Raw genomic sequence first — 60,948 nt, forward strand, 5'->3', positions numbered from 1 at the left:
TGTCCTGGAATGAAAAGTATCATCCTGAGAGCAGATGCGGCGGAGACGGAGGAATTGCGAGAAGGGGATGGCATTTTTGTAAGAGACAGGGTGGGAAGAGGAATAATCCAGATAGCTGTGAGAGTCCGTAGGTTTATAGTAGACATCAGTGGATAAGCTGTCTCCAGAGAGAGAGACAGAACGATCTAGAAAGGGGAGGGAGGTGTCGGAAATGGACCAGGTAAACTTGAGGGCAGGGTGAAAGTTGGAGGCAAAGTTAATGAAGTCAACGAGCTCAGCACGCGTGCATTCGTCGATGTAGCGAAGGAAAGTGGGGGACACATACCAGTATAGGTTTGGAACATGGATTGTTCCACAAAGCAAACAAAAAGGCAGGCATAGCTGGGACCCATCCGGGTGACCGCTTATTTAGTTCCATGTTCCACTTTCCCTCCCTGTTGGATTCTATCATCTACACCCTCCCAGCCTAGATCCACCAACCACATGCCAGCTCTTGTTCCAACAACTCCTCTTTCTTTTTTTTTGGCGTGTGCCTGCGTGCGTCCGTGACGATGTCTTTTTCATGGCGTTTTACAAGGGAGGGAGGGAGAGAGAGAGAGAGACAGATACTCACACACACACACACTGTGTGGCGCGGTATTTTCGAGGTCCAATTGCGGCATGGTTGGAAAGCATACTCTGGGCGGACCCGACTGGTTTCGAACCCGGGAACCTCCACTCCCGGGTCCGGCGCCGATATCATTGTGCCACCATCAGTCGACCCCCCGCCCCCCAACAACTCCTCTCACTGCTTTATATCGACTCAGTCCATTTGATCTAACATGTTGACTTCAATTTCCATTTCCCTTGATTTGGTGCTCAGAAGGTGGTCTTCCCCACAATGCAGAAACAGAGATTTTGTGTTGCTCTGTAGAACACCTCCATTGAATCTTTCCCAGAGATTCCAGAGAGAGAATTCCATGTTCTGATACGTCACATTTGTCACTCCTGTCGCAAACTCCTCATGGTCCGACTGCATTTCCCATTCACATACAGATGCTGGAGGAACTTTGCAAGTGAGGCAGCATCTTAGGAGGAAAATAAAAGTTGATATTCTGAGCCACGGCCCTTCATCGGGACAGGAAAGGAAGAGGGCGGAAGCCAGAATTTTAAAAAAGTAAGAAGAGGGGGAGGAGTACAAGTTGGCAGGAAATCAGAGTAGGTGGCAGTGAGACAGCATCTCCCTGAACCCCCATCAAAGAGAGAAGGAAACCATTTTAAGGGTTGGCATTCCTTGAACAGACTTCACTGTGGAGCAGCGAAACAGAGAATCAGCAGATTCTGCAAATGGTGGAAATGCTGAAGCACACACAAAATGCTGAAGACGTTTTCTCCTCTCTTCACTTTAAACACACGTCCTGTGGTATTAGCTATTGCCACCCTGGGGAAAGGGCATTGCTGTCCACTCTATCTAAGCCTCTTGTAATCTTATCAAGTCACTTCTTGTCCTCCTTCCCACCAAGGACAAAAGTCCTAGCTCATAGAAACACCGAAAACCTACAGCACAATACAGGTCCTTCGGTCCACGATGCTGAGCTGAACATGTACTTACTTTAGAAATTACTTCGGGTTACCCATATGCCTCTATTTTTCTAAGCTCCATATACCTATTCAGGAGCCTCTTAAAAGACCCTATTGTATCTGCCTCCACCCCTGTTGCCAGCAGCCCATTCCATGCACTCACCACTCTCTGCGTAAAAAAAACCTTACCCCTGATATCTCCTCTGTACCTACTTCCAAGCACCTTAAAACTGTGCCCTCTCGTGTTAGCCATTTCAGCCCTGGGAAAAAAACCTCTGATTATCCACAGGATCAATGCCTCTCATCATCTTTTACACCTCTATCAGGTCACCTCTCATCCTCCGCCGCTCCAAGGAGAAAAGGCCATGTTCACTCAACCTATTCTCAAAGGGCATGCTCCCCAAACCAGGCAACATCTTTGTAAATCTCCTCTGCACCCATTCTATAGTTTCCACATCCTTCCTGTAGTGAGGTGACCAGAAATGAGCACAGTACTCCAAGTGGGTTCTGACCAGGGTCCTATATAGCTGTAACATTACCTCTTGGCTCTTAAACTCCTGCCGTACATTTCCCTGAGAACATATGTTCTCAATTTATGCTTCCAAGTTCCTGCCTGATAGCTTCATATTTTCCCTTACTCCAATTAAACGCTCTCCTAACTTGTCTGTTCCTATCCCTCTCCAATGCTAGATAGAATTGTGATCACTATCATGACACCTGCTCAGGTTCATTTCCCAGTACCAGATCAAGTACAGCCTCTCCTCTTGTAGGCTTATCTACATATTGTGTCAGGAAACCTTCCTGAACACATCTAACAAACTCCACCCATCTAAACCCCTTGCTCTAGGGAGAAGCCAATCAATATTTGGGAAATTAAAATCCCCCACCACAACAACCCTGTTAATATTACACCTTTCCAGAATCTGTCTCCCTATCTGCTCCTCGATGTCCCTGTTACTATTGGGTTGTCTATAAAAAACACCCAGTATAGTTATTGACCACTTCCTGTTCTTTAACTTCCACCCACAGAGACTCAGTAGACAATTCCTCCATGACTACCTCCTTTTCTGCAGCCATGACACTATCTCTGATCAGCAGTGACACACCCCCACCTCTTTTACCTTCCTCCCTGTCCTTTCTGAAACAGCTAAAGCCTGGCACTCTAAGTAACCATTCCTGCCCCTGGGCCATCCAAGTCTCTGTAACAGCCACAACATCATAGCTCCAAGTACTGATCCACAGTATAAGCTCATCCGCTTTGTTCATGATGCTTCTTGCATTGAACTAGACACATCTCAAACCATCGTTCTGAGCACACATCCCTTCTCTATCACCTGCCTATCCTCCCTCTCACACTGTCTTCAAGCTTTCTCTAGTTGTGAGCCAACAGCCCCTTCCTCCGTCTCTTCAGTTTGGTTCCCACCCCCCAGCAATTCTAGTTTAAACTCTCCCCGATAGCCTTAGCAAACCTCCCTAGCAGCATCTGCTCATTCAGACTTTCTTCATATGACATGTCCTCTAATCCAGGCAGCACCCTAGTAAATCTCCTCTGAACCTTCTCTCAAGTTTCCATATGCTTCCTATAATGAGGCGACCAGAACTAAAAAGAGTACCCAAAATGTGGTCTAAACAGATGAAGGAGAGAAGAAATAGCTCCTAACAAACCAGTCGGAATTTTCAGGGAAACAAGGAAAATTGCAAAAAGAAATTATTAACTTGATTTGGCATAGTTTTATTAATTGAAATCAATATAGTTTTGTAAATTGAAATAACATTTAACAAATTAGTTTTTCGAGGATGTATCACCAGTGTGGAGAAGGGAGATCCAGTAGATATAGTATACCTAGATTTTCAGAAGTTTTCTGGTAAGGGAATACAGGCTTGGCAATGTTGGGAGCAACACATTAGCACTGATGATAGGACTTTCTATCCTTTGTTGGTTAAAGGTTAGAAAATATTTGGAATAACGAGGTCATCAGGATATTACTCAAGCATAGTAATTGGTACTAAACCCCAGATCTCCACAAAAGTAAATCTGAGTGCAAGACATCCAAGTTTGACAGTGTTAGATGGGCGAGCGGAGGGTTCAAACACGGCAGAAGGGCATATAATGATGAAATGAAAGGTGCAATGATAGATCATCTTTTAAAGGAAATGAACAAGCTTGGCAGGGCAATTTGTCTAAGCACCCAGGACAAAATTAAATAAAAACAAAGATATTTATTTAATAGTTTCCCGCCTTTACCATTATGCTTTGTTACAATTCTTCCTCGCCCTATCTTTTTGTTCCCATCGCTTTTGTTCCGGCTTCACACAGCAGCTTTGAGGCGCGCCGGAGTGGCTCGGCTTCCTGCTCCGCCTTCATCGGGCACTGTGTGTGCTGTCGAGGAGCTGTGAGCAACGCCCGAAATCAAGTCGGGGCCGAAAGCGGGATGGCGGCGGGTCTCCTGGGGAGGGAGGGAGGGAGGTGAGTGTCCTGGGGTGCGAGAAAGTAAAGGAAGGAGGGAGGGGAGGGAGGGGGAGGCGAGTGTCCGAATGAGCGAGGGAGAGAGAGAGAGACGGGTGTCACGGCGTGTGAGTGAGTGAGTGACGGAGAGAGAGGAGGGAGTCCCGGTGAGTGAGAGAGAGGGGGAGAGGCGGGTGTGCCGGTGAGAGAGGGAGGGAGAGGCGGGTGTCCCGGTGAGAGAGGGAGGGAGAGGCGGGTGTCCCGGTGAGAGAGAGAGGGAGAGAGAGCGGCGGGTGTCCCGTTGAGTGAGAGGGAGAGACGGGTGTCCCGGTGAGAGAGAGAGAGAGAGAGAGAGGGAGAGGCAGGTTCCCGGTGAGAGAGAGAGAGAGAGAGAGGCGGGTGTCCCGGTGAGAGAGAGAGGGAGAGAGAGAGGCGGGTGTCCCGGTGAGAGAGAGAGAGAGGGAGAGGCGGGTTCCCGGTGAGAGAGAGAGAGAGAGAGAGGCGGGTGTCCCGGTGAGAGAGAGAGGGAGAGAGAGAGGCGGGTGTCCCGGTGAGAGAGAGAGAGAGAGAGAGGCGGGTGTCCCGGTGAGAGAGAGAGGGAGAGAGAGAGGCGGGTGTCCCGGTGAGAGAGAGAGAGAGGGAGAGGCAGGTTCCCGGTGAGAGAGAGAGAGAGGGAGAGGCAGGTTCCCGGTGAGAGAGAGAGAGAGAGAGAGGCGGGTGTCCCGGTGAGAGAGAGAGGGAGAGAGAGAGGCGGGTGTCCCGGTGAGAGAGAGAGAGAGGGAGAGGCGGGTTCCCGGTGAGAGAGAGTGAGAGGGAGAGGCGGGTGTCCCGGTGAGAGAGAGAGAGAAAGAGAGGGAGAGGCGGGTGTCCCGGTGAGTGAGAGGGAGAGGCGGGTTCCCGGTGAGAGAGAGGGAGAGGCGGGTGTCCCGGTGAGTGAATGAGTTTAGAAAGTGAGTAAATCAAGGAGGGAGAGGTGGGTGTCTGGGGAAGTGAGGGAGAGGCGGAGTAAGCGAAGGACAGGCGAGTGTCCTGGAGCACAGTTTGTCGTCTGCCGGCTTGCACTGAGCGTTGGAGATGCATTACTACAAACAATCGCAGGCACGAGTCAGCTGCTTCTTCAAGTACTTTCTGTTCGGTCTCAATATCATCTTCTGGGTAGGTGAGGGTGCCTGTGTAACTTGTGGGTGGGGTGCTGAGGGTGAATCTTGGAGCTGGAGACCGGTGCCTCTCTCCTGCGCCAGGGGAGGGCTGGGTGACCTGGAGGGGGAGATAAACGGCTCTGACCCAGCGCTTGGAAAAGGAAATGTGACGTTTGCTGCCGGGTGCTGTGTGTGAAGATGCACAGGAAACCCTGCGACCTGTTCCATGCTACAGCCCAGCCAAGGCAGCCCTGGTTCCGGGGACTGTCCTACCTGGGCACTCTGCTCAATCTCACTCCCTGATTTACGGCTCACGCCGGCCACTCCGTGACACGGTTGAAGCAGTTACTGGTTGTTCTTGTACCGTGCCACCTCGGGAGGATCGTTTAGAGAGCTGTTCATTGGAACGGGCAGTGGGTGCGCGGTGTTGGGGTCTGAAAGACGAGTAATGAACTTACAAGAGCCAGTTCCGCGGTAAAGAGTGCGGTAGAGTTATTGTATCATGTTAACAGAATAAAGTACTTCATGTCACCAGGTCCACTTAGCCTCAGAATTCATAACGGAAAACGATCTTGGCGATTGTAGGGATAGCGGACTGAAAACCTTGAGCATATTCACTAGACCGGATAATTTTGAAAACGCCGGTTTCGTGTAAAAACGGCAGGCGTCCACACTAGGCTTTTTTAAAAATACCCCTGTCCATGTTAAAACGGATAATTTGGGCGAATTTCCTCCTACTGGGCATGCGCAGGACGCGTATTGTACTTGGTGTGCATTTGTCCAGTTACAGACTAGACAAACCTTAAAGGAAATTGCCAAACGAAAGACTTGGTGCGCATTTGTCTAGAAACATTTCCTACAGCCATTATCTCTTCATCGATGAAAGGGACCACAGCTGCAACTAAATGCAATAAGGCTTGTTACTGGGCAAAAGTGAAATTTGCTGTTACCTCATTTGTTTGCCTTTACTTTTGTCATGTCTTTGCGTACTATTTTGCTGTATTTAACATGTGCAAAAAAACGAGTTACTGGGCAAAAGTGACAATTGCATGTATTGAATGTTTGCACGAGCAATACATTAATAACGCACTTCGTTAAATGTATAAAACATGTCTGCGTCAGGGTTATCTTGTATTTCCATACAATGTTACATTAGGCTGTTACACATCCATTGTCAGATATTGTTGTGGTGTTAGAGGTTGCGTTCAAGAAAACAATGAAATCCCGCGTTGCCGCTACCATTTGTTGCGGCACGTCATGACAGAGGTTTTAAAAATAGCCGGCGGAGAGCGGCTATATTCACTCTGGACAGCGTTTCTGAAAGTCTCCGTTTTCGGGGGAGGAAAACGCCGTTTCAGTGTGGAGGTGGGGTCAGAACGAAGAGAAAAGGCTTCGGTTACAGATTTATCTGGTCTAGTGTGGACGTAGTGTTCTGGAGCTTTTGGAAAGCATGAAGTTGGATAAGTCACCTGGACTGGATGAGATGTACCCCAGGCTACTGTGGAAGACGAGGGACGAGGTTGCTGAGCCTCTGGCGATGATCTTTGCATCATCAATGGGGACGGGAGTAGGTTCCGGAGGATTGGAGGGTTGCAGATGTTGTGCCCTTGTTCAAGAAAGGGGGTAGAGATAGCCCAGGAAATTATAGACCAGTGAGTCTTACTTCAGAGGTTGTTAAGTTAATGGAGAAGATCTTGAGAGGCAGGATTTATGAACATTTGGAGAGGTATAATATGATTAGGAATAGTCAGCATAGCTTTGTCAAAGGCAGGTCGTGTCTTACAAGCCTGATTGAATTTTTTGAGGATGAGACTAAACACATTGATGAAGGTAGAGCAGTAGATGTAGTGTATATGGATTTCAGTAAGGCGTTTGATAAGGTACCCCATGCAAGGCTTACTGAGAAAGTAAGGAGGCATGGGATCCAAGGGGACATTGCTTTGTGGATCCAGAACCAGCTTGCCAACAGAAGGCAAAGAGTAGTTGTAGACGGGTCATATTCTGCATGGAGGTCAGTGACCAGTGCTGTGCCTCAGGGATCTGTTCTAGGACCCTTACTCTTTGTGATTTTTATAAATGACCTGGATGAGGAAGTGGAGGGATGGGTTAGTAAGTTTGCTGATGACACAAAGGTTGGAGGTGTTGTGGATAGTATGGAGGGCTGTCAGAGGTTACAGCGGGACATTGATAGGATGCAAAATTGGGCTGAGAAGTGGCAGATGGAGTTCAACCCAGAGAAGTGTGAAATGGTTCATTTTGGTAGGTCAACTATGATGGCAGAATATAGTATTAATGGTAAGACTCTTGGCAGTGTGGAGGATCAAAGGGATCTTGGGGTCCAAGTCCTTAGGACACTCAAAGCTGTTGCGCAGGTTGACTGTGTGGTTAAGAAGGCTTACGGTGTATTGGTTTTCATCAACTGTGGGATTCAGTTCAAGAGCTGAGCGGTAATATTACAGCTAAATAGGACCCTGGTCAGACCCCACTTGAAGTACTGTGCTCAATTCTGGTCACCTCACTACAGGAAGAATGTGGAAACCATAGAAAGGGTGCAGAAGAGATTTACAAAGATGTTGCCTGGATTGGGGAGCATGCCTTATGAAAATCGGTTGAGGGAACTTGGCCTTTTCTCCTTGGAGCGTCTGAGGATGAGAGGTGACCTGATAGAGGTGTATAAGATGATCAGAGGCATTGATGGTGTGGATTGTCAGAGGCTTTTTCCTAGGGCTGAAATGGCTAACATGAGAAGACACAGTTTTAGAGTGCTTGGAAGTAGGTACAGAGGAGATGTCAGGGGTAAGTTTTTTATGCAGAGAGTGGTGAGTGTATGGAATGAGCTGCCGGCAACAGTGGTGGAGGCGGATATGATAGGATCTTTTAAGAGGCTCCTGGATAGGTACATGGAGCTTAGAAAAATAGAGGGTTATGGCTAACCCGAGTTAATTTCTAAAGTAAGTACATGTTCGGCACAGCATTGTGGGCTGAAGGGCTTGTATTGTGCATAGGTTTTCTATGTTTCTAAGTCCACATCGATCATCAGCTATTCCCCAATAGTAATTATAGTTTATACTTTATACTTTATTGTTGCCAAACAATTGATACTAGAACATACAATCATCACAGCGATATTTGATTCTGTGCTCCCGCTCCCTGGATTACATATCAATAGTAAATATTAAAAATTTAAATTATAAAGCATAAATAGAAAATAGAAAAATGGAAAGTAAGGTGGTGCAAAAAAAACCGAGAGGCAGGTCCGGATATTTGGAGGGTACGGCCCAGATCCGTGTCAGGATCCGTTCAGCAGTCTTATCACAGTTAGAAAGAAGTTGTTCCCAAATCTGGCCGTACGAGTCTTCAAGCTCCTGAGCCTTCTCCCGGAGGGAAGAGGGACGAAAAGTGTGTTGGCTGGTGGGTCATGTCCTTAATTATCCTGGCAGCACTGCTCCGACCGCGTGCGGTGTAAAGTGAGTCCAAGGATGGAAGATTGGTTTGTGTGATGTGTTGGGCCATGTTCATGATCTTCTGCAGCTTCTTCCGGTCTTGGACAGGACAACTTCCATATCAAGTTGTGATACACCCTAGAAGAATGCTTTCTACGGTGCATCTATAAAAATAAGTTTCATCTTATTCCCACGAACTCCCCAGATTCTAACACTACCCTACACTCTAGGGGCAATTGTCAGTGGCCAAGCAACCGACCAACCCGCAGGGCTTTGGAATGTGTGAAGAAATCTCTGTGGTCACAGGGAGGATATTCAGTCATAAACTGGGACAGCAACTGAGGTCAGGATTGAGCTAACGTAAGGGCGTAGCTCTGTTAGCTGCACCGCTGAAAATAAGGAATGTTCAGACAAAAGTCTCAAAATCCAGTCTCTCTGTAGTGTTTGTTTTATCTTCTCAATTAAACCCAGGCCAAAGTAGTAAACTTGCATTGTGGTCCAGCTGAATTTGGAGGACTGGGTGACAGAACATAGAATGGTACAGTACAGCACAGCAACCATTAGCCCATGATCATGTGTGGAGCTAATGAAAATTGTAATTAAATACTTAACTAAACTAATCCCTTCTGCCTCCACAATGTCCATGTTCCTCCATTTTCTGCATATTCATGTGCCCATCTAAGAGCATATTAAACAACCGTCCTACTTGCCTCCATCACCAACCCCAGCAAAACATTCTAGGGACTCACCACTCTCTGTGTTTAAAAATAAAAACTTGCCCTGCACATGTCCTTAAAACTTGCATCCTCTCACTTTGACACTGGCTGTCTCTTCTATTCATTCCTTTATCAACTTCTGCCAGCTCTCCCCTCAGCCTCCACTGCTCTAAAGAAGACTCCTCATAGCACACGGCCTCCAATCCAGGCAACATCCTGGTGAACCTCTTCTGCAGCTCTCCAGAACCTCCAGACATCCTGGAGTCCACAGACCCCTTGGTTAATGGTAAGGCTCCATGGCATAAAAAAGGTTGAAAACCCCTTCTCTAGCTACAGCCTAGCTAAAATTTTTATAAAGCTGCAACTTAACTTTCTGACTTGAACTCAATGCCTTGACTAGTAAAGGCAAGCTTGGGATATCACCCTATCAGCCCATGCTGTCGCCTTCAGAAAGCTATGGGGTTGAACCCCAAGATCCTACTTGTCAGGGATTCCCAACCTGAAGTCCACGGACCCCTTGCTTAATGGCATTGGCCCATGCTCTACATCAATGCTATTAGGGGTTCTGCCCCTTTACATTTGATCTGGCTGAGGTATTTAACGTGATAGAGCTCATCACTTGGTGAATGTGGAGAGCTATTTCTCAGAGTGTGGGAGAGCAGAGCAATTAGACCCAGGCTTTTTCAGGAAGCACTGTTTATCTGGAAGCTGTTGGAAATCTGGATTAGTCTGTTCAAAGGGCAATGTGGAAATCATATCTTGTCCGACTGATGCTTGTGTTGGTTGCATTTAAAGCACAGACGACCAGAGGAAGTTGGAAATAGATAAATCATGACGTAATTAAATGGTGGACAGTCTGTTCTGTCCCTTCCTCATGAATGGGGACTATTTTGTGCCGTGGTCAGAGAAGACTGCCAATAGCTATAGGGTATGTTTAGCAGTGGTCCTTCTCAAGTATTTGTTGAATGCAGCAAACCATTAGCTTACATTGTGGCCCGGCCAAATCCAGAAATATGCTGGCAGCTTCTCTGAGGAAAGTATTGAATTGGGTGGAGCTGTGAATGGCTGCCTCGGACCTCCCAGTTACAGGCTTGTCTAGCTAGTGTGCAAGCTGTTTATCAGCTGAAACGAACGCTAGCCTCATTGCAGCCCACATATTTACAGTGACCAGCTTCCGCAACTTTCTCTCTTGAGAAGCTGTGCGATCTTGAGCAATTTCTGTGACATCAAATGCAAGCAAAGATAAAAGCTATCCTGCCTAAACAGAATTATTTACACAGAGCGTGAGAGAGAGAGAGAGATCGAGGCAGCGCCAGCTTCAAGAAGTTCACTTCCTTTAACACAATGACTGACCTTGACTGTTTCATGCACTGTGTTTCCTTTCTGTGCTTGAATACGCTGCTGTAACATTCCCAACTGTCACGTTAAGAAAGCCCCCTCCTCTCTCAGTGGAAATGAAAGCTTGCTCTAATTCTAACTAGGCATCTTGCAGCTTCTGGCTTCTCCTCTTGATAAAAAAAACACCATTCTAACTGAAACGGATATCAAAGAGGAAGTGAATCTTGCAAGCAAGGTAAACAATCGCTGTGAGAGATTAAAGTCCTGGATGTTGGTCTGAAACCAGTGCGCGGTGGAGGGCCGGGTGCTGTTCATTCTGCACTTCTCTGGGCGAGGGCGTTTGTTCCACCGCTGACCGGGAGACAGCGGCAGGAAGAAACAGCATTACTCAAGCTGCAGGGCTACCAGATAACTGCAGTGTTTATCTCAGTTGTCCAGTTAGGTCCCTGGTCAGCAGTGCATCATTAATGGCATAAACAGAGAGAGACAGAGAGATCCCCAGCAGTTCTCCCAGCTTGCCTTGCTTATATTCGCAGAATCGTGTCTCACAGCTAATGTCCCTGATATCATGAGTGTTCAGATATATATTTGGGGGAGGGGGGGTGTGCCTGTAATGCTTTGTAACTCCAAAAACTAATCAAAAGAAAATCACGGGAGCAGGGGGAAAACTACCTAGTGAGGCACTCACATAATGATGTGGCGGTGCAGTGATGTATGTCACTCACATACTTACTGTATGAATTATGTAAGCAAACAATGTGTTATTAAACAATTTATTTATAATATTACTGAAATATCAAATACACTCCAAAGCCCTGCAAGTTTTTGACTATGGACTGTACAAAGTCTTGTCAAACCTGGGCACAGGAACTCCCCCTGCTTTCAGCACTGATCTCCCTTCAGGCAGAAGGTCAGATATGAAGCAAACGGTTGGTGATTTCACAATGTTCAACTCTTCAGCAGATAAAGCAGCCTCTGGCTGCAGGGAGTGAGCCCACATTTTCAGGCCCAAGCTGATGTGCGCATTTCAGAGAATGACCATCTCCAGTGAGTGATTCTAACCACATACCCATGATATTCGATGGCATACCAATGTCAGGTCCCCACCATTAACACCCTGGGGCTGTTACTGACCAGGGGATCTTATTGAAACATATAAGATTATTCAGGGATTGGACACGCTGGAGGCAGGAACCATGTTCCCGCTGATGGGTGAGTCCAGAACCAGAGGCCACAGTTTAAGAATAAGGGGTAGGCCATTTAGAACAGAGTTGAGGAAAAACTTTTTCACCCAGAGAGTGGTGGATATATGGAATGCTCTGCCCCAGAAGGCTGTGGAGTCCAAGTCTCTGGATGCTTTCAAGAAAGAGAGGGATAGAGCTCCTAAAGATAGTGGAATCAAAGGTTATGGGGATAAGGCAGGAACTGGATACTGATTGTGGATGATCAGCCATGATCACAGTGAATGGCAGTGCTGGCTCGAAGGGCCGAATGGCCTACTCCTGCACCTATTGACTGTTGTCTGTTGTCTAAACTCAATTAGACCAGTTAAATAAACACTGTGACAATAAGAGCAGGTTAGAGCTCACATATCCAATGTTGAGTACTCTCCCAGGGGAGAATTCTCACCAGGATTGCACAGGGTTGGTGTTCACTTTTTTTTGTCTTTGTTTGGTTGTGGTGCCAGCATCATGCTGTGTTCATTTATTTTTACTACACTTAATCAGAGTAATTTATATGTGTTGAATTGTCATACGACAGGCAGCTGTATTCCTCAAAACCCGAAGCCATGTATTGGGCTGACCAGGCAAGGAGTGGCTTCCCTAATGGACACTGTGAATTGCATTTCACTGCATCTGAGGCCATCGTTACTCAAAGGAGATTTTCATTTCAGCCTCTTGAGTTAGAGTTCCTCAGCTGCTGTGGAGGGATTTGAACTCTTCTACAGCGAGTCCTGGAACATCACCATTTTGCTGTTTATTTTTCTTGCTGCTCTCCAGCGACACCACCCCTTAGCAATGGGTATTAGTGTTTGTCTCTTTGCCTATGACAGCACAGGTCAGTTTTGGAAGACGTACACAAAACATTCACCGGTCAGATTCTTGTAATCCAATGGTTACAGCTAAAGGCAAGATTCAACTGAATGGACCAACATTTGCCGGAGTTTTGTAAAGTATGAAAAGAAGGGTCTTGGCCCGAAATATCGACTATCTATTCATTTCCATAGATGCTGCCTGACCAGCTGAGTTCCTCCAGTATTTTGTGTGTGTTGCTAAAGCTTCAAGTGTTAGCGAGTGTAGAATTATAGATCAAAGTCTCAGATTAAGGTTCTGGCCATGCTGACTGATTTTTACACTCACATTTTGTAAATTCTTCACAGGGACTGTGGCTCATTGTAGAATATAAGATGTTGTCGGAATTAGCTGGGTAAGCAGCATGGTCAGTATGGACTGATTGGGCTGAATCGGGACTGTACTGCACTATGGCTCTACATTAAATTATAGCGATAGCTCAGGCATCAGTGAGTGGCTGAGTAAGCTTGTGAGTCTGTATGACTTTTTCTTGTGTAATGTTAATAGCAGGATATAATATGGCTTTTTGAATTAAGGAGGATGGAATATACAAACAGAAAATTGGAGCAGTGTCAGGCCATTCAACTCTTCACTCCTGCTGCACCATTCAGTGTGATCATGCTTGATCATCTGAATTTAGTTCCCATTCGGTTTCCTTTAGCTTAAGAAGTAAATCAAACTTATTTTTCAATATATTTAGGTATTTGGCAATTAGCAGAGAATCACCTCCTCCTTCTCCACCCCTTCCCCCCCCCCCACGTAGCGCTGCCCCGTGTAAAAATTCCCCAATGAAGGCCTCTTTGGATCTGCTCCGTTGGCCCTTCAGCAGTGCATTGCAGATTCTGTAAATCAAAAACCTCTATCAGAAGCTCCCCTGTTTACATAACCAACTTCCCTCAGCCCATTATCATCCTTGCATTTCTCACTTCACTTCCATGAAAACTGTTGCATATTTCCTGTGGAAAACTGTCCTCCAGTTATGGTACAACTGAAGTTGATAAGGTTCTTCATGATTTCTTCACTTTAATGCTCTATGCCTCTATTTATAAATTTCAGAATCCTCTTTTTTTTTTCAAACCAGTTTTTCAACTTTTCCTGCACTTTGCCCTTCAACATATTGTGCCCTCTGGCTTATGCTGCATCTCGTTCTTTTCTCCAGAGCCTAATATTACATTTTTTCTGGGTTAAATTCCATCTGCTACACACTTAATCGTTCTGAAGACTGATACCATCTGCCTTTCTATTGACTACACTTCCAAGTTTTGTGCCATTGGGTTTGGAAGTTGTGTGGTCCTGATGACAACCCCGGAGAGCTACACTCCCACAATGGCCTTTCATCACTATACTCTGCTTTCTGCAGTTTGGCCAGCGTCACAGCTACACTGCTGCAGACCTTTCATTCTACTGAGACTTCGCTTTTGATGACAAGCTTATTACTCAGCAATTTACAAAATGCTCCTTGAAAGCATACACTCAGTGGACACTGATGTTTATCCTGCATTAAGCTGCTTCACCTCTCTGTCTTTCAACACACAACTGTTAGCTAACATATCAGGCCTTTGGAAAATCAGCACTGACTTTCCCTAATTCACTCATACAGTCATGATGAAACGGCAGCTATGTGCCCTCTAAGGTGCACACATCGTCTGATATTCATGGATAAAGGAATTTAAACTGCGCACAAAAGGTTGTCACCCTCTACCTCTTTGGCATGTGAAGTTTATTTTACGGTCGTACGCACCATCACGTTTCCTTTTCCGGTTTCTGATGTCGTGGAATTTGCGATGATTTGTCTGCAAATTTTGGAATTGGCTTATTTATACTATTTTCATTGAAAAAGTTATTTAGTGCACACATGTTGTCGTCACTGGGCAAAAAATTGCACAGCATAAAATTTTTGCGCACACTGGCCATCACAAATTAGACGGAACTTTGAATGGCGGAGAAGACTTGAAGGGCCAAATAGCCTAAATCTGCTCCTCTTCTGGTCCTATGGTATAAGCAACTGCAAATTCAATTTCTGTTTGGTGGGAAACCTCTTAGAAACAACAGTGAGGTTAAAACGACCGTCTTATTTGGACGTGGATGGAGTATTTTAAGTTCCCCAGTCTTCTGGAATTATTTCGAAAATTAAGACCAGCCTGAGAATTAGGAACAAGTATGTAGGAAGACTGCAGTGTGACACAAGAAAAATGGATTGCCATAGATTATCCTAACTTTGCTAACATAGACTGAGAATCTGATAGTGATAAGGGCTTAGATGAATTAGAATTTGTAATGTGAGTTCAGAAGAGTTTCCTCGGGGAATATATTGAAGGCCCTACCATGGAGAGGGCAGAGCTTAACCAGCTCATGGGAAATAGGACAAGTGACTGAGGTATCAGTGGGGGAGCATTTTAGTTTTAAGTTAGTTATGGCAAGGGAGAGATCTGGTCGATAGTTAGAAGTTCTAAACTGGGTCAAAGGAAAATATGACGGTATTAAACAGGAACTTGCAAAGTTAATTGGCAAAGCAACATCTGGCAAGTGGGAGGCTTATAAAAGCGAGATATTGAGAGCTTGGGAGCTGGTTATTCCTGTTAGAATGAAGGGCAAGGCTAGCAGGAGTAAGGAAACCTGGATGACATGGGATATTGAGGCTCTGCCCATTGTTCTTTATCATCTACATCAACAATTTGGATGAGAACGTACAAGTCATGGTTAGTAAGTTTGTGGATGATGCGGAAATAGGTGGTGTTATTGACAGTGAACATCTGCTTGGTAAATGGGCTGTTAAATAGCAAATGGAATTTAATTCAGATAATTGCAAGGTGTTGCATTTTGGAAAGTCAAAGCATAAGAGTACTTTCGCAATGAGTAGAGAAGCTATAACGGCATGTTGCGGTTATACAAGATGCTGGAGAGACTGCACTTTGAATATTGTTTTCAACTTTGGTCACCCTACAGTAGGAAAGATGCCATTAAGCTGGAAAGAGTGCAGAAATGATTTAAGAGGATTCTGCCAGGACTTGAGGAACTGAGTTATAAGGAGAAGTTGGGCAGCCTAGAACTCCATTTCTTGGAAGTTAGGAGAACGAGGGGTGATCACAATCCAAATCAGATTTGCTATTGTGTCTTATATGGTGTGAAATTTATTGTTTTGTGGTAGCAGTACATGAAATTGCTATAAATTATGACATAAGTAAATGGACCAGTGATGGACTGTTCAGAAATCTGATGGCAAAGGAGAAGGTGTTGTTTCTGAATTGCTGAGTGTGTGTCTTCAGGCTCCTGTAATAAGAAGAAGGCACATCCCAGGTGGGATACATGCCGTCTTCTTGGGATGCTGCCCCTTGAAGATGTCCTCGATGGTTGGGAAGGTTGTTTTCTGCGATAGAGCTGGCACTTGTTTAGCATTGATGCCTGTGTGTGTGAGCTTTCCTTTGGATCTTCTCCCTTCTAACTGCCTGTTTACTGTTGGCTGCTTAATTAGGTACTCCTGTACTCCTGATCGATAATGCAAAGATCTAATCAGCCGATCATGTGGCAACAACTGAAGGCATAAAAGCATACAAGCAGGATCAAGTGTTGTTCAGACCAAACATCATACTGGGGAAGAAATATGATCTATGTGACTTTGACCGTAGAATGATTGTTGGTGCCAGGCAGGATGGTTTCAGTATCTCAGAAACGGCTGGTCTCCTGGGATCTTCGCGCACAATAGTCTCCAAGTTTTATAGAGAATGGTGCGAGGAAACAAAGACCATCCAGTGTGTGGCAGTTCTGTGTGCGGACACTCCTTGTTAATGGGAGGGATCAGAGGAGAAAGGCCGGTCTGGTTCATGGTGACCGGAAGACAAAAGTAACTCAAATAACCATGTCTTACCTAATGGTTGAGGTAGACGGGCTGAGTCTCTTCACATTTCCTGCCACTTCTCAATCTGAGATGAGATGTTATTCAGGGATTGTGTCAGCAGATGAGTCAGGACTGGATTCATTACAATGAACAGCCTGTTACAGCTGAGAAACGTCAGCAGTGTTAGTAGTGGTTATCAGTGACGGTGCAGGGGAAAATTAGCCTCATCTGGTGACTCAAGTGCTCAGTGGAGAACCCATGAAAGAGGTGGATGATGGATCAGTGTGACCAACTATTTTCAAATAGCCTGAGGTAGAGGGATTGGACAGTATCAGCATGAATCGTCATTCCTGATTCAGCCTCCCACACTCCCTGTTAGAGAGCAGCTGACCATTTTAAATTCAGGCACACTTACTGCACAACAGGCAGATGTTGAAGATGGGCAGATTACAGCTGTGTGGCACCCATCTCCTGTCAACCAGCCACATCTGTTCCAAGTCACAGAGTGGATTTTACCCATTCAGGACGACCAGGAAGCTGATGGTCACCATGTAACGACTGAGAGCAACACGGGAGCAGTACCAGCCACGATACTTTACACTCCTCGGATTTGTTGAAACCTTTCTCTCCATCAGTCGGGTGGTGTCTATCAAGGCAAATTGGAGGATCATTTTGTCGAGCTCCTTTGGATGTTGTCCACAACCAGGATCTCCTCCTGGTGGCTTCCCATGTCAGTTCCACTTCCCATTACCACTCTTGACATGTCTGTCCACAGCCTCCTCTCCTGCCATGATGAAGCCAGACACAGTTTGGAGGTGCAGCACCTTATATATCCCCTGCATAGCCTCTAGCCTGATGGCATGAACATCAATTTCTATAACTTCTGGTAATCACTCCCCTCTGTGCCCTCTCCCTTTTGTTTTCCCTCATTCTGGTGGCTCTCTCAATCCTTCACTTTTCCTGACCTGCCCATCACCTCCCTCTGGTTCCCCACCTCCTTCCCTTTATTCCATGGTGCACTATCCTCTCCTATCAGATTCCTCCTTCTTCAGAACTTTGCCTCTTCCATCTAACCCCTCCCAGCTTCTTACTTCATCCCCCTTACTTATCACCTGCCAGTTTGAACTCCTTCCCTTCACCCTCCTCCTTATTCTGTCTTCTGCCTCCTTCTTGTCTAGTCCTGATGAATGGTCTAGCCCAAAGCTTCAACTCTTCATTCCCCTCCATAGATGCTGCCGCACTTACTGAGTTCCTCCAGCATTTTGTGTGTGTGTTGACCCTATCTTGTGTTTACTCTATAAAGGGATCCCAACCAACAGATCTATAAGTGTCACCGATGTCAGACTAGGTTGACTCCTTTCCCAGAAACTTGTTTTCATATTCTCCACCACTATGCTCTACATCATCCTGAACGAACTGACCACAACAGTGGCTAATGCGGAAACTCTTAAACCCGCAATGACTCCCCAGAACTAAAGTCATCCCACACCTAATGGCTTAGTCGCAGGACATGGATAATATCTGTGTTTGAACTGACTGGGAGCTAGCTCCAAGAAACTGTCAACTCAGCCACTACAAATGGCTCAAAATCCACTAAAACGTGACCCGATATGCAACACCGCACTCTGTCAGTGACACACAGTGGTGGACCACTCTCCATATTTCAGAAGCCAGACCTTGGCAAGACACCAGAACTCACCATGCCCTGTGGTGCACCAGCTGAGCCTTTGGTCATCTGAGGACCAACACCTCACATCTAGTGCAAAGCTAAACGTCTACCAGAACAGCAGAGATGATCTCTGCTCTCTTACATGTTTGAGAAACTTGGACTACAAGGAGCCACTTCAAGGTGCTGGAAATATCCCACCGATGTCTCTGCAATGTCCCCGAATCACTGGAAGGATAAGCAAGCCAATGTCGATTTTTCTCTCCTGAGCCCTGTCAAGCAGGCCATATTGCTTGCTTGTCCTCTCCCAGATTCCTGGAGCAAACAAGTTCTGTGTCAGGAGGAAGTGACCTGGTAAACAGGATTCCAGCATCTTCTCAAAACCTACTTCAATAAGTAGAAGATTTCTATAAACCTTGGGCTCACGTCTGCTCAAAGTCGATAAGAACATACGAGGTAGTGTTGGGAACCTCAGGGCTGTGCATCAGGAGTACACAGAAACCTTGGGCAGAAGAAAGGTGGCACTACCTCACGAATCAACCATCCAGCCACATCGCTTGGGCATCTCCTGCCCACTGCTCCCACTAAGCTGTGTGGGTGCACAGCCGCGCTATAACGGAAATGCTCCCACCCACGTAGCTTTTGTTGCTATGCAGCTGGAATTATATGATGTCTTATTATAGTACTGCGCAGTTTTCAGGCCACATAAAAATTTCCTGCTCAAAGCAATGGTTGGTCCAGGCAGCTGTTAAAAAAAGAGAGAGAGAGAAAGAGAGAGAACTTGCTCCTGGCCCAGCTGGAGAAGCGGCTGCAGTTGCTACCCCACCTCATCAGTCACCTCAGAACCTGTGAGCCGGAGTAGGAGCAGCTCGCCCACAGTCTTTAGGATCCAACGAAGAGAAATCCTTCCAATTATTCATCTCACAGATTCTTCATATTTTTGTTTGCCTCATTGTCTCCCATCTATTGCAGGACAATTCTGGCCTCTCCAGTCTTTCCTCGGTAGAACAGTGGAAACCTTATGGTTGATGCAGTTTGAAGCAGGATTCTGCACCCTCTCCAGTGTGCCTCTTTCCTAACAGCTCAAACGCTCCTCCCCTTTCCCTGGGAACTGGGGATTCACCATGCACGGAGGCAGGAGCTCCTGGAAGTTTGGATCCCACAACGTGTGGAAACTGTGAATGGTTTCTTTATTAGACTTTATATCCTACCGGATATAAAGTCTAACAACAGGAAGGGAAGGTCCACTATCCTGATCCCTAACGTTCATGAAATCAACAACAACAGGACATATGACAACAAAATAATTTAGATGCTTGAGAATAAGGAGATGAAAGTGTGTGAGCTATTACACATTGTATACAAAAAGAAGGCTTGCAGCTGAATGGTGTCTTTCATGGTGCTGGTGTTCGAAATCCAGTGAAGGTTGTGGTCACAGTTAGAGGAAGTATGGGGCTTGATTTGGAGACACGATCCCTGCAACAACGCTGATAGTTCTGATTCATTTCTGATTCTTAATGTCAGTGCACAAGCTATTTAACCTGTCCATCTGTGCTAGCTCTCAGGTGCGATTCAGTCTGCCCTATCATCTGCTCCATTTATTTTCTTCAAGAGGTGTAGAAATTAGCAAGGGTGCCTCTTATTTTCACTCTGACTTGAATTTTTTCCCCTGAATTTACTCATTCCTGGCAATGTTTCAGCCATTATTTCACTGCAGGCCTGATTTCTGAGCAGTAAGACTATGATATTGCTCGCTTCCTGTAGACAAGTCAAAGTCATGGCTTTCTTGCTCCTGCTCCCCTACAGTTACCTCAGCATCACTTTTCTGCACCAACCCCACAATAGCTGATTCCCTAAATGAGTGAAAACCAATCACCAAATATATTCAGTGGCTAAACAGAGACTTTGGGTTTCAGGTGGAGAATTTCAAAGATTCACCCTCCCCCACCCTCAGTGGAAAAATTGGTTCATTATTGTCAAGTGTTCCAAGCTACAGTGAACAAATTATCTTGAATATTGTCCATACAGATCAACAGTATATCGAAGTAATACATAAAAAATAATAACGGAATGCAGAGTAAAGGGTTACTGATAAACAATAAGGTACAACAAGGTAGATTGTGAGGTCAAGTGTCTGCCTTATTGTACTAGATGGGCTAACAGTGGGACAGAAGATGTCCTTGAGCCTGGTGCTATGTGCTTTCAGGCTTTTGTATCTTCTGCCCAATGGGAAGGGGGAGAAGGGAGCATGCCTGTGGTGGATGAAGATGAAATTCCTTCTTTTCTCAATGCTTCCATTTTCAGATGATTAGTTATCCAGTCAAGAAGGGAAACTTCATCTCTGCATCTAGCCAGTCAAGTGATGTAACAATTTTATTCAGTTTTAGTGAGATCCTTTTGTTCTTTCAATCTTGAGAGAGACCAAGTCTGCCACTATCCCAGGGATGGACCTCTTTAAGGAAGTGGTGATTGGCCAGGGAACAGGGAAATTTGAGCGGTGGTGGTAAGGTAGAAGGTGTGAGTAAAAATGCCAACATTATCCTGTGGACTGTACAGGAAGAGCTCAGCTCTTGTTCGGAGATTTTGATAAATAAAGTATCAGTGAGAGAAGGGTACACATGTATCTCAGCAAGAGAAGAGCAATAGAAAGGAATAGAGGAAGGCAGCTCATGCATGTTCAAAGTTCAAGGTAAATTCATTATCAAAGTACATATAGGACTCCATATACAACCCTAAGATTCACTTTCTTGTGGGCATACTCAATAAATCCATAGAATAATAACCATAACAGAATCAATGAAAGACCGCACCAACTTGGGTGCTGAAGCAGTGTGCAAGTACAACAAACTGTGCAAATACAAAAGAAAGAAATAGTCATAATAAATAAATAAGCAACAGATATTGAGAACTTGAGATGAAGAGTCCTTGGAAGTGAGTCCATTGGTTGTGGGAACATTTGAATGATGGGGCAAATGAAGTTGAGTGAAGTCATCCCCACTGGTTCAAGAGCCTGATGGTTGAGGGTTAGTAACTGTTCCTGAACCTTGTGGTGTGTGTCCTGAGGCTCCTGTACCTTCTTCCTGAAGGCAGTAATGAGGAGGGAGCATGTCCTGTGTGGTGGGTGGGGAGAGGGGGAAATTATGCAAGGATCATTGGACCCCAGTATCACCCACAGCAAAGGTTCTCAGAGCAAATGACACATTGAGCAGCACACATGGAAAGCAGCTTCAACAGTGAGCTTGATCCAAAATGTATGAGACCAATCTTCATTGCCCTACACATTTTCAAAGTCCTCTGCACCAAGACGTACACACTCCCTGTCTGAATGTTCTGTGTGATCCACCCAGGTATGTGATTGAAATTCTTCAGGGAGCCACACTGACAAGGACTTGTTACTCGTTACTTGGGTCTCCCATAAAATGATCACAGGCTGAGCCCTTTGGATAAATGGCAAATCAGTGTTCTGTATATGTGGGATGTTATGTTGAAGTTGCATAAACATTGACAAAGGCTAATTTGGAGTATTGTGTGCAGTTTTGGTCACCTACCTCAGGAAAGGTGTACATAAAATTGAAAGTATAGAGAAAATTTACAAGGACTGGTGAACCTGAGTTATATGGAAGATCTGAATTGATGAGGATTTTATTCCTTGGAACATAGAAAATTGAGAGGAGATTTCATAGAGATATATACAATTTTGAGAGGAATGGATAGGGTTAAATGCAAGCAGGCTTTTCCCACTTAGGTAAGGTGGGACTACAAATAGAGGTCATGGGTTAAGGGTGAAAGGTGAAAAGTTTAAGAGGAACAAAAGGGGAAATTTCTTCACTCAGAGGGTCGTGAGAGTATGGAACGAGCTGCCAGTGCAAGTGGTGCATGCGAGCTCGATTTCAACGTTTAGGTAGGTACATGGATGGTAGGGGTATGGAGGTCTGTGGTCTCTGTGCAGATCAATGGTAGTAGGCAGTTTAAGTGGTCGGCATGGACTAGATGGGCCGAAGGACCTGTTTCTGTGTTGTACTTTTCTATGATTCTGACTCTATATGATCTAGTCTATTCACATCCAAAAGGAGAGAGAACTTCAACCCAATGTCAAACCCAATACCCCTGTCATTCCTATCCACAGCTACTACTCTTGTGCAAGTTGATATATGAATATTTCTGTGCCCTCATCGTCTGCTGTCTTTGTGAAGTACTTCCTGATTCTACGCTTCGCCAAAATGTATACATGGGACTTTGGCCTGACTGTGTAACTGAAGTAACTTTGAGCCATGAATCTGTCTCTCTGTGGAACATTTCCAAAGCCAACGTCTCCAGGACCTTGTGAAAGTGAACAGACACATTAGGTTAAAGCTTTGGTCAGTCAGTGGGCAAGCAAATGAGAGGATTTCTCAGTTTACACAAAACAGATACATTCCAATGAGAAGAGAAGTTCTAAGGGGACAAACAATATGAAAGAGAGTATCAGATCAAAAAAAAAAGTCTAATCATCAGTCTCTGGCTAGAACAAGTCTTGATAATCACTCTCAGCCACTAATGCATCTTTTGAAGAAGCAAGGGTCTGAAATATGATCAAGATGAATCATTGGTGGTTAACTTCTCTAACCACCCAACAATGTGACTTCCCCAAAATGTCAGCACTGTCTTTTCCCAGAGTACTAACATGCAAGACCCCTGCTGTCTCAGATGGGTTCCAGTCTGTGGAGGACGATTAAGGTGCAGGGCACTACTATAGAGAACCCAGAGAAACACCATATGTATCAAAACACCGAGCAACCTTGATGTGTGTTACCGATATTGACAAGAAAGGTGGGGATTCTGGATCTGGCTTCAGGGAAAGTTGGAAAGAGAAAGGAGTATTATCTGTGGGAATGACAGTGGCTCTGCTCCACTGAAGCACCTTCAATTACTCCAAAAGACTGAGGTTTGGTAAAATACTGAAAGGCTTTTATTCGCTGTACAAGACGACCTCCACAGTGAGTGTCTGCCCCCGGACTGAGGGGGAGGGGCAAGGCGAATACCTTTATACAGGACTCTGTGGGAGGAGCCCCAGGGGCAGTCAGCAGAGGGGTGTGTCCAGACAGGTAACCGAGTTACAACATATATACATGGTTTGCCACATCCACACAACATAGTCGTCAGTAAGGCCAAGTTGAGTAGACCAAAGAGATGGAACAGCTTCTTCCCCCCAGCCATCAGATTTCTGAATGGATAAGGAACAAACCCATGAACACTACCTCACTATTTTTGCTCTCTTTTTGCACTATTTATTGTCATTTATAGCTTTTATGCTGTATTGTTGCTGCAAAACAACAAATTTCACAACATATGTCATTGATATTAAATCTGATTCTGATGCTAGCGGACTGTTCAATAGTCTTACAACAGCAGGATAAAAGCTGTCCTTGACCCTGGTGGTATGTATTTTCAAGCTTATGTATCTTCAGCCCAATGGAAGAGAGGAGAAGAAAGAATATCCAGGGTGGGGAGAGAGGTCTTTGATTATGCTGACTGCTTTCCTAAGCCAGTGAGAAGTACAGACAGAATGCTGATCTACTGCCCTCTGAGTGGCAAGATTAAGAGAGGCGTGAAAAAGCCTGAAAGTGGGATGACTAAAGGAGGGACACTAAGCTTCATAATGAAAATAGCTCTGAAGAGGAATTAATTTTACCAATACAATTATTTGAGTTGTAAAAGATGTTGCTGAGGCAGCATTTGGAATATTGTGTTCAGTTTTGGTCACACTGTTATAGGAAAGATACTATTAAGCTGGAAAGAGTGCAGAGGAGATTTATGAGGATATTATCAAGACTTGAGGGACTGAGTAGGGAGAGTTTACGCAGATTGGGACAGTTTTCACTGGAGTGTAGGGGAAAGAGGGATGATGTTGTGGAGGAGTATAAAATTATGAGGGACATGCATACAATCTTTTTTCCCAGGATTGGGGAATCATGAACCAGAGGTCATAGGTTTAAGTTGAAAGGGGGGAGATTTAATAGGAACCTGAGGGTTAACTTTTTCACTCAGAAAATGGCCAGTATATGGAATGAGCTGCCGGAGGAAGTTGTAGAGACAAGTAAAATAACAACAGTTAAAAAGAACTTGGACAAGTCCATGGATAGGAGAGGGATATAAGCCAAATGCAGGCAAAAGGGACTAACTCAGAGAGGATGGATTAGTTGTGCTGAAAGACCTGCTTTTGTGCTTTATGACTAATTGGGGAGAAAGCGGGGTGGGGGGGAGAGAAAAACTAAAATCACTTGATTGAAGGTTGCTTGTCGTGCATTCAGACATAATGGCACAAGTGAAAGTAGATGACAACAATCCAAAAAGCAGTATAGAGATATGACTATTGTTGACAGGGTATCATGGTGGCATGGCACTTACCACAATGCTATCACAGCTTAGGGTGTCAGAGTTCAGGTTCAAACCAGCATCCTCTGTAACGAGACCACGTTCTCCCCATGGAATACATGGGTTTTCTCTGGGTACTCCAGTTTCCTCCCACAGTCCGCTGACGTACCAGTTGGTACGTTAATTGGTCATTGTAAATTGTCCCATGATTAGTTTAGGGTTAATCGGGGTTTGCTGGGTGACATACTTCGAAGAGTCTGTTCCGCACTGTATCTCTGAACAAAAATGTAAATGTTTGCAAAGTGACCGTGTTTGGAAATCGTGTTCCTGGATGCTTTACTTTTAGAAAAAGGAAACATAATAGAACAGGATGTTAAGTAGTACATATTACTGAACATAGGGAGAATGGAACTGAGGGATGTTGTTTTTGTCCTTGAAACAATTCACACTCAGTATGTAGTCAGGAAGGCAAATGGCATATTAGCCTTTCTTTGGAGTTTAAAAACAGGGAAGTTTTATAACAATTTGAGTGTTGTTGAGGCCACATCTGGACACTGCACACAGTTTTGCCCCCTCATGGGCCAGAAATGGAAATATTAACACTGGAGATAGTCCAAAGGAGATGCCAGACAGCTACCAGGGAATTGGGGATCTGACACAAAAGAAGAATTGAGGCCTGGGGTAGATCAGCCATGATTATTTTGAACAGTATTGTGGTCTTGAGGGATCAAGTGGTCTACTGCTCCTATATTACCGTGGTGATTTAAGACTTAGTACTGTGCAATGGTGTGGTGCGTGGCCAAGTGGTTAGGGCGTTGGACTAGCGATCTGAAGGTCATGGGTTCGAGCCTCGGCCGAGGCAGCATGTGTGTCCTTGAGCAAGGCATTTAACCACACAATGCTCCAGTCTACCCAGCTAAGAACGGGTACCAGCAAAAATGCTGGGGGTTAACCTCACGATAGACTGGCGTCTTATCCGGTGGGGGGGGGGGTGGGGAGTCTCATACTCTCAGTCACTTAACGCCACAGAAACCAGCATAGGCACCAGCCTGATGGGCCACAGGGCTTGTGATAGACTTTAATCTTTAATTTTACCTGTGCAATGAGTGGTTAATTGATTTTAAGAGGCTATAAGAGTTATTGGAATGTAATTGAATGTTACAAAAATTGGAGATTGGTTCAATCCAAGAGTAGGGACTGAATGAAGTGTGCTTTGAAGGTATGAAACACAAGATGAATTGGAAAATAGGAATTTATCCTGTCAGGCATGATATTATTAATGTATTGCATACAAATATATCTCATCTAGGATCAAAATCGCCACAGGAAAGATGGCCTGACTGTGGTTAACAAAGGAAACTAAACATGAGACTAGAGGAACAGAAATGGTTCCTTGTGTTCCCAGAGGAACAGCAAGTCTGAGGCATGGGAAAACCTCAGCATTCAGGAGAGGAGTGGCTAGAAACTGATGGAACAAGGTGAGGTAAAGAAGGTGACCACTACAGGTGGGTTGTTACTGTAGAGAAATCTCCAGGCTGAGATGAACGGTGTAACTGGGGAGATACCAGAGAGGAAGGGGAAGGACTTGGCCGATCTGTTCACACATAGAGCAGGCCACAGTCCCTGGCGATGGCCGCTGTCATCGTGAGCTGACACATCCTGGCCCAAGCGGCTCTCTGTGCACTGAGCGGCCAGCTGACGAGATCGCTTTAACCATTTCACTGCCATGAGAGTGAATTCAGCCAGGTTACCAGATCGGCAATGGAGAGGCAGATATTGCGGCCAGTTTTGCAGTCAGTGGTCTGGCACCTAAAATACCGTCCAGTGCTCATGTTAGAGCTGTGCAAGATTTTTACTTTGTGAACAACCAGTTGTAGCACTGACTCCCTCTGCTCAGAAATAGATTTATTGTCACTGACGCTTGTGAGGTTTATTGTTTTGTGATTAACAGGTACAATGCAAGACATTAAAAATTACCATAACAGTAGATAAATATTGCATAAGAGGAATAGCAAGTTAGTTTTCATGGACCATTCAGTAATCTGATGGTGGAGGGGAAGAAGTTGTTCCTAAAACATTGAGTGTGGGTCTTCAGGCTTCTGTACCTCCTCCCCGATAGTAGTAATAGGAAAAGGATATGTCCTGGATGCTTAATGATTGATTCCACCTTCTTAAAGCGTTGCCTCTTGAAGACCTTCTTGCTGGTGGGGATGGTTGTGTCCTTGATAGAGATGGATGAGACCGGCAATCTTAAACACATAAGGAGCACAAAGTGAGATGGTAGGAAACAAGGCTATGAAAGAAAGATATGGGGAAATGCAGAGGAACGTTGGGGCCTTTGGTCTTACCAATGACAGGACTGGTCAATCAAGTGATTCAAGGGCCACAGTTGTGGAGAAGAATGTCTGTGCAGGAGCTCGTACCGGGACTGAGCTCAGCTTGAGCACTGCCTACAGCTCTGGTCACCAGAATGCACCTGGAAGGGTTCAGTGGAAAATTATACCAAAGGCTGGGGATTTCGGAAATAAAGAAACCTTGGATCAGCCTTTTCTTAGAGAACAGCAAGTGCTGGTGAGAAACTTAAGGTGTACAGAATTTCCATTTACTCTGTTTCCCTCAGATATGACGGTAGTGTTCATGGGCTTTTAGATAGAGAAATAAATATACGATGGAGGGGTTGGGACCAATACAGAGAGAAGGGATTTAGTTTAATTCAGAATCATATTGGGTGCAGACATCATGGACCAAAGGGCCAAGTCCTGTGCCAGACTCTTCCATGTTCGATGGTCTGTTTCAGCCAACAACAGACAGATCGGACAATGATGTGGGTGTTGAAGTCACTGACTGAAAGGGTGGTGTCAGCATGGACGGAGGCCAGCTCATCCCTGCCAACCAAGTTGTCTAGCTGAGCTACTCTTGTTTGTTTGCCAGCATTGAGCCAGTAGGTCGGGTAGATAGTGAGAGATGTTGAGTGTTTATATTCAGAGGGTGCGATACCTAGAGAGGAGACTGAGGAAGAATATTTCATCCAGTGGGGGTAGGGGTGGTTGAAGTCTGGCACTCTGTGGGAGGAGATAGTGGAAGAGATGACTCAGATGAGTACCACGGTATTTAGATGAGTTCTTGGAATCCCAAGGCATAGAAAATTCCAGGCCAAGTTTGGATAAAATCATGGAACCTGGAATGGTGTGTGATGGTTAGCACAGACATGATGGGTGAAAGGTCTACCCCTGCACTGTGTGAATCCAAAGCCCTTCATATCTGAGGACAAAAATGTGTTGGATAAACAGCTTGAACAAGGCACTTTGTACATTTGGGCTCACCTGTGTGCATTCCATCCGAGCCCCTCCTGCCTTTCGCTCTTGAATCTGACACTCCCTTCCTACTCATCCATTTGTCCAGCCTGCCCTTACCTGTAAGAAACCTCAGTCCTTTCCTCTAGTAGGTGGTTCTGCATTTTAAGGACCCAGCAGATGTGAAACTAAGTGAAAAATGTGTTTAGGCCTGGTGTTTCTTTTCGTTGGCTGCCTTTTGAACCTTGTTCTTTCTCTCTTGCAGTTGGCTGGTGCTGGGCTGCTTGCAATCACTTTCTGGGCCTGGAATGAAAAGGTAAGCCTCCTGCTGGATTACTACTCCCAGCTCCCTTGACACTGAGGTTCAGAGGGAATGCTGCCATCACAGCAGTTGGCACAGAATCTGTTGGGGTGGGGGAGAAATCAGAGTTTGTGTTTCAGTCAGATGAACATTCTCCAGAACTCGGGGTGAAGCCTGGACATTTACAACACTTTATGGGGGTTGTTGGGCATGGATGTGGGGTCTTCACAGTTTGTAAACACCCCCAATCTCGTGATATTAAAGGGGCAAGATTAATGTGCTGTACTTTTAGTGAAGTGATCAAGCACCTTGTTGACACTCCCTCAGTTCATTACCATTTCTTGCGCGTCTGTTCTTCTCAACAAAGGGAGAAACCTCCCAAACAAAGTTAGCAACCTGTGCAGGACATCCCTTGCCTCAGTTTGAGTGGATTTCAGAACTCCTCACTTCATCCCAACCCTTCAGACCCCAGTCCATTGTCCTTCTGCTACAGCTGTGATGAACGGAGGAGACGAATGCTCACATTCAGTGGGAACTTGTTCAGACTGAATTACCCTGCACCTAGGATTGATTAACTCGCAGTGTAACTATTTACTGTAATGAATGATTCCTTGGGGCCAGTCAGTGAGGCTCCTGCAGTGCGTGAAGAGTGTGAATTAGGGTGTGAGTGGGGAGATGCAGGAGTAGTCTGAATAATGGACTGTTCAGCTTTGGTGTGCGCTCTGATTTACACGAGACTGGCTTGTGGCTGATGTCTTTTTCTTTCACTCACAGGGAGTGTTAAACATCCAATCTATCACTGAGCTGAATGGATTTGATCCGGTTTGGGTAATCCTGGTGGTCGGTTTCCTGACCTTCATTCTGGGATTCGCGGGATGCATCGGAGCTCTGCGCGAGAACATCTGCCTCCTAAAGTTTGTGAGTCCTTGCACCGGTGGTTTCAACAAAGATATGTCGACCTTTTGCAACCTTTCACTTGTTGACTTGTCGCCACGGCCTTGATCTTGCTGTGGTGCTCTACGGGATTCCAGTTTTAATTAATGCTTCTGCACGTGCTCTATCCTGTCACGCTTCTGTCTCTGTCCCCTGACAAAAACTGCCTGGGTGATGCTTTTGCATTTGACAGTCAGCAGCAGTGCAAACAAGGACCTTACTGGACTGGGTTGCCCTAGATAGATACTTTATTCATCACAAAGGAAATTATGGTGTCACAGTAGCATTACAAATGCACAGATATACAAAAATTAGAAGAAAAGTAAGAAAGAATAAAAAATAAGTTATCTCTGTCGAATGGGAGGCGATCATCACTTCCCAGGCTATAGGTTGACTCATTATAGAGCCTCAAACGTGAGGAAACGTGCAGATGCTGGAATTTCAAGCAACACACATAAAAGTTGCTGGTGAACGCAGCAGGCCAGGCAGCATCTATAGGAAGAGGTACAGTCGACGTTTCAGGCCGAGACCCTTCGTCAGGACTAACTGAAGGAAGAGATAGTAAGTGATTTGAAAGTGGGAGGGGGGGAGGGAGATCCGAAATGACAGGAGAAGACAGGAGGGGGAGGGATGGAGCTGGGAACTGGAAAGTTGATTGGAAAAAGGGATACAAGGCTGGAGAAGGGAGAGGATTATGGGACGGGAGGCCTAGGGAGAAAGAAAGGAGGCGGGGAGACCAGAGGATGGGCAAGGAGAAGTGCTATACATGCCCTCACACTTCCTCCCTTACCACCATTCAGGGCCCCAGACAGTCCTTCCAGGTGAGGCGACACTTCACCTGTGAGTCGACTGGGGTGATATACTGCGTCCGGTGCTCCCGGTGCGGCCTTCTATATATTGGCAAGACTCAATGCAGACTGGGAGATCGTTTTGCTGAACACCTACGCTCTGTCCACCAGAGAAAGCAGGATCACCCAGTGGCCACACATTTTAATTCCATGTCCCAGTCCCATTCTGACCTGTCTATCCACGGCCTCCTCTACCATAAAGATGAAGCCACATTCAGGTTGGAGGAACAACACCTTATATTCCGTCTGGGTAGCCTCCAACCTGATGGCTCTAGCTTCCGGGAATGCCCCACCTCCCCTTCGTACCCCATCCCTTATTTATTTATTATTATTATTTATTTTATTCCCCCCCTTTTTTTTCTCTCTCTTTTTTCTCCCTCTGTCCCTCTCACTATAACTCCTTGCCTGCTCTACATCCTCTGGGCTCCCCTCCCCCTTTCCTTTTCCCTAGGCCTCCCGTCCCATGATCCTCTCCCTTCTCCAACCATGTATCCCTTTTGCCAATCAACCTTCCAGCTCTTGGCTCCATCCCTCCCCCTCCTGTCTTCTCCTATCATTTCAGATCTCCCCCTCCACCTCCCACTTTCAAATCTCTTACTATCTCTTCTTTCAGTTAGTCCTGACGAAGGGTCTCGGCCTGAAACGTCGACTGTACCTCTTCCTACAGATGCTGCCTGGCCTGCTGCATTCACCAGCAACTTTGATGTGTGTCATTATAGAGCCTGATGGCCGAGGGCAAGAGTGACCTCATATAGCGCTCTTTGGAGCAGTGCAGAACAAGGGGAGTGAAGCTCAGGAAAGGGAGCCAACATAAATAGAAAATGCTAGAAGTACTCAGCAGGTCAGCTAACATCTGTAGAGGCAGAAACAGGAAGTGTTTCACAACGTGATCCCCCATCATGTTCCCAATTATTTTCTGTTTAATTTCAAACTTCCAGTTTCTGAAGTTTTTATTTTTGCTGTTCCATTCTTTGTGGTTGTATTCGGGGTTGTGGCAAGGGAAGAGATAGTGTGTTTGGATTTGGAAGCAGCCAGCGGTGGGGGCATTGGGAGTGGGTGGTGCTGCAAAAGGGGCAGTAATTATTGGCCGAGGACAGAGAAAACAGAATTGGGAAGTGGAACTTGTCACAGAATATAGATTCAGATGATAGTTAAGAAAATAAATTCTGCATTGATCTTCACAATGCAGCACCTGCTGTAGGTGCAGGAAAGATTCACCAGACTGGTTCCTGGAATGCCTGGAGAGTCATGCAGAGGGTCTGAGTAATAAATGCCTCTATTCTGAAGGAATGAGAGATGATATCATGGAAAAATACACTACTGGAGAGGGTTCAACAGCATAAAAGCAGAGCTGAGGAGTCTAGAGTCAGGGTTCAGTATCTCTCAATGGGGAGGTGACCAGTTAGCACTGAAAGGAGGAGTACCTTGGAGGTTCAGCTACTCCCTCCAAACAGATTGACAGATTTCTGGATATCAAAGAGATTAGGGGGTTTGGAAGGTCAGGCAAGATCTTGATGAAGAATAGGAGACCACTTCTGTTCTCCCTTATGCTTTAAGCTCAGTGGTGTTTTCTTAGGCTTCATCCAATCACTGAATGACATAGCGATAAAAAAGCACTTTCCCTCTGGACTGAGTCTCAGTTATTTGAGTGATCCTCTTGCTGAGTCTTGAGGTGTTATGAGCTGTTTGTGAAATTTGGGATTACTTGATGGAAGTTTTTGGGGTGGACCGTTCCAGATCTAATCCAACTTGAGAACCCCACTGCATGACGGCTTGTTATGAGTGGTGAGAAACCAGCCTCTGGTGCAAATTACCACCAGTAAGGCATGATAAAGCTGAGATGTACAACACAGCAACAGACCATTTAGTCAAAGCACCTGGACTACTTGTCTTGAATGCCAAGTGACTGAACACTCTTGATCAACCTGGACTACTGTTCACAGATTTCATTTGAGCAGAAACCTACTGCGCCTTTGGAGTTCAAGTCTGGATTTGATTTTGTAGGTAGTTTTTAGATTGGGAAATGTGTCAAACGTGTTCAGGAAAGTTTCCTTAGTCTGTATATAAAACTAGAGGGAGTGTGATACTAGATCTCTTATCAGGGAATGAGACAGGGCATATGACAGAAGTTTGTGTCGGGGGGCACTTTGCATCTAGTGATCATAATGCCATTAGTTTCAACGTAATTATGGAAAAGGATAGATCTGGTCCATGGGTTGATATTCTAAATTGGAGAAAAGCCAATTTTGAAGGTATCAGAATGAATCTGGGAAGTGTGGATTGAGACTGGCTATTTTCTGGCAAAGGTGTAGTTGGTAAATAGGAGGCCTTCAAAAGTAAAATTTTGAGAGTACAGAGAGTATAAGTTCCCGTCAGAATAAAAGGCAAGGATAACAGATTTATGGAACATTGGTTTTCAAGAGATATTGAGGCCTTCATTAAGAAAGAGAAGGAGGTGCTTAGCAGGTATAGACAGGCAGGAAGAAATGAGGTACTTGAGGTGCAAAAGAAATGCAAGAGAACACTTAGGAATGAAATCAGGAGGATTAAAGGAGACATGAGTTTGCTCTAGCAGGCAAGGTGAAAGAGAATCCCAAGGGTTTCTACAAATATATTAGGAGCAAAAGGATAGCAAAAGATAAAATTGGTCCTCTGGAAGAACAGAGTGGTGATCTATTTGGATAGACAGGGACTGAATGGGGATAGTCAACATGGCTTTGTGTGTGGTAAGTTGTGTCTAACCAATCTCATCCGTTTTTCAAAGAAGTTACCAGTAAAGTTGATGAAGGGAAGGCAGTGGATATTGTCTACATGGACTTTAGCAAGGTCTTTGACAAGGTTGCACAGGGGAAGTTGATCAAGAGTGTTCAATCACTTGGCATTCAAGCTGAGATGGTAAATTGGATTAGACAATGGCTTCACTGAAGAAGCCGGAGAGTGGTTGTAGATGGTTGTCTATCTGACTGGAGACCTGTGCCACAGGGATTAGTGCTGAGTCTGTTGTTGTTTGTCATCTATTTCAATGATCTGGATGATAATGTGGTAAACTGGATCAGCAAATTTGTGGATGGCACCAAGACAGGGGGTGTAGTGGACGGCAAGGAAGACTTTCAAACCTTGAGGGATTTGCACCAGCAGGGAAAATGGGCTGAAAAAAGCCAGAAGGAATTTAATGCAGACAAGTGTGAGGTGTTTCAGTTAGGGAGGACCAACCAGGGGAGGTTTTACATGGTGAGTGGTAGGGTATTGAGATTGCAGTGAAACATTGGGATCTGGGAATACGGGCCTACAATTCCTTGAAAATGGTATCACAGGTAGCTAGGGTCGTAAAGAATGCTTTTGGCATGTTGGCCTTCATAAATCAAAGTATTGAGTACAGGAGTTGGGATGTTATGTTCAAATTGTGTAAGATGCTGTGGCTTAATTTGGAGTATTATGTGTGGTTTTGGTCATCCACCTACAGGAAAGATGTAAATAAGTTTTAGAGTGCAGGGAAAATTTACAAAGATGCTGCCAGGATTTGAGGAGCTGTGATATAGGGAGAGGTTGAGTAGGTTTGGTCTTTATTCCATAGAATGTCAAAGACTGAGGGAAGATTTGATAGAGGTGTACAAAATTATGATGGGGGTAGAGACCGGGTAAATATAAGCAGGTTTTTTCCACTGAGATTGGGTGAGATTAGAATTAGAGGTCATGGGTTAAAGGGTGAAAGGTGATATATTTAAGGGGAACATGAGGGGGGATCTTTTCTCTAAGATTGTGGAATGAGCTGCCAGTGGAAGTGGTGGGTGTGGTGTTGATTTCAACACTTAAGTGAAATTTGGATAGGTACATGGATGGGAGAGGTATGGAGGGCCATGATCTGGTGCAAATCGATGGGACTAGACAGATTAATGGTTTGACACAGACTAAGTGGGCTTAAGGCCTGTTTATGTGCTGTAGTGTTGTATGACTCTGAATCTGGAGATCATCATGAGGTATGCCTATAAAATTGTGGTTTTTATCTGCCCCCTTACCCTACAGTGTTCCTCCAGGGGCTCTCAGAATTAAACCAGCTTGTTCGTCCAGAGCAACAGGAATTTGATTTGAATGAATATGTGTGTGTTTTCATGGAAGGATGATAATGAGCAAGGCTTCGAAGTTGGTCTCTGTCATTGTTAGTGTAAATGTGAAGGCAATCTAAAAATGAGGCATTGATTCTCCAACATCAGTAGAAGGAGAGAGCAAAGGCTGGTTGAGTTGAATAGTTCAGTATTTGGTTGCTCACACAAGAGTGCGTGAGCCAAAGGCATGAGAAAATGGGGAAGCTTCATGTGTTTGAGACAAGAGACTAAAGATCAGTAATTTATTGATAGGATGGAGAGAAATAAAGTTTGCAGTGAGCAGCTGATTGTTCTCTGGAATTGGTTCTAACTGGGTTCATTCTGGGGATTGTGTTTGCAGTTCTCATTAATCATTGGAGCAATCTTCACTTTGGAGCTGGTGGCTGGAATCCTCGCCTTCGTGTTTCAAGACTGGGTGAAGGAACAGGTGCAGAATTTTGTCCGAGACAATATTGGAGTGTACCGCGATGACATAGATCTGCAGAACCTCATCGATGCAGTTCAGAAATACGTATGTACTGTATTCTTCTTCTTTCATTCCTGGCTGAGGAACGCACCTTTGTCAGCATGGTTGAGCTAGGCTGAAGGGCCCACCTGCACGTTGTATCATTCTACAACTCTCCAGGACAATTGGTTATTTGCATTCCTGCACCTGCATGTCCCATCTCACTGGTGTAAGCACAACCTAGGATCCTTTGAATAAACATACTATCTAATCTCTCACTGTTTAATTTTGCTTTTATCTTTTGTGGACTAAAATAAGTTAACTGAAGATAGGATTCCTGACATGCTTTTATAGATTTGTAGAGAATCTGATGTAGAGTACAGCATGAAACAGGCCCTTCATCCCAGTTTGTCCGTGCTGACCAAGGTGAAAGTCCCATTTGCTTTCATTTGGCATACATCCTCTCTAAATCTTTTTTATCTATGTACTTATCGAAATGTCTTTTAAATGTTGTAATTGCATCCCCTCCCACCACTTCTTCTGTCAGGTCATTCCATGTTTTTATAACCCTCTGTGCGAAGAATTCTCCCCTCAGGTCCTTTATAAATCTTTCCCCACTTATCTTGAATCTTTGCCATCTAATTTTAGACTACTCTGGAGAAAGAAGTTGTTACCAGGCACCCTATCTATAGCCTTCATGATTTAATAAACCAATATAAGGTCACCCCGCAATCTCCTGTGCTCCAGAGAACACGATCCCAGTGTATCCAGTCTCTCGTTATAACTCCAGCCCTCCCGTCCTGGCAACGTCCTCGTGAATCTTTTTTGCAGCCTCTCAATTCAGTGACATCCTTCCTGTAGCTGGGTGACTAGAGCTACACACAATACTCCAAATGTGGTTTAATCAATGTTTTAGACGAAGGCAAGCATTCTGAAAATTTTCCTCACCACCTCCTCTACCTGCATCGCCGCTTCAGGAAAAGTATGCTCCAGTAGGCTACAGAGGTGTTATAGGTCTCCCTGTTCTATAACACCCCGCTGGGCTCTACCACTTGCTGTATGTGCTGCCCTGGTTTAACTTCCCAAAATACTTCACTTCACACTTAACCGAAAATAAGTTCCTTCTGCTATTCCTTTGCCCACTTTCCCAGTTGATCTAAATCTTTAGACAACTTTCTTATTCTCCACTCTACTACTAGTTTAGGTGTCAATCTCAAGTGTACTAATTTACAATCTCAAATGTACCACCTTAATTCTCATCTATATCCTTAATATATGTGACAAACACTATGGGACCTAGCACGGATCCCTGTGGCACACCATTGGTCACAGGCCTCCAGTGTGAATAACTACTCTTCATTGACACCCTCTGACTTCTTCCACCAGGCAAATATTGTATCCAGTTGACCAGCTCACCCATGTCCTGTGTGATCTGAACTTCCAGGCCTGTCTACTATGGGGGATCTTTTGAAAGTCCATGTTGACATTATCTCCTGCCCTGCCCTTGACATTCCTTTTGGTCTCCTCTTCAAAAATACTCTGTCAAATTTGTGAAGAATGATTTCTCCATGTGCCAAGCCGTGCTGACGATCTTTAATCAGTCCTTGCCTTTCTAAATGCAAATAAGTACCAGAATCTTCCCCATTATGATATCTTCCACTGATGTTAGGCTCACCGGCCTGTGATTCACTTGCTTGTCCGTGCAGCCCTTCTTAAATAAAGGGACAGTATTACTCCCCCTCTTCTGGAACCTGACCTGCAGCTCATAATGATACAAAATCTCTCCAGCAATGTCCTTCCTTGTTTCCCACAACTTGCTAGGAGACAGCTGGTCGGGCTCTTGGGATTTATCCACCTTCAGGCACATAAGCAAGAGGAAATCTGCAGATGCTCTTTTCCTAGACGCTGCCTGGCCTGTTGAGTTCCTCCAGCATTTTGTGTGTGTTGCTGAGCCACATAAATACCCCTCTTTCATAATGTTGATATGTTCCAGGACATCCCTGTTGTTCTCACCAGTAACTATGACATTCTCCACAGTAAGTACAGATGAGAAATATTCATTTAACACCTCACCCATACACAGGCACCACACTTGTCCTGAGGGGATCAGCTATATCCCTAGTTATTCTTTTCATTGCAATGTACTTGTAGGATCCCTTAGGATTATTCTTTACCTTTTCTTCCAAGATATCTTGAAGACAGGTGGCAGATCAACTGATGATCCCACTGGTGATAGCACAGGACAGTTAACATAGTCCAAGTATATTTTCAATTCTTTTTTAGAACATAGAAGTAGCACATTACAGGCCCTTCAGCCCACAATGTTGTGCTGACCATATAACCTACTCTAGAAACTGCTTAGAATTTCCCTAGTGTCTAGCCCTCTATTTTTCTAAGCTCCGTGTACCAACCAGTATGTCTTCGGATGGTGGGAGAGAACTGGAGCACCTGGAGGAAACCCACACAGTCACGGGGAGAACGTACAAACTCCTTACAGGCAGCAGGGGGAATTGAACCCAGGTCACCTGTACTGTAAAGCGTTGTGCTAACCATTACACTACCATGCCACCCCTAATGAGTCCTCCTTGCCTTTTTAATTTGGCTCTGGGCACTGCTCTGAAATACCCTTGCAGCGATGTCTTGAAACTGGGATGACTGACAACAAGAACCATCTTCCTTTGTGCAAGGTTTGACTCTATCTCTGATGCCATCATGTTCAGCTTCACCTTAATGTCTCACTCACCCAAATGCTGCCTTCTTTTCAAGGGTAGCCAATCTCACCTCACTGGCAAAATTCTAATCAGTAACCAAAGCACTGATGAGGTCAGATCAAATGTTCTGGTGTTTCCTTTAATTCCAGATACTGTAATGTTGTCGAACAACTCTTTGCATGAGATTTTACAAAAGTTTTCTGAAAACACATCCTCTATTTCCCTGTTATCTATTTTACAGGTCACATCTTCAAAGAAGTTCTGTAAAATAGTTGAGGGGAAACTAGTGGATGTGTTGGCCACACATCATTCCCCTTTCAAAAATCCATCTTGATTCTGCTCCCTCCCATCATCCTATTCAGTTATGACATCTTTCCTGACGACATGTCAGTCCATGGCCTCCTCTACTGCCATAATGGGGCCATGCTCAGGTTAGAGGAGCAACACCTTATATCCCTTTTGGCTAGCCTCCAACCTGATTTCTTGAACTTCTGCTAATTGTCCCCCCTTCATTCCCCATTCCCATTTCCCTCTCTCACTTTATCTCCTTACCTGCCCATCACCTCCCTCTGGTGTTCTTCCCCCTTCCTTTTCTTCTATGGCCTTTTGTCCTCTCCTGTCAGATCCCACCCCACCCCACCACAGCCCCCGGCCCTTCATCTCTTTCACCAATTGACTTCCCAACTCTTTGTTTATGACATCTTTCTTTATTGGTTCCAACATGTAGTCTATCACAGATTTTAGGCTAAAAGACTGATGATTCCCTGTTTTCTCCCCCCCCCCCCATTTTTCTTCAATATTAAGTCATATTTGCAGGACTGCTTCCACAACCTGTAGAGTTTTAGAAGCAGATAAACAGAACATTAAGTCTCCTGAATCATTGCTTTCATCTCTGGTGTGCAGATCATTGAGTCCTGGGGATTTATTAACGTTTTAGTCCCAATATCTCCTCTTGTATGTTTTTTACTAATTTGCCTTAGTTCCCTAGTGTTTCAGACCTCCTCCTGTTCCCTCACCACCCCTCTCTCCAACGCCCTACCCTCTCTGAACTCCTGTTACCAGGACTGTTCTTCAAAGCTGCATTTCAGTCATACCACAATAGCACACCCTCTCGCTCCACGCCCTCATTTGTCATTGTTACTTCCGGAACTGCTTGACTTGAAGCACAAAAACAACTGAGAACTACAGACTTCATTTCCCATTTTCCAATTTCTGTTTCCTGTGCCTTGCCAATTCTTCCAAGTCTTATTCTCTAATTCCCGGCGATGTCAGATTCATGAGATCCTCATTCAGCTGAAGTTACGTGTCTGTTTGCCGACCTGTCTAACTGCTCTGTTACCTTCACCCATCCTGCCTGCATTTCCTCTGGACCCTGTATGTTTCCCTAATGTAGTCACATTCCCTTTCAGATGCAGTGTTGTGGAGCTGGTGGTCCTAATGACTGGGACAACAATCCTTACTTCAACTGTTCTCAGGAGAATACCAGCCGGGAACGATGTGGTGTTCCCTTTTCCTGCTGTATGCCAGACCCTGCAGTAAGTAGTGGGAACAGTTATCGTCCTTGTTGTAACAATCAGATAGCAGACTCAAAGCAAAGGTAAGGGGAATAAGTTAGATGGACAAGGGGACTACAGAGCATGTTTGACAGTATGGAGAACGTTATTCTTATCAGAATGATTCCAGAGATTTTGAAAATAATAGTGGGAGTGGAAATCATTCCATTTAAAGGAGAGGCACAGAAATTACAGAAGAGGAGGTACTTCCTGTCTTGAGGCAAATTCAGGTGGCTTGACAAGGTGTTCCCCTCGAACCTTGTAGGAGGCTAGTGCAGAAATTGCAGGGGCCCTGGCAAAGGTATTTAAAATGACCTTAGCCACAGGCAAGGTTCTGGAGGACTGGAGGATAACTGATGTTTCGTTGTCCAAGAAAGGCTCTAAGAATAAGCTTGGAGATTATAGGCCAGTGAGCCTGATGGCCAATGGATAAATTATTAGAAGGTACTCTAAGGGACAGAATAAAGAGGTATTTGGATAGACAGGGACTGATTAGGGATAGTCAACATGGCTTTAGGTGTGTTCAGTCATATCTAACCAATCTTACAGAGTTTTTTGAGGTGAGTACCGGGAATGTTGATGAAGAAAGGCAGTGGACACTGTCTGCATGGACTTCATCGAGGCCTTTGACAAAGTCCTATATGAGAGGCTGGTCAAGAAAGTTGAGTCACTTGGCATTCAGAATGAAGTAGTAAATTGGATTTAACATTGTCTTTGTGTGTGAAGACAGAGAGTGATAATAGATGGTTGCTTCTCTGACTGGAGGCCTGTGACTGGTGGTGTGCCGCAGGGATCGGTGCTGGGTCCATTGTTGTTTGTCATCTATGTTAGTTATTTGGATAATAAAACCGGGGGAAAGATTGACTTTATTCCCTGAAGCGTAAGAGAATGAGAGTCGCTTTATTATTGGTATAGAGAAGCAGGCATTTTCCAGTGAGACTGAGTGATGCTAAAATTAGAGGTCATAGGTTAAAGAGTGAAAGGAAAAGAATTCTAAGGGAACATGAGGGGGAACTTCTTCATTCAGAGGGTGGAGAGAACGTGGAACGAGCTGCCAGTGGAAGTGGTGGATGCAGGTTGAATTTCAAAGGAAGTTTGGATAAGTACCTGGATGGGAGGGGTGGGGAGGGCAATGGGACTAGGCTGAATAATAGTTCAGCCTGGACTAGATGGGCTGAGGGGCCTGTTTTACTGTCGTATTACTCTATGATTAAAGAAAGTACAAAAGATACCTTGAGAAACCAGGACTCCATGAAGAAACTCTTAACGTGAGAGGTTATGAGCAGAGGTTCTCCAGCCACTCATTTCTGTAAGTTGAGTGGCCAGTCCCGACTCTAATTTGACAGCTACTGTCCCCGAGGAGTTTCTGTCCCACCTCTTTCTACCGTTTAAACAGTCCTCTGTCCAGCTGACACTTTCTAGTCTCCTGAGCTCTGCTTGTACTTGAGACCCCTCTCCCTAATCAAGTATGTGTGGAAATCCACTTCTCACTGCACATAAATGGCTCCTCCATGGAGAGAGTTAGGAGCAATCACAGTTCCTGGTGGTACACATAATGGACAATCTCACCTGGTCCCTCAAAACCACTTCTTTTGTCAAGGAAGCACTGTAGCGTCTCCACTTCCTGAGGAGATTGAGATGAGTGAGGCACACTCCCGCCCCGCCCAAAAACCATTTTAAACAATCTTTACAGGAGCACCACTCGGAGTATCCTGACCAGCTGCATCACCATCTGGTAGGGGAATTGCAAGGCATCTGACCACAAGTCCCTACAAAGGATTGCAAGGTCTGCTGAGAGTATCATCAGCATATCTCCTTCCATCCGTGAGGAATATTTATCAGGAGCGCTGTGTATGCAGAGCCCATCTGTCCAATAATTTCCATCAGGCAGGAGGTACTGTAGCATTAGGACTAGGGCTGTTAGGTTGGGAAACAGCTTCATCCCCCAGGCCGTGAGACTACGGAACTCCCAGCTACCACCCAGATCTCATCACGTACGAAGCGTCAATAGCACTTTACTATTTACCTTCTAACTTGTGTTATAAATGCACCTGTGGTATTATTACTTATGTCATGTGCGTGAGTTATCTGTCCTGTGCTGTGCACCTTGGCCCGGAGGAACGTTGTTTCATTTTGTGGTGTACATGTGTACGGTTGAATAACTGTAAATTTGAACTTGATATACCAAAGTCACTGGATTCTCCCTCATCCATTCCGCTGGTTAAGTCCTCAAGAAAAAAAAAGCTAATAGGCTTGTCAAAAACCATTTTCTTTTTATAAATTGAAAATCAAAAACTGCAGATGCTAGGAATTTGAAATTAAACAGACAATGCTGAAACAGGTCAGGCAGCACGTTATCTGTTTTTACTCAATGTTTTCATTTCTTCCCTTGTGTTAGACCATGTTGACTCTGCCTGTACACGGTGACTTTCTATGACCGTGTTACCTAAAGGAAGTGAAATAACACATGGAACTATAGACCAGTTAGTCTACTACTGTTAACGAAATAATGGTGCATATGGGGAAAATAATTCGCAGGTACTTTGTTTAATGCTGTCTCACTAGTGCAAGTTCATTACAGCACTCCAGTCTAAGCACTTGTTGTGACTGAACAAGGTCACCAGCGAGACACAGCTGATAGATATAAACGTCATAAAAGTCTTTATTTGGGCCACACTTAAGCTGTGGAGTCATGAGAGAGAGAGGGGGGGAGGGGGAAAGAGGGAGAGAGCCTCCCTGACTCAACATTCCAGCACATTTTTGTGTGTTCAAGAATAAAGGTCACAGGACAATTTCTATAGTTTCAGTGTCCTCATAATGCTTCTTCTGAGTTAAATGCAGTTTTCAAATGCCTGGATCTTCCTACCAACACACCCAAAATAACTGTGGTCTCTGAATTCTATTCATGCAATGGGTTTGCATTCATCCATACGCAGACATATACCAGTAAGTGGGTGCTTCCTGGTCTGCAGTTTACTATTATGAGCTGCATTTTGAATTCAATCCACAATCCATATTCAGCTATGAAAATTAGTTACTGAAGTTAATATTTTCTAGATACCCTAACTCCAGAATATGCCCTAACACGCTCACAGTACATACAGTACTTCGTAAGATATTTAGGATTTGATTGGAATCCAGGTTAAAATGATCTCACTGCCACATGGTTTAGAAGCAATGTGGAGAGACTGCGTTGTGGGCCTGGTGTTGGTTGGATGGGTGGGGAGAGTGGAGCAGCCAGTCGGTGCTGAGGGAAGGGAAACAGAACTTCACCCTGGTTGCTACAGTGGACGTGGCCATCACTGTGCAAGCCCCCACCATCTCTCACATAACCTGCTCATGTCCTCTGTCCCCTTCTCTACTTGACTCGGCAGCTTTCCAATCCCAGAGTTCTCTGAGGCAGCAGACCCAGTGGTTCCTGTAGCTGGATGTACAACCCTGTCAAGGAGAGTACACACAGAATAGATAGAGTGCACCAAGGGATCAGCAGATTAATTCCAGGTTTGTGTGAGGAAGAGAGATTAAGCAGACTGGGCCCATACTGAAAATCAGAAAACTGTAGATATTGGAAATCTGAATTAAAAACAGAAAATCCTGGAAACATGGCAGATCAGGGTGAATACATAGAAAGAAAAAGAGAGTTAATATTTCAAATCAAAGACCCTTTATCAGAATCAGGAGAGAGAGGATCTGAGTTTGTTTTAAAGTTACAGAGAAGGTGGGGGAGGAAGGGCTGGAACTAGGGTAGGGAAAGACCATGATTGTAACGGTGATAAGTTGTAGATGGGTTCATCGCATTGGTTAGAGAGAGGAAGAACACGAAGGAAGATAGAGGTTATGAAATGTTTAACTGTGGGTTCAGGCTGTGTGACTTGAGAAGGAAAACTGAGCGGATATCACATGAGAAGTGATGCAGGAACGCAGGAATGACTGGTTCTGAGTCAGATAGAGAAGGTACATTACCTGAAATTGTAGAACTCACTATGGAGACTGGAAGGCTGCACGGGCTCAGGCAGGAGAAGATGTGTTGTTTGTCATTGTAACTGTGCAGGAGGACAGACAGATAGGTCATGGTGGGAGTGGGGTGGCAGCAAAGGGAAGCTGAGGGTCAGGCTGTGGACCAAAGCAATGCCCTCTCTGCACCAGGGTTCTCCAGGGTGGGCAGGATCGTGGTCTCCTTTGGCCAGGGTGTTCAGAACCAAAGGTCTCGGTGTTAGAAATGTGGTTGACAGTGATAGTGCTAAACAGAGCTGTTGTCACACAGTTCAATCCTGACATCTGGACAGTGGGGAGTCTGTCTGTCTTCTGTGGACATATAGCTGAAAGACTAACTGACCACTGTTGGTTGCCCCAGTCAGCAGGTGGATGGTAGAACCTTGGGGGAGCTGATGGAAATGTGGAGTGAATAACGTAGAAATGGTGTGAATGAGCGTTTGATGAACTGTGTGCAGAGTCAGGGACTGACAGTTGCTGAGTCTGTTCAAGAAAGAAACTGATTTTTAACTATTAAATAATTTAAATATTAAATAGGGTTGGGATAGGAAAGCAGGAAGGTGGAACTCGTATAAAAGAATCAGCCATGGAATGTTGCAGCAAGTGCAAGAGGCTGAATGGCCCTTTCCTGTGTCTATTTTTCACGGATGTGTGTTCTTTGGCAGTGATGCAAGCTGACCAGTCTCCAGCTCTCTGTTTTCCCCTGCTTTCCTGAATACTCCCAGTCACCACCTTTCAATATCCTGTGCCCGTTCCAGAATCAGGAGAGTTTTAGTGGATCATTGTTAAAGCATTCGTTGTCTCCACCGCCCTCTATTTAAGATACTAGTACTCAAGAACAGTAGGTTTATCCCTTTAATTTCCTCCAGAGATTGTAATTTCCACAGAGGTTGTCTCCTAGATCTTGCTGCATAAATCCGGGGATTAGTGCTCCCAGGATAGGAAGGGGCCCTATCTCCGTGAGAGTCAGCACCTTTGGATGAGGGGAGACCCACCCCCAGTGAAGGATTGCCGCTGGGAGCCGCAGGGAGTGTACTTCATCAGATAGGGGCATCACCATCTCTGCAGGAACGTGTGTGTACCTTCTCATCTTGAGGGTTGTGGAGTCACACAGATTGGAAAAGAGCATTTCAGCCCAACTCGTCTCCTCTGACAGTGTTGTCTAATGAGCTATTGTATCCCTGTTACAGAAAATGTCCAGTTTGCCAACTCTCTCCGACTTTGTGGTTTAGGACATGAGTTGAACCCCAGGTACCTCTAAATTCCAATACCTTTCAGGCAGCGTTCCTGCGTAAAAAGGATAATTAATCTCCGCTCTGCTCCTCCTTCCTATCATACAATCCTCCTGTTTCTGGATTCCTCTGATAAGGAAAACAGGTTTAAATTAAATTTCCCCTTTTTTCCAAAAATAAGTACCAGTCCAGCAATTCCCCTCCAGACTTCAGCTTACAGTCTCATAAAGCTGATACACAAGAGGTTCTGCAAATGCTGGAAATCTGGAGACACACACACAAAATGGTAGAGTAACTCAGCAGGTCAGGCAGCATCTATGGAGAGGAATAAACAGTCAACATTTCAGCCGCGGCCCTTCATCAGGTCTGGAAAGGAAGGTGGCAGAAGCTAGAGCAAGAGGGTCGTGAGAAGGGAAGGAGTACAAGCCGGCTAGTGAGACCAGGTGAGGGAAGGGGGAAGGTGGGTGGGAGTGGGGAGGGGGAATAAGGAAGAAGCTGGGAGTTGACAGGCGGAAGAGGCAAAGAGCTGAAGAGGAAGGAATCTGATAGGAGGGGGCTGTGGACCATGGAAGAATGGGAAGGAGGAGGGGAACCAGAGGGAAGAGGTGACATGTAGAGAAGGAATGAGAGGGTTAAAATGGGGAAATAGAAAAAGAAAGGGGGAGGGGGAAGAAATTGCCAGGAGTTGGGAAAATTGATGTACATACCACCATGTTTGAGGCAATCCTGATGGGAATATGAGGGGTTGTTCCTCCAGTCTCGTGGCAGCAGAGGCCTGACTGGTCAGGTTGAGAATGGCAGCTCAAACTGAAATGGCAGCCTCCGGGAAATCTTTGCCTTTGGTGGTGAATGGAGCAGAGGTATTCAGTGAAGCAGTGCTCTGATCTACAATGGGTCTCGCTGACATAGAGGAGGCCACACCGGGAGCACCAGATACAGTAGATGACTGCAAAGGAATTGCAGGTGAAGTGTCAACTCACCTGTGCCGTGCAAGTTGTTGGAGCTACACTCATCCAGCCAACCACAGGGGTTCCACAGCATTTTTGAAACAGGAGAATTGTCACATTTTTTTTAGAAGTATGGACCTGAGCCCAGCAAGTTCACATTAGCATCATCTATTAATGTCTTGAGCTTAGCTTTACAAGTAGCTGAAGGGAGCAACAGCGTCGTGACCAGACACGTAATCTCGAGCTGTGCATGGAAACTCCAGAGGCTGATCAAATTTCACCATGCTGACGGGGGACATTAGGTTAATTTCGTCAGATAGCATGAAATTGTTAAGTAACAGCCTGGCATATTCAGTAAAAGAATCGTAGCTCACAGCTAGAGTCGCACACAATACTTCCGGTCCATCTTGTAGGATATACTCGCCTGAGGTGGCAGTGCACTGGGAAGGAATAGCCTGGGAACCTTCACGATTGTCCAGACCCACCTTCCTCAGCTGAGGTTTAACCTCTCCTTCACCTCCTGCCTGAAAGCTGTTACATGAAGGGTGAACTGCTTCATTAATGCAATGGCAGAGCCGACTCAATGGGCCGAATGGCCTAATTCTGCTCCTATACCTTATGGCCTTCTGATTACTGAGGAGCTGCAGCAGACAGGACTGGGCATTGTGCAGTCACCAGTGAGCACCCCACTCTGATGGTGAGGGGAAGGTTGCTGTCGTGTTCGCATGTTAAGTGTTGCTGTGGCTTTTGTTTTGCAGCAAAACGTTGTGAACACCCAGTGTGGATACGACATCCGATCCAAGAATAAGGTATTAATATTTACTCTGACTATTGTGATTTCTTGGGATTGTGGGCTTGCTGCCAGCGCCTTTGAAACTGTGATAAGTTTCAACAGCTTTCTTGACCCGCCTGGTTGCTGTACGGCCAGTGTGACAGTGAGCTGATTTAGCACTGATCTCCCGGACCACGGCAAACATTGGGCTCCAGGCTAGCTATGTCCACCACCCCTGCCTTGGTTCCCTTTCTTCCACCCGGTCCTCATCATGGCATGTTGGTCCCTTGCTGATGGTGACTGCCTTCTGGGCTGAGGCAGGAGGTGGGCTGACACTGAGTGGAAGTGGGGCAGGCTGCTGGAGATCGTCGGGGGGGGGGCGCAGAGAGAGAAGGGTTGGAGCAACTTGAGAGTTGCTCCAATACCTGGCTGGAGGCGGAATCTGACATTCTGACCTGTGCTCCAGGTGGAGACACAGTTACGTTTAGAGCTGGTACAAGATAAGAGACTGTGTTGTTTTAAGTTTTGTTCTGACAAATGAAGGGGTTTCTTTGGGAGTAGTTGGGGGGTTGGTGTGTCGAGGGAGGAGAATGACTGCAATAAATCTCTCTTTCCCTTTTGAAGAATAAGGCGGAGTATGATCAGACCATCTACACAAAGGGTTGTGTCCAAGCATTTGAGGACTGGTTGCCCAGGAACATCTACTTTGTCGCCGGGTCTTTGCTGGTCATTGCCTCCCTGCAGGTGAGAGCACCCTCCTGATGCCACATCACACACACAGTCATGGTACAAAAAGGTTTGTGGCCAGTGACACACACTTCCAAGAGCCTCTCAGAGAAACCATTTTCAGAATCAGGTTTAATATCACCAGCATAACTCGTGAAGTTTGGTAACTTTGCGGCCGCAGTACATTGCACTATATGATAAATGTAGAAAAAAATAATTACAGTATAAATATGTACATTAAATAGTTAAATTAAAATAAGTAGTGTAAAAACAGAGATTATTAAAAGTAGTGAGGTTCATGGGTTCATTGTCCATTAAGAAATCAGCTAGCAGAGGGGAAGAAGCTTTTTAACCTGTCTTTTAACCATTCGCTGCAATTGAGGTTATTGTCATATCCAAAAGTACATGTATGCACAGCCACAATGAAAAACTGCTTGCAGTAGTATTGCAGACACATTGCATTAATTAAGTAGAATTTACAAGAAAAATATAAATTGAATATTAATTATACATGATTTTTACAAGAAGGAAAAGCCAGTTTTAGTGCTAAGTGATCAAAGTGGGTATAGTGTTGCTGAACTTCAGTGTTTAGGTGTTGTGATAGTTGGTTCAATAACAAAATGATTGAAGGGAAGTTGCTGTTCTTGATCGTGGTAATGTGGGACTTAAAGCATCTACGCCTCCTAACCAACGGTAGATGTTGAGGAACTTTGATGAATGTTGCCTTTTTGAGGCAGTGCCTCCTTGTAAATACTACCAATGGTGGGGAAGGATGTGCAATGAGGATACATTACCTACCTACTGCCTGTTACACCACTGGAGTTTAGGGCAGCAATGAAGGTCACCCATCTCAGGCAGCGTTCAGGGCTTCCTTCATCGTGCCAATACCTCTGTTTTCACTACTGTCAGTCATGCAAGCTCCGGGTAGAGACTCGGGAATACCGTTGCAATTAGATGTAGACGGATTCTTTAATGATGTTTCTGTAACAGTTTTGTTTGACCAGTCACAGTTGATGGCCCTCAACTGCACTCTTGAACCTGGAGGACTGGAGGACCGGTGGACCACTCTTAGTCTGGCCTCTACCCTTTGACCTGTTTGGCATGGCTGATCCTACCAAGAGCCAAAGCATAAAGCCCTGACTCCTGCCAACAAAGCTCTCCAGGCCATTGAGGTGTGTAAGCCTCCAAACCCTATGAGAAGGTTGTGGTATTCTTGGAGGGAGGATACAGTAGACTCCAGTGAATAGGGACACCTCAGGACCAGCACATTTTGGACCAATTAACAGCTGCCCCAAATAGCCAAAATTTCATGGAAATAGTTTAAAAAATATATTAAAAAAGACAAACTGTGTAACAAATTATGTATTTAAATGAAAATCAGAACAAATTTGAACACTACCAATACTACTACAGTGCTATAAAACTGTGTATTAGTTCCTAATAGTTACCGATAGAGGAATTCATCAAGAGTACACTGCCATGTTCTTTTGACTGTAAATGAACAAAATCAATGCAGTCACCTAGTGTAGGTATTGGACTGCTTTCATACAATGCTTTCAACCATTGCATCCCCTAAATCTTCATTTTCATTGTCGATACCGTCAAATTCTTCTTAGTTCCTAACTTGAAGTAGTGAAATCATTTCATTTTTACTCCCAGCTGTTTCGGGCATCTCCGAGCCTGAATGTTTGAAACCACAGTGAGCAAAACAGTTCTAAATTTTCTTCCAGCTTATTTCTGTCCAACTATCAGTAACAAAGATCCACTGCTTTTTGAATACTGCACATGCAATAGATGCAACAAGGAGGTGATGCTGAGGCTTTATAAGGCATTGGTCAGACTTTACTTGCAGTATTGTGTACAGTTTTGGGCCCCTAAGAAAAGATGTGCTGGCATTGGAGAGGGTCCAGAGGAGGTTCACAAAAATGACTCCAAGAATGAAAGGATTAACGTATGAGGAGTATTTGATGGCTCTGGGCTTGTACTCATGGGAGTTTTGAAGAATGGGGGGGGATTTCATTGCAACCTATCAAATATTGAAAGGCCCAGAAAGAGTGGTTGTGGGGAGTATGTTTCCTAAGCTGGATTAGTCCCAGTTAAGTGGCAAAGTGTTCCAAATCAATGAAGGGAATCCGGGCTATTTTCTGAATTAGTTTTTGTTCTTTAAGAGTTGTCCCAAATAAGCACCTGCCTCAATTAACTGATGGCTCAATTAACCAGAATCCACTGTATTCTAAAATTATTCCTTGTTCCTTCCTGATTCAGAGGCAAGAGGTATTCACAAACAAAAGCAGTATAATCCACATGTTCAAGATTATTAGGAGCAACTTTTTAAAGATTATATAAAGACTACCTGTCTGTCTCTTAGAAGTGGTTGCAACTCCAGCCTAAAGCAAGATTTCAGTTTGCACAAAGGAGCTCCTTCTTATATTGTCCAGAACCCCTAGCCTAGTACTTTTCTATTCATGGCACCAAATTGTAGCATATCTCTTGTGTCCTTCAGCCTAGGCACATGACCTAAAGACAGAGACAGCAGGTTTTGCAGAAGAACATTTTTTTCATCATTATCAGCTCTCAAGGCTGTGTACAACTACTCCCTCTACATTTTTGTAGGACTAATCAAAATAGGACATATATGGTAAATGGTAGCGCATTGAAGAATGCATTAGAACAGAGGGATCTAAGAATAATGGTGCATAGTTCCCTGAAGGTGGAATCGCATGTGTATAGGATGGTGAAGAAAGCTTTTGGTATACTGGCCTTTATAAATCAGAGCATTGCGTATAGGAGTTGGGATGTAATCTTGAAATTGTACAAGGCATTGGTGAGGCCAAATTTGGGGTATTGTGTACAGTTTTGGTCACTGAATTATAGGAAAGATGTCAACAATATAGAGAGAGTACAGAGAATGCTTACTAGAATGTTACCTGGGATTCATCACCTAAGTTACAGAGAAAGGTTGAACAAGTTGGGTCTTTGTTCTTTGGAGTGTAGAAGGTTGAGGGGGGACTTGATAGTGGTATTTAAAATTATGAGGGGGATAGATAGAGTTGTCATGGATAGGCTTTTTCCATTGAGAGTGGGGGAGATTCAAACAAGAGGACATGAGTTGAGAGTTAAAGGGCAGAAGTTTAGGGGTAACATGAGGGGGAACTTCTTTACTCAGAGAGTGGTAGCTGTGTGGAACGAGCTTCCAGCAGAAGTGGTTGAGGCAGGTTCGATGTTGCCGTTTAAAGTTAAATTGTACAGCTATATGGACAGGAAAGGAATGGAGGGTTATGGGCTGAGTGCGGGTCGGTGGGACTAGGTAAGAGTTAGAGTTCAGCACGGACTAGAAGGGCCGACATGGCCTGTTTCCGTGCTGTAATTGTTATATGGTTAGTTATTCTCAAATTATTCTCACATTTCCAGATGTCACCATTTTGTGTTACACTTTTGTACATGTTACGTACCCCGTAACTGGGTTGCCAAACCAGCAGAAATGGACCACTTAGTTGGAGTCTGGATTACTGGAACTAAGAGAGTTTTATTAAAGAAATAAGTAACATAGTACTCTAATCAAAAGGATATAAATGCAACAGTTTAGCAATGATAAAACACACATGTACACAGAACTAGGATAATAGGATCAATCAAGCTCTATTGCAGTCTAGGGGTAAATGATCAGTTTCAAGTGACGCAAAGTTCAGTTCAATTTAGTTCAGTTCAGTTCGCAGTAATCGCTATTGTGCCGTTGGGGCGGGGAGAAGAGAGAGAACGAATGAATATGCAAATCGGATTCCAAACAGACCTTCGATATTCCTCGCAGTTAGCTTTCGGGCGAGCCCTTTGTAATGTCTTCTGAGGTCACCGACTGTGACCCCTCCGTTCCAGATACGATCGTTCTTCTGCGGTGAACCCAGCACCCAGGCAAGGGCGGACACACACACCAGGTTCCCGCCGATCGTACCTTTCCACCCTGTGCGTCTATGGCTGGTCCCGCGACCAGACCTCCAAAACTCCCATCAACTTGTGGGGGCACACCGCTTCCAGGGTCTCGTTACCTCGTGGAGTCGTGTGTCTGTTGCCTTAGCGAACCTGTCCATTTTTATCCCCCTGCTGGGGTATCGCCTGTCCATCAAACTTCAAACAGTTCAGGGTTCAAAGCCTCCGGTCTCTGACAATACTCGGAACCGTGTCTCCTTTCGGTAATCTCTCTCGTCTCTCTCTTATTAGCACCTTGCATGTTCCCCCATTGTCCTCTTATCGGCATCAATCTTCTGATAACTGGTTCTTTTGTCACATACATAACAAAGAAGAATCAAGTATGGCTACTGGAAAATTTAGTTCCCTCCGTATCCTTGATTTCTGACAAGCAAATTATAGCAATAAAAAAAAAGAAAAGAATAAAGCATTATATTAAATGGAAGTCAATTATAACACAGATATTTAAGCAGAGGGATTATCATAATGAAGGTTACAGATAAATAAACAACAACACAAGCACTCTGATGCTGCAACTTCTTGCTTAGGACAAGAAACTAAAATTACAAGCACTATTATGATAGAACGTAATGTCTAGGTGTTTACAGCGGGATGGGAAGGGATCCTAAACCAGGGATGTATCTGAATGTTCCAAAATAGGCTCCACTAACTCTGCCTCCTGAGATTCTTGTCTACTCCTTCTCAGTTTCCCAGGCTTTGTCCTTCCTATGGATCAATTCATCTATCACCTGTTCCTAATGGATAAGTAACCTATCTAAATCAGTTTCCAAGTGTGGAATGGGAGGCAATTCGGAGGTTACAAGTTTCCAAGAATCCTCATCCCAGTCCTCTGTTCTGACATTCAGGATAATGGTCACATCTTCCTCGGATCCTGGTGTAATCATTGGATCCATTATACTAAGGGGTGTAATCACTGGATCTATTATACTAAGGGGTGTAATCACTGGATCCATTATACTAAGGGGTGTAATCACTGGATCTATTATAGTAAGGGGTGGGGGTGAGACCAACCTTGCATCAATACGTTATCAAAGGCAATGTTTTCCCTTCTGATACTGAAGGCAAGCTTTAACAGCATAATGTTTCCCTACTGCATACAATAGTTGTGTTTTTGTTAGAGCAGGAGCCAATAGCTAGCTTACCCTTGTTAAAACAGGTAAATCCACACTCTCCTAACATTTACCAATATATTCCTTTGCTATGAAATCTTTTCAACCTTATCCCGATGGGTGTGTAGCCTGTAACAGTGGCATGGATAGCTGGATGTGGGGTGCCTTCCGTGATACTCTCTCACGCCTCCTTATGTATTTACCTGAAATACAAGCGTTGCCTTATTCTTGGTCTGCTCCAGGATACGCAAGATGATAGCCACAATATAATTTCCCCAGCTATTCTGATGTGGATCTTCCAGCTAGCTGGGTAAGGTTGTTGCTTGTAACCAATAGGAGAGTTTTGAAGTCCCACGCTCTACCTAGAGGTGGTTTTGTTGGCATCCATTCCAGCACCTGATGCAATGTCAGTTGGAGAACTCCTCCCCTTTCCTGCCTCAGCAACACTTCTGCTCTCTGTTTCCTCTATGACACATTCCTCAGTCAATGTGTTCATGGTTTCCCGGAGGGTTACTGAGAAAGTCGAGAGGCATGGGATGCAGAGAATATGACTGTGTGGATTTAGAATTTGCTTGCTTACAGAAGGTTGATGGTGCTAGTAGACGGAACATATTTTGCCTGGAACCCTGCCCGAGTATTGTTGAAGTCTATAAAATTCTTAGGACATTTTACAAGCTGTACATAGGGAGGAAGCTTCCTCCGGCTGAGGAGAGGAATGCCGGGGTTACAGTCATCGACAGTAGGACAGGGGATATGGTGATTAAGGGTAGGGATGGAGGTATAGTTGTTGACAGGGTGAAACAAGGAAAAATTTCACACATGATGGAGAATTTGCAGTGAAAGAGAAATACATCATGGAAACAGGCCTTTTGGCCCAAGAGGATCATGCCTACCATTGTGTATCAAAGCTAGTCCCATATCCATAGGAAAACGTGTTGGGCTGCAGTACAATTGAAAGGCAGAGTCCTTAGAACTCAAATTGCAATGTTCCTACTAGTGAATGTAGAGCCTCTGGAAAATAAAATTGAACACCTCAGAGGAAGATTGCAGTACCAGAGGAACTTCAGAGGCTACTGTGTACATTGCTTCACGTAAACATGGCTCATCCCTGCCATTTCAGTTGCCACACTGCAGCCTGGGGACTTCACCATTCGCTGCAAAGACAGGACAGCCGAGTCTTTTACAGGCAGAGAAGGAGGAGTATGCTTCATGATTAACTCATCATGGTACACAGGTGTCGTTGTTCTGTCTCAGTCCCGCTCACCCGACCTGGAATGTATAGTGAGCAAGTGTCATCCTTTTTATCTGCTGAGGGAGTTTTCTGCTGTCATCCTGGTAGTGGTGCACATTCCACCCTTGGATAATGTCAGGCAGATGCTGGAGAAGCTGAACACCATGATCAGCAGTCACGAAACCTACCATTGTTGGGGGCATTTCAACCAGGCCAATTTGAAGAAGTTTCTGAACAACTATCACCCACATATCACCTGTAGAACCAGAGGAGCCAGTAATCTTTGCCACTCTTATACCACCTTCAAGAACATTTACCATGCAATCCCATGCCCGGACTTTGTAAAGTCCATTCACCTGGTTGTAACTTCTACTTTTATCATACAAGCAGAGACTAAAGACTGCAGCATCAATGGTGAGGACCAAGAGGGTATGGTCAAAGGAGATGGAGGAGTGCTTACAGGACTGATGTGAGTCAATGGACTGGATAATATTAGAAACATAGAAAACCTACAGCACAATACAGGCCCTTCGGCCCACAATGCTGTGTCGGATATGTACTTACTTTAGAAATTACCTAGGGTTACCCATAGCCCTCTATTTTTCTCAGCTCCATGTACTGATCCAGGAGCCTCTTAAAAGACCCTATTGTATTCGGCTCCACCACAGTCGCTGGCAGCCCATTCCACACACTCACCACTCTCTGTATTTAAAAAAAAACTTACCCCTAACATCCCCTCTGTACCTACTTCCAAGCACTTTAAAACTGTACCCTATTGGTTCAGGGATTTATCTTCAAATCTGAATGACTACGTCACTTCATCAAGACCTGTGTGGATGAGAGTGTGCCTTTGAGAACATGCCGGCCATACCCAAACCAAAGCCATGGTTGATTGATGATCTGCCGAGGGCTCGATCTGTGGCATTCAAGACTGCTGACCCATACAAGAAGTCCATCTACCGTCTCAGGAAGGCCATCTTAAGGGTGAAAAAAACAATCCCAATTGAAGTTTGAGACTGAATTGGATGAAGGTCAGCTCTGGCAGGGTTTGCAGGCCATTCCTTCCTACAAGGTAAATCCTAACATCAGGAATCCACTCTCAGATGAGCTCACGGCCTTTTAAGCACGCTTTGAAATGGAAAGTAAAATTACACCTGAGCAATCCCTGCGGCATCTGGTGACCCTGTGATCCCTGTCCTGGAGCTGACGTCAGATCGTCTATCAGGATGGTGGGCCCTCACGAGGCTTCAGGGCCTGATGGCGTACCTGGAAGGGCACCGAAATCCTGCGCCAACCAACTGGCAGAGTTTTTAAGGACATCTTTAACTTCTCTTTGGTGCAGCCAGAGGTTCTCATCTGCTTTAAAAGGGCAACAATCTAGTGCCCGAGAAGAGCAGGATGAGTTGCCTCATTGACCATCACACAGTTGCACTCACACCCAACCGTGATAAGGTACTTTAAGAAGTTGGCCATGGCTGGAATTAAGCAAGGACCTGGACCCCCGGACCTGCTGCAATTTGCCTATCGCCACAATAGGTGTACAGTGGATGCAATCTCACTCACTGTCCGCTCGGCCTTGGAACACCTGCACAATAGCAATATCTACATCAGGCTGCTATTGACAGAGCTCAGCGTTCATCATCGTCACAGTCTCGGTATTAATCAACAAGCTCCAAACTCTGGGCCTCTGTACCTCCCTCTGCAACTGGATCCTAGCATTCCTCATCGGGAGACCACAGTCAGTGCGGATCAGAAATAACATCTCCTCCTCAATGACTCTCAACACTGGCACACCTCAAGGATGTATGCTTAGTCCACTGCTCTACTCTACACCCATGACTTGTGTGGTTAGGCAGAGTTCTAAAGCCACCTATAAATTTGCTGATGGCATAACTATTGTTGGCAAAATTTCAGATGGTGGCACGGAGGAGTACAGGAGCGAGATAAATCAGCAGGTTGAGAGTTGTCACAAAGACAACCTTGTACTCAATGTCAATAAGAGTAAGGAACTGATTGTGGACTTCAGGAAGAGGAAGTTGAGGGAACACACACTAGTCCTCATTGAGGGATCAGTGGTGGGAAGGGTGAGCAGTTCCAAGTTCCTGTGTACCAACATCTCTGACAATCTATCCATCTATGATATATTGATGCCATTAAAAAAAGAAGACACAACAGTGGCTATATTTCATTAGGAGATTGAGGAGACTTGGTATGTCACCAGAAACTTGCAAATTTCTACTGATGTACCATGGAGAGCATTTGAACTGGTTGCATCACCGTCTGGTATGGAGGGGCAACTGCCCAGGATCGGAAAAAAAGCTGCAGAAAGTTGTAAACTCAGCCAGCTCCATCATGGGCACCAGATACAAAAAGTGATGTCTTTGGAAGGCAGTATGCATCATGAAGGACCCCATCACCCAGGACATGCCCCCTGGTCATCACTACCTTCAAGGAGTAGGTACAGGAGCCTGAAGACACATTCAATGTTTTAGGAACAGTTTCTTCCCCTCCAGAACCAGATTTCTGAATGGACAATGAACCCATGTACACTATCTAACTATTCTTTTTCTTTTATGCTTTCTTTTTGCACTACATATATAATTTAACTTTTTATATATTCCTTATTGTAATTCATAGTTTTTTCCATTGTTATGTATTGCAATGTACTGCTGCCACAAAACAACAGAATTTCATGATGTATGCTGCTGATATTAAACCTGATTCTGATCCTGTGTTTGGCCCATATCCTTCTAAACCCCTGCTGTCCAAGTACTTTTAGATGTTGTTATTTGTGCGTAATTCAACCATTTCCTCTGGAAGATCATTCCATATACACTGTACCCTCAGAGACTTTGTAAACTCTGGCACCAGGGAGACAGCACACTGTCCTGGTGTCTCATTGGCAGCCACAGAATCTCCTGTCTGACTCCTCACTGTTGAGTCCCCTATTCCTATCACCCCAAGTAACTGCACCCTTCAGAGCCTCACAGCTGGTCACAATGCCAGAGTCCTGACTGCTGCTTCAATCCCCTGAAAGGTCAGCCCCCCACCCCCAAATAATATCCATGTAGGTATACAGTACCGGTTAGTGAGGGGAAGGGCCACATCAGAACCATCCAAGGCATGCCTATTCCCCTCTCCTTTCCTTAACCCAGCTACCGGCTGCCATACTATAGATGCGACCACCTCACTAAAACTTTTATCTGTGATGCTTTCAGTATCTGGGTGATCTTGAGTATATCCAAATCTATTTCTAGTTCCTTCACGCTTTCAGTCAGTCGATGTTTCGGACCGAGACCCTTCGGCAGAACTCCTGATGAAGGGTCTCGGCCCGAAATGTCAACCGTTTACTCTTTCCCATAGATGCTGCCTGGCCTGCTGAGTTCCTACAGCATTTTGTGCGTGTTGCTTGGATTTCCAGCATCTGCAGATTTTCTCTTGTTTGGGAGGAGGCAAAAGAAATTCATTGGCTTCAGGCAGTGTGGGGGAGGTGGGTCTCTGATGAGGCAAAACCTGGGTAACAATGGGGGATAAACAATTAAATAAGGTTATCTGGTCAGTGAGCGAATGGGAGCAGTGAGAGAGTGAGAATATGTAAAAGAATGTGGGAGTTCTGAAATGCAGAGCGGGGAGACATCCCTGGCAGGTCAGGCTGGCATGGAATGTGGATGGTACAGTGCAGGAACAGGCCCTTGGGACCATCATGTTGTGCTGAAAAAAATCAGTTAAGGATGTCTAATTACATCACTCTCTTCTGCCTGATCGATATCCCTCCATTCTCTGCACACCGGTGTCTATGTTAGAGCCTCTTAAACAGCCACATCATACCTCCCTCTACCACCACTCCTGGCAGTGCATCCAGGCACCCAGAACTCTGAGCTTAAAAAAAAAAGACTTGCCTCTCACATGTCCTTTGAACTCTCACTTAAAATGTATGCCCTCTAGTAATAGACATTTCAACCCTTGGAAAAAGATGCTGGCTGTCTACTCCATCCATGCCTTTCATCATTTTATAAACTTCCACCAGGTCTTCCTTCAGCCTACGGCTTCTAAGGAAACAACCCAAGTTTGTCGAGCCTGTCCTCCTAGCACATGCCATCTAATGCAGGCGGCATCCCGCCAAACCTCTTCTGCACCTGGATGACCAGAACTGAGTGCAATGCTCTGGATGCAGCCAAACCAGATTCTTATAAAACTGCAGCACAGTTTCTTGACTCTTGAACTTAACTTCTTCCACTAACAAAGGCAAGCATGCCATGTGCCTTCTTTACCACCCTATCAACCTCTGTAGTCACCTTCAGGAAGTTACTGACATGGACCAAAGATTAAGGGTTCTGCAATTAACTCTACACTGTCCTTTCATATTTGATCTGCTAGAGTGCAACACCTCACAATTGTAATAAAACTCTATCTGCCATCTTTACCCATATCTGCAACTGATTTACAGTATTGTGCCAAAGTTTCAGATATATATTTACCTATTGCACTGTACTACCACCACAAAAAAGAAAAATATTTCATGACATATGTGAGTGATGGTAAACCTGATTCTGATATGGGTCTCTATTGTGGACTGCGAGTGGGAAGGGGGCAGGGAGAGAGGAATCATAGTTGGGAAAAGGGGAATGGAGAGGGGAGACAGCAGGAAGCATCAGAGGAACTCAGCAGGTCAAGCAACCTCCATGGAAATGTTGGAAATGTCGACGTTTCCTTTAGAACTGGAAAGGAAGGGGGATGACGCCATATATGCCCAAGACTTTTGTACGGTATTGTATATCCTGCTGAGCCATTTGACAGTTTTCTACTCTATTCACAACACCACCAACCTTTGTATCTATCTTTTATTCCGAGCCATTTGTATATAGGTTTCACAAACAGCAGCGGTGCCAGTACTGATTCCTGCAGAACACCACTAGTCACAGACCTCCAGCCAAATCAGGTGTCCCACTTAAAGAAAAGAGAGGAAACAAAACAAGCAGAGTTCATTTCCAGAATGGACATTTCCCCCCACCCCCACCATGTTCAGGAGGGTTCGGTTTGTTCTGGAGGAGGCTGAGGCTGGACTTCATAGGATAACAGGAAACCTTTCCCCTAAAAAAACCCTAAAAATTGGTGTAGAGATTTGTAGTTGGGGTAGGAGGCTGGGCGGGGATTTCGTGGAATGTTGAATGGTGGAGCACAGAAACACACGGCGCTGCCCACCTTGTTCACGCCTGAGATTCTGCTCTACACTAATCCCATTTGCCCGCATTAATTTCTTAGCCCTCTATACCTTCCCTAGAGACAGTCCAAACTACGTTTAAATGTTGTGATTGCATGATTGAAATAGAATTATTGTGGCAGATTTGAAAAGAAAACCATTAATCTGAGCGAAACACATAAATTGTCTTGAACAACAAGGAAACGCTGACCGTGTGCAGCATCCTGCTTTGGTGCAATTTCAGAGGGAAAAAAAAGATCAGTGAAAAGTATAGCGCCAGCAGCCATTGGAGAGGCGAGCCACGGAGAGTTTTAACTGGGCCCCGGGGTTGGGAAATGTGTGAAATTAAGCTGCCTGTCGGTCAGAACCGGGCCTGGCCTGGGGTAGATGCCTGTGCCGCGCAGACCATGTATCCTTGCAGATAACTGCTGAAGCTCTGCTCCAGAGAGACATAAATGCTATAAGTCATATTTCTTTTCCAATTGATCACACTTCCCAACGTTCACACTTCTACAAATTAAGGGCTGCACTGGTTTACTAATTGAACGATCCATACCTCGTTATTCATTTTTTTTCACTATTTACTTATTTTGTAATTTATGGTAATTTGATATTTTTGTGCTGTTATAAAAAAAGTTTCGTGTCATACAAAACAGTGATAGTAAACCTGATTCTGAAATGCTGATTATTAAAATAACAAAGCCCTGCTCTGTGTGTCTGCTGCTCCTGCGCTTCCCGAGTTCTGGGATCACCAGCACCGGCCTTGTGCTCTGCACAGCGGGTTATAGTCAGAAGCTGAATCGGGCTTAACATCACCGGCGTATGTCGTGAAATTTGTTAACTTTGCGGTAGCAGTACAATGCAATACAAGATAAATATGGAAAAAAGCTGAGTTACAGTAAGTGTATATATGTATAATAAATAGCTAGATTAAAATAAGTGGTGTAAAAACAGAAATTAAAACAAGCAGTGAAGTGATGTCCACTTAGTAACCGGATGGCAAAGGGAGAGAGGCTGTTGTTGAATCGCTGAGTGTGTGCCTTCAGGCTTCTGTGCTTCCACTTGATGGTAACAGTGAGAAGAGGGCTTGCCCTGGGTGGTGGGAATCCATAATGATGGACGCCGCCTTCCAGAGGCATCGCTCCTTGAAAGCGTCTCGGATACTATGGAGGCTAGTGCTCAGGATGGAGCTGACTAATTTTACAACTTCCTGCAGCTTACTTCGATCCTGTGCGGTAGCCCTGCTCCCCCGACCCCCCACCACCATTCCAGGCGGTGATGTAGAAGCGGCTCCGGTTTGACCTCTCAATACACAGCCGATGTTTTGAACCGTTGTGCTAGGACCCAGTACAGCTTTGAGCAAGAACTGGATGGTTTGGCAGGGTTGCAGCTTTGCACCCGCCGAGTGCACTGTGCTGGTGTCCTGCGGCTGCCTGCTTTGCTTTTAAAGTACAAAGTGCGCTGTTAATTCACTCTCTTTCTTCCAGATGTTTTCGATTTACCTTGCGCGATCGCTGATCAGTGAAATCAAAGCGATAAAGGCTGGATGGCGTTACTGAGGCCACACTGAAACCAACAGGATCCAGGAATGGCTCAACTTTGCAAACCAAGTATTTTTTGTGCCAAAGGAAGATGTGGGCGTCACTTTATTGCCTTACTGAGGTTTTGGATGGTTCTGCTATGCATTCAATAGGTTTCAATTGGTACATTTAATGTCAGAGAAATGTATACAATATACATCGTGAAATGCTTTTACTTCGCAAACATTCACGAAAACAGGAATGCCCTAAAGAATGAATGACAGGTAAATGTTATAACGCCCAAAGTCCTCCCAGCTCCCCCCTCCCACGCACAAGCAGCAGTAAGGCAACGACGCCCCCACCAGCAAAAAAAGCATCGGCGTCCCCCCCCCCGCCTCAAAAATACAAGCTTGCAGTACCCCAAAGACTACTCCAAACTATTTTTTTTAAAAAACTATTCACTGTAGTCGGAGTGTGTGTTCATTAATCACCTTGTGCCTTACTGCAATTTGCAGATATTTGAGAAGTCACGTTTGTACAATCAGACGTTGAACATTGGGTAAGTCTGGAAAACCAGGGGTCACCAGTACTCAATTACTCCAAGAATCAGTAACCGCCTGCGCGGATGAGCACTACTGTGCGATGTATAAACAGTCGGGAACAGCTGACAAAATGGAGCAAGTGATATTCCCCCCAGCATCAGTGAATTCAGTACTGGTCTGTGTAATGTGACTTCAGTGATACGGCTCACGTTAGCTCCCACAACAGACAAACAGGGGAGGATTTCACCATGAGCTGCTGGTGGAGGGCGGCTCTCTCTTATATGTGGGCTGTTACACACTGTTGATAATGTGAGAATCAACAAAGCTGTTAAGGTCGGAGGGAAAGAGTGAGCGTTGCCCTTTGCAGTGTGATGCCAATGGATTCGGGAATCATCCCGTGGAGGTACAGCGGGAAGAGTTTTTATTTTCTGAGCTTACAATGAGTTTCATTCTAGCAGAACTTCTTAGTCGGTTTAATATCTGAATATTTTAAGTGTTTTAAGAAATTATATTAAACAAGCTTAGCATTTGTGTGTATCCTCGTGCTGAAAGCTTTCAAATTGTAATGGAAAGCTTCAGCTTTATCAGCCTTGTTTTTTTTAATAAAATAAAATATTATTAAAGCAAAACAGAACATTGGAATGAGTAGTGGGCGTTCTGGACTGGCAAAATCCGCACCGATTGCAGGTCCGCAAGGCCCTGCGTTAGCAGTGCGCACGCTGTGCCCGGAGTGAGGAATTTGATGCTGCTGGGACTGTTCACTGTATTCAGCTGCGGAATGTTTCCTGCCGCTGCTATCCCGGGGGATGATGGCCTGTTAACAGGAGCCTCTCGGCGGCATTCGCAAAGCAGCGTTTCCGGCCGATGCTGCTGCATATCTCCAGCGTTTATTCTCAGCACTGAGAGCTGGGGGGAGACTCGGTCTCTGATAAGGTT

General features: G+C 45.0%; 1 protein-coding gene across 1 annotated transcript; it reads left to right on the plus strand.

Moving 5' to 3' along the window:
* The first annotated feature begins 4,729 nt into the window (after positions 1-4,729).
* On the plus strand, positions 4,730-60,658 carry LOC134358508 (tetraspanin-14-like). The gene is made up of 8 exons (XM_063070801.1): positions 4,730-5,161; positions 28,128-28,178; positions 28,938-29,081; positions 34,388-34,558; positions 38,613-38,738; positions 45,687-45,737; positions 46,325-46,444; positions 59,438-60,658. Exons 1-8 carry the CDS (start codon positions 5,081-5,083, stop codon positions 59,507-59,509), a joined length of 816 nt encoding a protein of 271 aa, XP_062926871.1. The 5' UTR covers positions 4,730-5,080; the 3' UTR covers positions 59,510-60,658.
* Positions 60,659-60,948: the final 290 nt, after the last annotated feature.

The sequence above is a fragment of the Mobula hypostoma genome, chromosome 18 (assembly GCF_963921235.1).
Source record: "Mobula hypostoma chromosome 18, sMobHyp1.1, whole genome shotgun sequence".
Taxonomy (NCBI): domain Eukaryota; kingdom Metazoa; phylum Chordata; class Chondrichthyes; order Myliobatiformes; family Myliobatidae; genus Mobula; species Mobula hypostoma.

Excerpts from the sequence above, each read along its gene's own strand:
- LOC134358508 (XM_063070801.1), top strand. The coding sequence starts at position 5,081 with ATGCATTACTACAAACAATCGCAGGCACGAGTCAGCTGCTTCTTCAAG. Across the intron at positions 29,082-34,387 it reads ACATCTGCCTCCTAAAGTTT|TTCTCATTAATCATTGGAGC; the intron begins GTGAGTCCTTGC and ends TTGTGTTTGCAG. Across the intron at positions 46,445-59,437 it reads TGGTCATTGCCTCCCTGCAG|ATGTTTTCGATTTACCTTGC; the intron begins GTGAGAGCACCC and ends TCTTTCTTCCAG.